Source organism: Phoenix dactylifera, unplaced genomic scaffold (assembly GCF_009389715.1).
Source record: "Phoenix dactylifera cultivar Barhee BC4 unplaced genomic scaffold, palm_55x_up_171113_PBpolish2nd_filt_p 001568F, whole genome shotgun sequence".
NCBI lineage: Eukaryota > Viridiplantae > Streptophyta > Magnoliopsida > Arecales > Arecaceae > Phoenix > Phoenix dactylifera.
This window is the reverse complement of record NW_024068875.1, coordinates 4,816-76,443: the sequence shown is the minus strand read 5'-3', so window position 1 is coordinate 76,443 and position 71,628 is coordinate 4,816. Positions and strand designations below refer to the sequence as shown.

Below are 71,628 nucleotides of genomic sequence, written 5' to 3'. Positions count from 1 at the left end.
AGGAGGAAGGTCCGGCAAAGGTGGTAGGAGCAGGAGGAGTGGATGGGAGGTCTGGATGGTCTGGAAGGTCTGGGTAGTCTGAATCTGGCTCAGGACTGGGTGATGGTCTGGTGGTCTGAGCAGTGAGAGTAGACTTCCTAACCCAGATCCCTTCTCTCTTCCGAAATCCCATCCTGTGCATAGTCCCCGTACACAAGCGATCAGTCCATCGCAAGGCACGAGAGGGTTCCCTCTCAGGAATGGAAATCTCGTACTGCCTAAAAAGAAGAGTGAATAACATCCCGTATGGGAGTGAGAGCCTAGGTCTATCTAGGGGCTCACACATATACTTGTAAATGAGCTTTGGGAAGTTGATCGGGGTGTCCTGAAGGATATAAGACATAATAGCTAAGTCCCTCTCATTCACAAAATCAAATCTCCCTGTCTTAGGGAAGATGGACCTGGACAGAATGCTCAAAAGGATTCTCACTTCAATAGGAAGTGAGCTAGCAGATACCTCATCTAGGGGGGACTGAGGTGGATGCCCTAAGACGACCGTAAGGGCCGCAACTCTATCCTCAGGGTGTGCGGGAGCCACCCCTACTAATGGAAGGTGAAGGATATGGGCAATGAGGTCCTCTGTGACACGCAACGGGACACCTACTACCATACCCTCGATACCTCCATCTCCCCGATGGACGGTACTGTAAAACTCTTGAACTAGGCCAGGATAGGTGGGAAGGTCCAAGGTGAGGAAGTACTCTAGGCCCTGGGCTCTAAGCCTATCGCCTATGGTGAACCCCTCCCGGGAGAGATAGTCGAAATCGACAAACCTCCCGGAGGTGACGGCCTTCCCAGCCAACGGCCTAACGAGAACCACCCTAGGCGGGGACCGATCCGGAGGTGGTTGCCTCGCGGGATCGTGCCGCGCCTTGGAGCGTCGCTCGGGACCGGCCTCGGGACGGGACCTCTTCCTAACGACGGTCTTACGAGGCATCTTGACTTAAACGGAAAGAAAAATGCCTAGAGGACGGTGAAGAACCAACAGAGGAAGCTCGGGACGGACCGGAAATGACCTAGGAACGGACGGAAACTCAATGTCCGGCGAAGAATCGACGGGAAAAGGGCTTGGAGACGATCGGGGATGACCTAGGAGTCGGCTCTAGGGCTTTGTGAACAGTGGCGGCTTGAGGAAAAGTGTTTGCGAAACGACAAACCTAGGGTTAAAAAGTCGGATCCCGACTGCGAGTCGACTCCCCTGAGTCGCGAGTCGACTCGACCTCGAGTCGACTCCAGAATATGCGCGAGTCGACTCTCTGTTAGCGCATGTAGACTTCGAGTCGACTCCCGACAGTGTGCGAGTCGACTCCCCCTCAGCTGCCAACTTTGCGAGTCGACTCCCGCTAATGCGCGAGTCGACTCCCCCTTAGGAGCCGGCTCTGAAACTTACTCGAGTCGTCTCTAACCTTGGCACGCACCTAAAAACCATGCCATAATCGTGCCAAATGAGGGAAAATCACCTAATTAAGGACTGATTTGATGATCACTGCATAGAAACTCTATTTTAACCTCATTCTAATCATCAAAATCAATTAATCTAGTGAAAAAAAAAAACTCCCACTAGGATGGATCAATCACTCCTAATCCCCTTCTAAGCACACTAAACCTCTCTTCACTTAGGGGTTTTGTAAAAATGTCTGCTAATTGATTATCAGTACACACAAATTGGAGTGACACATCACCATTCAATACATGATCTCTTATGAAATGATGTCTTATCTCAATGTGTTTAGTTCTTGAGTGTTGAATTGGATTTTTAGTTAGATTTATGGCACTTGTGTTATCACAATTAATGGGAATTTTATCTTGTTTAATGCCATAATCTTCTAATTATTGTTTAATCCATAAGATTTGAGCACAACAACTCCCGGCTGCAACATATTCAGCTTCTGCAGTGGATAATGCAACCGAGTTTTGTTTCTTGCTAAACCATGAGATTAGGTTTTCTCCTAGAAATTGACAAGACCCGCTGGTACTTTTTCTATCAAGCTTACATCCAGCGAAGTCTGAATCTATGTACCCTATTAAGTTTAGGCTAGATTCTTTAGAGTACCACAGCCCTATGTTCTTAGTTCCAATTAAGTATTTAAAGATTCTCTTAACTGCAGCTAGGTGTGATTCTTTAGGATTAGCCTGATATCTAGCACACATGCACACACTAAACATAATATCAGGCCTACTTGCAGTAAGATACAGTAAAGAACCTATCATACCTCTATAAAGTTTTTGATCTACAGATTTACCTGATTCATCTTGGTCTAACTTGCATGATGAGCTCATGGGGGTGCTGATTGACTTGTTTCCCTCCATATCAAACTTCTTGAGCATCTCCTTGATATATTTTGCTTGATTGATGAAGATGCCTCCTTCAGATTGTTTGATTTGAAGCCCGAGGAAATAGTTCAGCTCTCCCATCATGCTCATCTCAAACTCACTCTGCATCAAATCAGCAAATTCCTCGCAGAGGCGATTGTTAGTAGCACCGAAAATGATATCATCAACATAGATCTGTACTAATAACATATCCTTATTTTTCTTTTTCAGAAATAATGTTGTATCTACATTTCCCCTAGAGAATTCATGTTCTAATAGGAATTTACTAAGTCTCTCATACCATGCTCTAGGTGCTTGTTTTAGTCCATAAAGCGCTTTGTTCAGTTTATACACATGATTAGGGTATTGATGATTTTCAAAACCAGGAGGTTGTTCTACATACACCTCCTCATTAATAAACCCATTTAGAAAAGCACTTTTTACATCCATTTGATATAGCTTGAAGTCCTTAGAGCATGCATATGCTAATAGAAGTCTAATCGCCTCAAGTCTAGCTACGGGAGCAAAGGTTTCATCAAAATCTATGCCTTCTTCTTGATTATAACCCTTTGCTACTAGTCTAGCCTTATTCCTTATAACAATTCCATTTTCATCTAGTTTATTTTTATATATCCATTTTGTACCTATTATTGGATATTCAGAAGGTCTCTCTACTAGATCCCACACTTTGTTTCTAGTAAATTGGTTTAGTTCTTCTTGCATTGCATTTATCCAATTTACATCATTTTCAGCTTCTTCTATATGTTTGGGCTCAAAGTGTGAAACAAAAGCTAGATGGTTGTTCAAATTTCTAAGAGATGCTCTAGTCCTAACCGGTTGTGATGGATCATCTAGAATTAGTTCCTTAGGATGCCCGTGAGCATACCTCCAAGCTTTAGTTAGCCCATGATCCACTATAGGCTCTTGATTTGATGATTCTCCTTCAATCAACTTTTGATTACCATCTTGTAATCCCACCTCATCTATCTTTTCTTCAAGTATTTCAATATCATCATCAAGATTGGCTTTCTTACTAGAGGAGATGTCACTAGAGTCATCAAATACAACATGTATAGATTCTTCTATAACTAGTGTTCTTTTATTAAAGACTCTATAGGCTTTACTACTTGTAGAATAACCTAAGAATATTCCTTCATCAGATTTAGGGTCAAATTACCCTAGATTATCTTTCCCATTATTATGTACAAAACACCTACATCCAAAAACATGAAAATAGTTAACCTTTGGTTTTCTGTTTTTCCACAGTTCATAAGGTGTTTTCTTTATGATGGGTCTTAATAGAACTCTATTTAATATATGGCAAGAAGTATTAATGGCTTCTCCCCAAAAGTACTTAGGGAGGTTACTTTCACATAACATCGTTCTAGCCATTTCCTCTAGTGTTCTATTTTTTCTTTCCACAACTCCATTTTGTTGTGGTGTCCTAGGTGCAGAAAAATTATGGGTTATCCCCTTTTTACTACAAAATTCATCAAATAATTGATTTTCGAATTCGGTACCATGGTCACTCCTAATGGCTATGACTGAAGACTCTCTAGCATTTGTTACTTCCTTATGGAACTTTTTAAACATGAAAAATGCTTGGTCCTTATGTGCTAGAAACATGACCCATGTGTACCTAGAGTAATCATCTACTATGACTAGACCATATTTATTTCCACCTAGGCTTGTTGTTCTAGTTGGACCAAATAGGTCCATGTGTAATAATTCTAGAGGCCTAGAGGTAGAGACACATTTTATGGGTTTAAAAGAATTCCTAGATTGTTTGCCAAATTGACATGCTTCACAGATTTTGTTCTTTTCAAATTTTAACTTTGGCAAACCTATCACGGAATCTCTTTTAACTAATTTAGTTATTGTGTCCATGCTTGCATGACCTAACTTACGGTGCCATAACCAACTAGCATTATTATCTTTAGTTTCATTAACAACTAAACATTGGTTATGTTTTGCAAGGTCTTCTAGGTCTACCACATATACATTTCCACGTCTAATTTCTTTAAAAACTAAACTATTATCATTAGTATTTGTTATAATGCACAGTGATGGTTTAAACATAACATCATATCCTTTGTCACATAATTGACTAATGCTTAACAAGTTATGCTTAAGACCATCAACATATCTAACATTATCTATAAAAGTAGAAGGGGTGATTTGAACTTTACCAATACCAATGATGTGACCTTGGTTGTTGTCTCCAAACGTCACAGCACCTCCCTTCTTAGCTTCAAGGGTGAAAAATTGGTCTTTATCACCCGTCATGTGCCTTGAGCAGCCACTATCCAAATACCAGCAATTTTTGTTGACCTTGGCTGCAAGACACTCCTACACAGCAAATCATGTCATCTTAGGTACCCAAGTTTTCTTGGGTCCTTCATGGTTAGTCAAGTTGGTTCCTTTTGGAACCCATACCCTTTTAATTTTTCTTTTAGTTTTACTTTTCCTAAAATTACATACATTTGCTTTATGGCCTACTGTACCACAACAAAAGCAGGTTATTTTCTTAGTTTTTGTTTCCCCAGCTTTAACAAAGAAGTTACTAAGAAGTTTTTGCTTATTTCTTGGTTTATATCCTAAACCGGCTTTATTAAACACTGCACGTTGACTATTTAGTATCATGTTTAATTTTTCAGAACTATAGGTAAATCTTTCAACTAAGGGTTTGTATTTGTTAAGTTCTTTAGTTAGTGTCTGATTTTCGGCTTTTACATCATTAAGTTCTTTAGTAAGATCCTTATCTAAGGTTTGTTTATATTTTTTAAGTTCTGAAAATTCCTTAGTTAGTTTTTCATTTTCTTTAGTTAAGGTGTTGGTCTTTTGAGTTAAAAGTTGGTTGCTTGTTTTAAGTTCTATATTTTCTTTGGTGATTAAATCCTTATCCTTAACTAATTTATCGTATTTATGTAGGTATGATTGATTAGTTATTTTCAGTTCTTTATTCTTAAGATTTATAGCCTTATATTCTACCATTAATTCATTAAATGCATCATAAAGTTCATCAAAAGAAAAATCAGGATGCGTGTCGGAAGTTACCTCGTTTTCGTTGGCCATGAAACAGAGATTGGCCTTCTCTTCTTGTTCATCATCTGATGAGGAGGATGATGAGTCGGAGTCCGATAGGGTAGTCACAAGTGCCTTTTTCTTCTTGTACTTACTCCCCTTCTTCAGTAAGGGGCACTCTGCTCTTATGTGACCCGGCTTCTTGCACTCGTAACAACCAATTCCCTCATTTTTCCTTTCCTTACCTTTGTCCTTCCGGTAGGAATTTGAGGGGCCTCTCCTTTGATGATAGGACTTCTTGTGGTTGATGAATTTCTTGAACTTGCGCACAAGAAGAGCCTCACCACCATCTTCCTCATCTTCTTCTTCTTCGCTGCTGCTGCTGCAAGACAAGTCCTTGTTAGAAGAAGTAGATTTAAGGGCTATTACCTTTTTCTTATGGGAGGACTCTTCCTCGTTGTGTTGTTTCATGGTGAGCTCATGCGTCATGAGGGATCCAAGAAGCTCCTCAAGTGGTAGCTTGTTCAAGTCCTTGGCTTCTTGAATTGCTGTCACTTTAGCTTCCCACGACCTCGGTAGACACCGAAGGATTTTCCTGACAAGCTCACTGTTAGTATAGTTCTTACCAAGGCTTTTTAGGCCATTGACAATATCAGTAAACCTAGTGAACATGGATGTGATTGTTTCATTTGAATCCACTTTAAATAGTTCATATTTATGAACCAAGATGTTTATTTTGGATTCCTTGACTTGATTCGTGCCCTCATGGGTCACTTCAAGTCTGTCCCAAATTTCTTTTGCTGAATTACAAGTTGAAATCCTATTGAATTCATTACGGTCTAAGGCACAATAGAAGACATTCATTGCTTTAGAGTTTAATTGTGCCTTCCTCATGTCATGTTCATCCCAGTCCATTTCAAGTTTAGGTACCTTAACACCATCTACGTATATGGATGGGATGTATGGCCCATTTACTACAATGGACCACATCTCATAGTCTTGGGCTTGGATGAATATTCTCATCCTAGCCTTCCAGTATGAGTAGTCAGATCCATTGAAGAAAGGGGGTCTTTGGGTGGACTGACCCTCAATGTGAGAAGATCCAAATGGGGTTGTCATTTTGATCTTTTAACTCTTGAGTGGAAGAGTTTTTGGCTCTGATACCACTTGTTGCCCAGATAGACAACCCAAGAGGGGGGGGTGAATTGGGTTTTTAATATAATTTGGCTAATTAAAACTTTGTGGATGATTAATTAAAAACTATAGCAAGTTATTTAATTAAAGCCTAGTGCTGTGAGTAATGTGCGGAGAAGGAGATGAGAGACAATGCACTACAAACACAAAGTTTTATAGTGGTTCGGAGCTAACCCTTGCTCCTACGTCCACTCCCCAAGTCTCACTTGGGAATTTCACTATAACCCCCTTGGATTACAGCCGGTTGTTTTACAAGCTCACAACCAAACTTGTTGTTTTACGAGCTCACAACGAACTCGGTCGGTTTTCCCAGGCTCACCGACTAGAACCAACCCCGATTGTTTTCCCGGGCTCACAATCAAACCCTTACACACGTTGGTTTTAACTTGGCTCACCAACCAACCTTAAACCCCTTGATTCAATCCCCCGATTGAATCAAGTAAATACAAGAGATAGCAGAAAACAGAAAATAGCTTCTCAAAAAGCAGATTTAAGACAATATAATCGTAAAGGAGTTAGAAGCCCTCAAACGCTTTTAAGCTGGTGAAGAGGTATGGCTTCTGGAACTCCGGTCTCCTCTTGAAAGAGTGGTCGACTTGAATGCATGAGGAGGAAGCTTTGATTGTTGGGAAGAAGTTGTTGGAGCAGTAAATGCAGATCTCCCCTTTTTCGTTTAAGAGCACTTGGAGAGCTTGAAAACTTGAATGCTTGGAGTGGAATATCTGTTCTCTACCTTGCTACAGTCCTCTGTGGCTATTTAAGCCAACCCCCACGGAAACTAGCCGTTACTCTGCTTTTTCTGGCCGTTCTGCACACTCTGCTTTTTCTGGCCGTTCTGCACACTCTGCGCAGCCTGACAATATGACCGTTGGTGGGTTGGAGTCGACTCGCGCGATCAGGAGTCGACTCGGCTGTAGCAGGAGTCGACTCACGCTTTTCCGGAGTCGACTCGGCAACTGTTCCAAATTTGAATTAAAGTTGCCGTCTTGACTGGGAGTCGACTCGTCTTGACCTGGAGTCGACTCGCCAACTTCTGGAGTTGACCTGGCAATTTTTGGAGTCGGCTCATCCACTGAAGTCCGTGGATCTAAATTTGAATTTTGTCCACTCGAGTCAACTCGACTGTCCTGGGAGTCGACTCGAATCTCAGAGCCCGAACTCTCGATTCTCTGTCGTTTGGCTCATCCAGTCTTGGAGTCGACTCGAACCTCCTTGGAGTCGACTCGGCTCTCAGTTTCCGAAAGTTGGTCTTCTGCCTTTTGACGTGAAGCTTGTCTTGGAGTCGACTCGAGCTGTCTGTGAGTCGACTCGAATCTCAGAGGCAGTAATATGGTCTTCTGTCTGTTGATGGTCGCTCAGTCTCGGAGTCGACTCGTGTACTGCGGGAGTCGACTCGAATCTCAGAGTCCCAAAAATGCTCTCTGACTTTTTTTGCCTGTGACTGCTTGGAGTCGACTCTTACTTCCCTGGAGTCGACTCGGTGAACATTGGAGTCGACTCGCGCACTTCAGGAGTCGACTCGTTGACAGGTTCTGAGATGAAGCTTTCTGTTCTTCTTTCTGTTCTCAGTCGGAGTCGACTCGTACTAATCTGGAGTCGACTCGAGCTCGTGCCAGTGAACTTGATACGCTTGGAGTCGACTCGTGATACTCGGGAGTCGACTCGAGTCTCAGACATTGGTTCATGCAGACTTCTTAACTTATCCAAAATACTATGAACCAAGTCTAGAAACACTTGGACAGGATTTTCACTGAAACACTCAATTGAATTCATTAGTAATCACAAGATATACTCAATTGCTTTGGGCTCATCAAAATCAAATGGGGTTTTAATCAATCACTCCACAAAAATCAATGTGAGTATCATACCATAGGGTAGTGATACCCTGTTGCTGCACATTACTTTCCTCATCTGTCTTAGTATCATAGCCGGAAGATTTAGGGGCATCCCTCGAATCATACACTCCATCACTGCTAGATCTCGCTCAGTGATGAGATCGAATCTCCCGGTCTTTGGAAACAAAATCCTATTGATCATATTGAGCAGTAATCTCATTTCAGCGGAAAGAGAACTAGCTATTACCTTCGTGGAGAAATCGAAGTTCTCATTTTCCATGATCAATTGTAGAGCTCTCATTTTGTTTTCTGGCTTTTCCAGAGTGGCTCCTATGCAGGGTAGATGAAGTAGCTCACTCAAGCTCTCCTCGGATACACGGATCCGAACCCCTCGAACTTCTGAAACAAGCCCTCCCAAACCAGTCTTGAGGAAGGCATAGAACTCTTGTACCAAACCGGGGTAGATTACCACATCTAGGGAGCAAAGATACTCCCAACCTTGTCTTTGGATCCATTCCCAAATCCGAAACCCTTCTTGATTGAAGAACTCGGAATGGATCCTTCTCCCCATTGTAACCGGCCTTCCCGCAAATCTTGCAAGTATTACAGAGGGGGAAGGAGGAGGAGGGGCCTCCGCACGTGCCTCACGTCGTGGAGACACGGGAGATGGCTCGGTAGGTTGCCTTTCCTCCTGTTGGATCCGAGTCACTCTTCCGGATCTCTTGGCCACGGCTCGTTTGGGTCCCATTTCTCCAAGATCTTTAGGAAATCTACTGTTTGGAGGAGTTTAGTGGAGATTGGAGAGTGGGGACTAGGTTTTTCGGAAGAAGACAAAGAGCAAACAGTGCCCTAGAAATGCTCTCGGGCCCCCTTATAACAGTGGGGTCCCGACGTTGGGTCGACTCAAGATTTTTCTTGGGTCGACTCAAGATTTTTCTTGGGTCGACTCAACGTTGGGTCGACCCTTGTTCTGGGTTGGGTCGACCCAAGTGCAGACATTTTCATTTCTCTTTCTTTTTGCTTCTAAAAATTTTTCTTGCTTCCAATCCTTATAAATTCTCTCTGGGACAATGATACATGAGTAAGAAATCTCTAGATAACAAATTTGACTCATGTTTCATGGGATTTTAGAAGTTAGAGGGATGTATCATGAGATTACTGGCTCCCTTTTATATTTCTTCAATAAAAAAGATCACATATGCCTAATTCCCTCCTTAGCATGCAGAATCTATCTTCACTCAATGGTTTCGTAAATATGTCGGCTAATTGTTTTTCAGTGCATATATGCACAATACATACATTTCCATTTTGCACATAATCCCTAATAAAGTGATACCTTATTTCTATGTGTTTGGCTTTAGAGTGCTGAACTGGATTTTTAGTAAGATTGATAGCACTAGTATTATCACACTTAATAGGAATATTATCTAGTTTAACTCCATAGTCCTCTAGTTGTTGCTTGAGCCATAATACTTGAGCACAACAACTACCAGCAGCTATATATTCAGCTTCAGCTGTGGAGAGTGCCACTGAATTCTGCTTCTTACTAAACCATGACACTAAGTTATTTCCTAAAAATTGACATGTGCCACTTGTGCTCTTTCTATCTAATTTGCATCCGGCAAAATCAGCATCTGAATATGCAAGTAAATCTAGACAGGAGTCTCTTGAGTACCATAATCCTATATTGGTAGTTCCTCTTAAATATCTAAGGATTCTCTTAACAGCACTTAAGTGTGACTCCTTAGGATCGGATTGGTATCTAGCACATATTCCAACACTAAATACAATGTCGGGTCTACTAGCAGTAAGATAGAGCAAGGATCCAATTAGTCCTCTATAAAGCTTAATATCAACACTCTTTCCTTTTTCATCTTTGTCTAGCTTACTAGTAGGATTCATTGGAGTGCCAATTCCCTTATGATTTTCATTCCCAAACTTCTTCAGTATTTCCTTTGTATACTTAGTTTGATGAATGAAAATGCCTTCTTTGGTTTGTTTGATTTGTAATCCTAGAAAGAAGCTCAGTTCTCCCATCAAACTCATCTCAAATTCTCCATGCATTAAATCAGCAAATTCTTTGCATAGAGTATCATTAGTGGCACCAAAGATTATGTCATCTACATATATTTGTACCACTAATAGATTTTTGTCTTTTCTTTTGAGAAATAAGGTTTTATCCACATTTCCTCTACAAAAATCATTATCAAGCAGAAATTTACTTAGTCGATCATACCAAGCCCTAGGTGCTTGCTTCAATCCATATAATGCCTTATGTAATTTAAACACATGATTTGGCAATTCATGATTTTCAAATCCTGGAGGTTGTTCTACATATACTTCCTCCTCAATAATACCATTTAAGAATGCACTTTTCACATCCATTTGATATAATTTGAAATCCATGAAACATGCAAATGCTAGAAGTAATCTAATAGCCTCTAATCTAGCTACAGGAGCAAATGTCTCATCAAAATCTATTCCTTCTTCTTGATTGTATCCCTTAGCTACAAGTCTAGCCTTATTTCTTATAACTAAACCTTTTTCATCTAATTTATTTCTAAATACCCATTTTGTTCCAATTACTGAATTATGCTTTGGTCTTTCAGTTAATGTCCATACATTACTTCTTTTGAATTGATTTAATTCCTCTTGCATGGCATTTATCCAGTTAGTATCTTTTTCAGCTTCTTCATAAGTCTTAGGTTCTAATTGCGAAACGAAAGCAAGATAATCATTTAAATTTCTAAGAGATGATCGAGTTCTTACCCCTTGAGATGGATCACCAATGATTAAGTCTTTAGGATGTCCATGTGCATACCTCCATTCCTTTGGCACGTCTTGAGGTTGTGGTGGCACGCCATCATCTCCCTTGTTTTGATTTGGCACGTCATCAATTTTCAACTTTTCAAAGTCGATAATTCCTGTATCATCATCAACAATATTTTCTTTCCTAGCAGACTCACTATCAGACTCATCAAATATAATATTGACTGACTCTTCCACCACTAAGGTTCTTTTATTGAATACTCTGTATGCCCTGCTAGATGTGGAGTATCCTAAGAAGATACCTTCATCTGACTTGGCATCAAATTTACTTAGATCCTCCTTGCCATTGTTTAAGATAAAACATCTACATCCAAAAACTTTAAGATATTTAGCAGTTGGTTTCTTATTCTTCCAAAGTTCATAAGGAGTTTTCTTAGTTATTGGTCGTATTAAAACTCGATTTAGAATATGGCAAGCAGTGTTTATAGCTTCAGCCCAAAAGTACTTTGGAAGATTTGACTCACACAACATTGTGCGTGCCATTTCTGCCAATGTCCTATTTTTCCTTTCAACAACTCCATTTTGTTGAGGCGTTCTAGGTGCTGAAAATTGATGTGATATACCATTTTTAGTGCAAAATTCTTCAAAGTGTTGATTTTCAAATTCCGTACCATGATCACTTCGAATTGCTACTAAGGTGAGTTTCTTTTCATTTATGATATTATTATATAGTTTCAAAAATTCTGAAAATGCTTCATTCTTATGTGCCAAAAATGAAACCTATGTATACCTTGAAAAATCATCAACAATGACTAGTCCATACTTCTTCCCTCCTAGACTTGTGGTTCTAGTAGGTCCAAATAAATCCATGTGTATGAGTTCAAATGGTCTAGTTGTTGATACTACATTTTTCGATTTGAAAGATGACTTAGTTTGTTTTTCCAATGAACATGGTCCACATATTTTGTCCTTTTCAAAGATCAATTTTGGCACATCTTTTATTAGCTCCTTCTTAACTAGTTTTGATATTAATTCCATACTAGCATGTCCTAATCTTCGATGCCAAAGCCAACTGGTTTCATTTTTCTTTTCTTCATTAGTAATTAAGCATAAACCATTTTTCTTGCCTAACTCATGAAGGTCTACTAAATAAATATTTCTTTGCCTTTGTCCTACAAGTACAATACTATTATCTTTAGGATTAGTGATTATGCATACAGATGCTTCAAATGTAACTTTAAACCCTTTATCACAAAATTGACTTATGCTAAGAAGGTTATGTTTCAAACCCTTAACTAATAAGACATTTTCTATAAAAATAGATGGAGCAATGAAAATTTTACCCTTTCCAATGATATACCCTTTACCATTGTCTCCATAGGTTACTACTCCACCTTTCTTTGGTTCCAAGGTGACAAATTGATCTTCGTCACCGGTCATGTGTCTTGAACAGCCGCTATCTAGATACCATCGTTTTTCCATTTTATCAGCTGCAAGACACACCTGCAATCAAGATCAAGAAGAAACTTTAGGTACCCAAACTAAGTTGGGTCCTTTAGGGTTAGTGCTCCATGTTCCTTTTGGAACCCAAACTTTCTTGAATTTAATCTTTTGATTATTACTTGATTTGTTTTGACTAGACTTTCTAAAGTTACATTCATATGCTCTATGTCCTATCTTATTGCAACAGTAACAAGTAATATTTTCACTTTTAGCTTTTACAAAAATATTCTTTAAGAATTTTTGTTTCCTATTTGTTCTATAGCCTAAACCAGCCTTATCATATACAGCTTTTTGACTGTCAAGGATCATGTTTAATTTGGTAGAACTAAGAGTAAATTTATCTACCAAGGATTTATATTTTTCAGCATCTTCTTTTAACTTAATATTTTCAGCAATTAGATTCTTGATTTCATTTGTAAGTTTCCTACTTAATGTTTCATAGTTATGAGACAGTTTTAACTTATCTTTAATGAGAGATTGATTTTCTTCTTTTAGAGCTTTATTTTTATTAATTACTTTCTTATGTTCTTCCATGAGTTCTAAGAATGCATCATGCAATTCATCAACAGTAAAATCACAGTCAAGTTCAGAATCTACCTCATCGTCATTGGCCATATTACACATTTGGGCCGTCTCTTGATGATCTTCCTCCTCTGAACTTGATTCCTCACTTTCACTCCATTCAGCCATGAAATTCTTCTTTTTCAACTTTCTTGCCATCCACTTCAAATCTGGGCAATCTATCTTATAATGCCCGGGTTTGTTACACTCATAGCAAATTGGGGTTTCTTTTTCTTTTTCTTTCTCCTTACCCTTCTCTTTGCTTGAGTTACCTTTGAGGATGGATTTCTTTTTATTTAGTCTATTCTTACCTCTCATAAATCTTCTGAATTTTCTTCCAAGCACAGCCATCCCTTCTTCATCAATATCTTCATCATCATCTGAATCTTCCGATTCAATTTGTTGTCTAGGGGTGGTAGTCTTTAAGGCAATGGGCTTTCTTCTCTTGACCTCATCTTCTGAATTTTGCCTCATTGTCAACTCATGGGTCATGAGTGATCCTAGAAGCTCCTCTAACTGCAGTGTGTTGAGGTCCTTTGCTTCTTGAATAGCGGTTACCTTGGCCTCCCAATTCCTTGGTAGAGACCTGAGAATTTTTCGCACCAAATCAGAGTTAGAATAAGACTTTCCTAAACTCTTAAGCCCATTTATAATGTCAGTGAAACGAGTAAACATATCAGTTATTGACTCAGTAGATTCCATTTTAAACAGTTCATACTTGTGTACTAATATGTTTATCTTAGACTCCTTAACTTGATTGGTCCCTTCATGTGTGACCTCAAGTCTATCCCAAATTTCTTTGGCAGTGGTGCAAGTGGATATTCTATTAAATTCATTTACATCTAAAGAGCAGTAAAGTATATTTACAGCTTTTGCATTTAACTGTGCTAATCTTCTATCATTTTCATTCCAATCCATTTCTGGTTTGGGTATGATAGTGCCCTCTATGTTAAGTGTGGGTGTGTGAGGTCCTCTAGTGATGATTTGCCACAGTTCATAGTCCGAAGCTTGAATGAATATCCTCATTCTAGCTTTCCAATATGTGTAGTTTGTGCCATTAAATAGAGGTGGTCTATTTGTGGATTGCCCCTCACTCATAGAGCATCCCACTTGGGTTGTCATGATCTTTAACTCTTGATTGTTAGATCAACGAGCACTATTAGAGCACCTTGCTCTGATACCACTTGTTGCCCAAGGTGACAAGCCAAGAGGGGGGGTGAATTGGTTTCTTCTAAATTTTTGGTGTTTAAAAAGGACTTTCTTAATTAAGTGCGGTGGATGCTTCCTTAAACTATTTGAATGATTTAAACTAGTGCAAAGATAGAAGATGATGCAAGAATAAACGTAAGCACAAGCACAATACAAACACAACAATATATAGTGGTTCGGTGCTCTCCTTAGCACCTACGTCCACTCCCCAAGCGTCCCCTTAGGAATTCACTATAATCCCGCGGATTACAGTTGGATTGTTTTCCGGGCTCACAATCCAAAAATCTTTGTTTGTTTTACGGGCTCACCAACGAACCTATACACTTTGGTTTTCCGGGTTCACCAAAAACCTTTGTTGGTTTTGCGGGCTCACCAACGAACCTTTACACTTTGGTTTTCCGGATTCACCAAAAATCTTTGTTGGTTTTGCGGGCTAACCAACGAACCTTTACAAAGTATTTGACAAACAAAAAGAAAAGATTCAAACTCCTAAATGAGCATATGAAACAATATAAACTACAAACAAGAGTTAGAAAGTATTTATCGCTTTGAAGTGGCTTTGCTCTTCTTTGTCAAGGATGCTTCACTCTTCAAGGGAGGATGGAGCTCTTGATGCCTCTTTGAAACTGCTCAATCCCTTTCTTTGATTGTTGAATGAAGCTCTTGATGAAGGAGATTAGGGCACTTTTGTTTTCTTGTGTATTCCTTGATATTTCTCTCCAAAAGATATTTTCTCTGATGAATAGTGCCCCTTTAAATAGTTTCCAACCTTCTTTGGACAAGCCCCAATGGTCAGATTTGAAAAACTAGCCGTTACTCACCTTGGGAAGAGCAAAAAGTACATCTGCAGAACTAGCCGTTACTGTTCAGCCTGTATTTGGGTCGGCTCAACCTGTCCTTGGGTCGACCCAACTTTTATTTGGGTCGACTCAAACATTCCTTGGGTCGACCCTCTCAGAAACTACAGAAACCTGAATTTCAGCCTTCCTTCTCATGGGTCGACCCAACCAATTTTTGGGTCGACTCAAAGTTCACTTGGGTCGACTCAACTTCTTCTTGGGTCGACCCTCTCAGTAATTCCAGAGAACCATTTTCTGTCTGTCTTTCTGTCTTGCCTTTCGGTCGACCCTCTCAGGGTTTGGGTCGACTCAAGCTTGGGTCGACTCAACCACTGTTTGGGTCGACCCTCTCAGTAAATCCAGAGAGCTTATTTCCTTCCTGTTTTGAGGTTCTTCAAGGTTGGGTCGACTCATGCTTACCTTGGGTCGACACAACTCACTGTTCATCTGTGCCATTTTTGCAGGAGTGTGCCAAATGATTTCTTGATGTGCCGGAGTCGACCCAATCAACCTTTGGGTCGACTCAATCCACACTTTGCTGCATTCTCAAGGTTAGATTCATTCAAATGAACAAGAACATGTCTCTATATCAATTCATACAAATATACTAAGAGTAATGAACTTATAAATGAAGTATCAATTTAACTTTTAATATACTCTAGATAATTGCTTGTTAATCATCAAAATAACACTATCATCCTCAACCTGACATTGTGTATGCAGTGGCAGTAGTTAGCAAGTTTACTAGCAAGCCAGGTAAAGAACATTGGCATATCATTGAGTGGGTTATGAAATATTTATCTGGCACCAAAAATTATGGGTTGTTTTATAAAAAGTATACTACTGTACTTGAAGGTTTTAGTGATGCAAATTGGAACACATTATCAAGTGATTCTCTCTCTACCTCTGGTTATATTTTTACATTGGGTGGTGGTGCTATATGTTGGAAATCTGAAAAACAAACTATTATTGCTAACTCTACTATGGAGGCTGAACTTATAGCTTTAGCTTCAGCTAGTAAGGAAGCAAACTGGTTGGAGATTTGTTGTATGAAATTTCTCTTTGAGAGAAACCAGTTCTATCTATGATAATTCCTTGTGATAGCACTGCTGCAATTGGTAGAGTGAAAAACCGTTATTATAACGGTAAATCTAGGAGTATCAGGAGAAAACACAGTATTATGAGATCTTATTTGAGTAGCTGCATATTTAATGTGGATTACATTAAATCTTGTGATAATCTTGCAGATCTACTGACTAAGGCATTGTCAAGAAAAAGAGTATGGAATACATCGAGGGGCATGGGACTGAAGCCTATACAATGAAGAACCATATGTGAGGATACATAACCTAGGGACCAGAGATCCTGAAAACTAGGTTCAATGGGAAAAATGAATTATATGGTAGTCGAAAGAAATGCATAATTTTTTTTCCCATCCCTAAAGGTGCATTTATCCTATAATGTTGTGGAGGTTGAGTTTTTCAAAACTCTTAATGAAAATCTGTAGCTTGTATGAGTGGGGTGTCAATATTACAAGAGCACTCTTTACAGATTTCACCTATGTGAGCATGGAAGTGTGGCCGCTTCCTATTAGAATTGGGCTCATTTTAAAAAACGCTTATGAAACTGGGATAGCACATGGACGTAACGTGCTGGCTAATAAAGCTCATGTCAACATCTGGATTATTATGTGTGAGCAGTAATTCTTTATATTCCCTAAGCATCCATAGTTCAAGTTTGAGACTACTACTGGCTCTGGAGTAGAGATTGCTATTTCATTAAGTGAAGGTTCAATGCAGAGCACACCTTTATGATGCATAATGATCTCTCTTTGCCTAATAATCTTTCTAAACTTTGGTTTTAATATTAAAATGAGTGGGGAAATGTTGGTGCATTTTAATATTAAAGTTTAATATTTATATCATTTATGAGGTTCACGTATTTAATGATTCATGAATAGTTCATGTATTTGGGGAGATGAAGGGTTCATGGAGAAATAAATGGGAATAATTCATGAACTGTTTTGGAAAATATATTTGGTGGGGGAGTTAGTGCATTTATGATTTTATTACTCTCATAAATTTAAAATTCCAAACTCTCTATATAAACCCTTCTCCCCCCTTCATTCCAAATATAAATAATATCACTTCATTTTACTCACAAAAAATACTTTAAGAGAGCTCTTGGCAAAGAAGGGTGTTTCTTTGGTGGAGCATTGGGCTTGACTACTTGTGCAGAGTTGATTCTTGTCGTATGATAATCATCGGATTGTTGTATCGCAGAGGAGACAAGACATAGTATTTTCTGCTGCACCGGTTCTAGGCTTTGCCAACCACAGAGGGCTTGAATCTCCTTAAAGAAAGCGAGATTTCCGTGCCTCAGTCCGATTGGTTTTGTCCTCTTATTGTATTTCCCCCAACAATTTTCTTTGTTGATATCACATGTGCATGAAAGTTTTCTCAAGTATGGTGTAGCTTTGACAACTAGAAACTATAAAGCCGGGAGCGAACAATTAGACTAGAAATCTTGGAATGAGGATTATTTTGGTGGAAAAAAAACTGATACTATTGAAGATAAATACCCCCAAGAAAAGTCTCAAGTCGGGACCATGCATCTTATGGTGCGCTTGCTCGTTGAGTTGCATGTTCCCTCTCACGCCGAGATCAATTAGATTGTTTGTGGGTCTCGTGACTCCAATTCGTGGATTGGCCGAGAACTCTCACGGCAAGCCGAGCAGTTGAAGAGTTGAACGAAAATCTTTCTACAGATCATTTGTCCTGGGAGGGATAAAGTAGACGGCGACGTAATTGTTTGCACATAGTTGGTAGGAGGATACGAACATTTTTCCGAAACTGCTCTCTTAGTCTTCGGCAAAACCATCTGCTCGTAAGTTGTCAGCATCAACTTGCATGACCATTCAAAAACCTCATACTGGATGGGATTGGCCGAACTTTGGACGATAAAAATTGTGAATTTCCATCGATCTTTGAGGAGCCCATAGAATAAGAGCGTTCAAAGTTTCCGGCCGGTTTTCTTCAGGAAGATACTGGAGAGCTACCATCAACCAGACACAACTTTTTAAATTCCTATCTGTGTGAGTGCTCGTGCACGGCCAGGTCAAGGGTCAAGGGTCAAGGGGAGTTAGCAAGATGCTTCTTACGATAGAATGAATTGGTTTGTGTGCGATACATCGATCAGGTGGATGGTCTGGGGATGATTTATTATAGACAAGTAGTCGGATGATGATGATTTGAAAAAAAGAAACGAAAAGAAAGAAAGGAGATAATTTCAGAAGCTGAAAGGCCTGGTATCGCCTGAGAAAGTTTTGAGGAGAAAAATAGTTTTTGACGCCTGAGAAACTCAGGAGCGTGAGTTGGGGCGTTAGGTGGATTAATTCCCTTCCCTCCCTCGATGCCATTTGGACTAATTAACCAACCATTGGCAGCCTCTCGCAAGGATGACATCATTGCATGCGTCAAAGTTAACAGTTAACACCGCTTTTTGCACCTAACAGCGATGACGGAAAATTCATTCAAGCTACTGTGCCTTGCCTCCCTAGGAGACTGGAACAATATATATATATATATATATATATATATATATATATGGTCGCTGCAAGGTTAGGTGGGCTTTGACACTTGGAAGCCAGCAAGGTTCCTAGTAATAATTGCGGGCAAATCTTTTACTAGTTTCACAAGTTAGATGAGAAATTTCACCTAGATTACCGATTGGAAAGTTACAAGCCTTTGTCTGGACGAGAACTTTCACCAAACTTTCTATTGACTATTGTAGCATATCTATGATAGTGTTAGAATGTCGTTCCCTGCTGATAAAGGTTGATCAAAACCCCAGAAATCATTACATACGTAGCAACAAAAATACGTTGTTGTTTGTACCCTTGCCGCAGCTTCTGATTGGTTACAACGAAGTTGTATTTTTTTGGACTGTCTCGATCGTATGTGAAATTGGACATCTTTGGGTGGAGCGGATCATCATAGGGTGTGTATAATCTTGATCTTGAATATTTGAAATCAGCCTTCAATTGTCATTACATTTACTTCAGCTCTAAATTCAGAAGTAGAGTCTCACAACTAAGTTCCATAATCAAACAAATATCAATCTATCTTTATTGCGCGAGTTTATATCTTTTCCGCTATCTCCAGGTAATATAATTATATCTTAGGATTTTCCTAAACCATCATTTTTACATACCTAACCCAATTTAATTTGTTGCAAGTAGTATTATAAGATTAACTTGGATCTAAAATTATGACTATCATATTTCACTAGACAATTTTGATAGCAATGCATATCAAATGATGATGATGGAACAAAATCATGAAACAAGAATTATTTCTATTTCCATCAATTAGCACATCTCTCTTCATCGGGCAGGCTTAAGATTCAAGTCAAGATAACGAAATTTCACCTGCAGCGAAATTGTCCTAGTTGAAGTAATTATGTTCTTGAATGACTACAAGGACGAAATATATATGCAAAGGGCTTGGCACCAGAAGAACTAGTGCTTGCTTAGATAGAAAAGCGCCATGGTTTAGGTTTGCTTCATGATGTTTTGACCACGACCGGCCTGTTCGGTGGGAATCTACCGTAAATTTGGCCTCGCAGGAGAGCAAAAAAAAAAAAAATTTCTCTTATCCGAGAATTTTGTAGAGCCCCAAAAGTAGAATGAAAAAAAATGAGTGCCATTTGCTTAGTATATCACATAAATAAAAAAAAAAGAAAAGAAAAATGAGATCACATTTATTATGAACGGTTAATTGTTTCTGTCCAACTTTTATCTATAAAATTTTCGGCGATCTCGTCGCGCAGGTGCTTCCGTAGCTCCCGAGCACGCGCACGAACCCAGCGAACTCCCTCAAGCGCGCGAGAGCCGTTCGCACGTGTGCGTCGGACTCGTTCCCCTCCAGGTCCAGGACGAACACGTAGTCCAGGTACGCGGCCTTGTCCACAACCCGGACCGGGCTCGACCGGTTGGGCCGGTGGTCGACCCGGGCCACCCGCACCCCCCGGCTCTCGAACGCCCACATCGCACGGAACAGGTCCGAGGGGCCGCTCGGCAGGGAGAAGGCCACCGTCGTCTTCCCGGTGACGGTGCCGGTGGTGGTGGCGCCCAGGGCCAGCTGGAGGAAGCGGGTCACGTTACCGCCGCCGGGGCCCTGGTCCTGGAAGTTCTCCTCCAGGACTTGCAGCCCGAACTCGCGGGCGGCGATCCTGCTCCCGATCACCGCTGTGTCGGAGATCCTGCCCTCCGCCACGAGCCGGGCGGCGTCGGCGGCGCTGGAGACCTCCTCCACCCCCAGATCGAGGGCCCAGAGGCGGTGGTGGCAGTGGTCGAGGGCCTGGGGGTGGCTGATGACGCGGCGGAGGGCCGACCGGGGGGCTCCCGGGAGGGCAAGGAGGCAGTGGTTGACGGGGAGGAGGAGCTCGCCGACGATGCGGACTTCCGGGTAGCGGAGGAGGAGGTCGAGGTTGCGGGGGATGGGCCCGTCGAGAGAATTCTCGATGGGGACGACGGCGCGGTCGGCGGAGCCGTCCTCGAGGGCGGCGAAGGCGGCCTCCATGTGGGGGCAGGGGAGGAAGGGGAGATGGGAGGAGAAGCGGTAGGCCTCGGCGGCGGCCTCCTGGCAGTAGGAGCCCGGGACGCCCTGGTAGGCGACGCGGACGGGGCGCCGCTGGCGGCAGGGGGAGGCGGGCGGGGGGTGGTCGCCGGTGCCGAAGGCCTCGCGGTCCCGGAAGAGAACCTCGAGGCCGGCGGCGGCCATCTCGAGGCCAAGCCGGGCGGCGAGGTCCTCAGCGGCGTGCAGAGGTGAAGAGGTGGTGGTGACGGTGTGTCGCTGCTGCTGCTGCTGCTGCTGCTTCCGTAGGTTGCATTCGATAACCAAGAGACAGGAGGAGGCGGCGGAGGATATTGTTTTTCTCTTATTGGCGGCGGCGGCGGCGGCGGCGGCGGCAGGGGTTGGTATGACGAGATGCGCCCTACAAATATCAGCTGGGATGGGAACGGGAGGAGGGGCCCTGATCAGCGCCATTCTTAGCTAACAGCTTGATCGAGACTCGAGAGGGGAGAAACAGAGAGCGAGAGAGAAACGTCTTTCCCTTTCCTCCGTTTTGTCCGCTTCCCCTCTCAGCCGCCGGCGTCGACGGCAGGCGGCGGCCTATACTTCGGTGGCGAAGATCCCAACTAAAGTGCTAACAACACCGAACAGGAAGAAGATAAAAAAAGCGCAGATCGACAGCAACAACAATTAGTAGAAGGAGAAGTGATATGGGGGAGCGCGCTCGAGCAGAGATCGATCGTGCGAAGGATCCCGCTAAGAAATCGGGGGAGGAAGGCGGCCTCCATTTATATCGGTGGGGTTTGGTGGGAGGGGGCGGTAGGTGGGGATGCTCCTTTTCCGCCGTGTGAACGTGGCCGCCCCTTCGCCCGTCCTTCCTATATTCCCTTTGCACTGGTCTCTTGCGCTGGGTCGCGCCTCGGTGGATGGATGCGTCGGTCAGAGAAGCGTCTCGTCGTCGTGCATTTAGTGGGTGGGACGGCTGCCGCGTGTCGTCCGCTAAATGGGACAAGGTGCAGGCCGCGTGTGACGCGTGGGACGTTCGTGAATCTAGACGTGCTGTGGCGTGGTGCACATTGTCGATCTCGAAAGGATTCGGATCTCTTGAGAAAAGAAAAAAAAAAAGATCCGGATCTGAACATCCTCTCAAGCTGTGCCAGGAATTACCTTTTTTTTCCCAGTATCCAAAAATGATACTGCCCATAAGCAAAAAAAAAGAGGGAAAAAGAAAAAAATCAAAAGAGAGAGAGGCAAACCAGCGTTTTCAAAATTCAAATTCTCCGCATTCAGGATTTTTCAGGAGTCCTAATTTATAAAATTTTTAATTTCTCTAATTTTCTTAATACCTCTCCTCCTCTCTGCTCCCGCGTTGGTAATAGAAGGGACCCACCGCTATATCTACCACTCCATCTCGTCCAATGGGATCGATTCAATGAACCAGGGTATCGCTATCTGATGTACGGCATTTTAGGATATAGCGATGAATATGCTACTAATCACAGCCAATCCATTTTTCAACCTAAAAAAGGGCGGCATATCTCGTTCTTTTTATAATAAAATATAAATGTCATAAATATAGTTTATAAACAAACCGTTAATATTAAAATATTTTTTCATAAAAAATTATGAGTTTCATAATATTATATACTCCATCCATAATTTTAAGAAAAATATAGAATCAATCTTTTCATGATAAAAATACTCGTTAAATTGAAAACTAGTAAAAAATGTCAGAATTAGTTATCTCTTTCATGTTGAACATTCAACGATGTGGATTAGCTCAACTTATTCAATGCCATGCAAAATCTAATTAATTCTTACTCGATAATTTAGTGGCATTAAAATTTTAAGAGAGAGAGAAAGAAAATGGTTGGTCGATTCACTTGATGTATCAATAATGGATTCCAGAAACATTTAATAAGGGCTCTCGTGATGGATCCGACATGTCGCCTGGGTACTAGAGTAGTTTAGGACCTCTTCACATGGTTCAGTGTGGGTCCCTAGCAAAATGAGAGATGGAACACATTTTCTCTTAGGAGAGGATAAAGAGGCTAGGGTTGTTAGAGGCAGAGCTAGGATTCATGGTTGGTGGCCGAAGATAGTGAACAATTAGCGACATTGGTTTTGGGCATTGGTTTCACTAGGCAGTTATTAAAAGACCTAGGGGTGCACAGCCGAGGGCTCATCCACAAGGAGTTGTTGCGATAGTGGTCGAAAAAGGGAGAAAAGATGATCGAAAAAACCAAATATGATGGACAGAGATGCATGGAGTTATTAAAATAAAAAAAAAACTCCGATTAGGAGCCCTCTTCCAACAAGGCATGTGCTTGGCATTTGTTTTTCCTTTTTTGTGGGGACATAGGCTGGATTATTCCAATTGAGAGGCTGGTTCTCGCGTCCTGATCGAAGGAGATGGGTTTCAAAGTATAGTTCTGAAATATGACTATCAATTTTCCACTAGATATGCATGAGATGCAATGGTACACTATGTTTCAATGTGGATAGAAGACAAGGTCCTCTTAACTTCTCTGGAGGATTCCTTGCGTCACTTGCTTTTTACTCTTTGTTTTTCCTAAAATCTTTTGGAGATAGGAGAGAAAAGTCGAATCGCCATCTCGTAAGGAAAAATCCATCTTCTTTTGTTTTTTGGTAAACAAAAATCCACCTCATAGTTGTCCGTCAAATAGTCGTAAATCACATGCATCGTGTATACGAACAGTTCAAGTAAAAGGGATTGGATTCAGCTATAAAATATTTTATTCAGTGGGCAAATACAATAATCCATCGCCTTCAGTCGCTCGCCAGGCACACAATATAAACGTGGGTTTGTTCCTCCATGATGACAGGACTCGGTTGGTTCCGCCGCATTTGCAGGCCATCATGCATACGGAAGCTAATTGTTGCATTTTTTTTCGGGATCGCGCAATCATGCCGTCCGATCCATTAAAAAAGAGAGAGAGAGAGAAACACGTTTTCTTTTTTTATTTTTTTTAAAAAATGGTACATTGGGAAACGGATAGCTTGAGAGTAGGAGCTTGGGAGTTGGGACCAGACTGAGTCACGTGAGTCAAATTTGCAGACGCCAAGGCTCCGATAGATGGGGAACCCGCTGCTGCCATGAACTTGTTGGTTTATTAATAAAACAATTAATTAAAATTTATTATTTCTAGAATAATTCTATGTAAAATATTTAATTAAATGTAAATCTACTTAAATATAATTTTTTATTTTGGATTTTTAAATTTCTAAATAGATAAAATTTAGTTTTTATTATGTTGGTTAATGCTAGCTGTTAAATTTGAGCCATCAATCCTTGCGATTGGCCAGCATTTTCATCACCTTTCTCTATTTCTAAAAAAAAACTGAAACAACTCTTTTGATAAATTAAATTATAAAAGTAATACTTTTATATTGTTTTTAACTAATTTTAGAATTACTGCATGAACGAAGATTTTGATATCCCGAGTATAAAATATTCGTTGAAATCTCAAATTTTTCTTCTTTTTATCTTATTAGTTATGGGTGCAAATGGGTCGGATTAGACCGAATCATGAGACTGGGTCATGAATAGAGTTGAACCGCGTCATGAGACTGGGTCATGAGTAATCTCGACCCAAACCTGTTCCCTATTGGGTCCCAATGTTGGATCCAGACCCAACCTAATAAAAGATCAGGTCGGGTCAAGTTGGGTTGAATTCATGGCTAAAATTTTTAGCCTAATGGGTTATTTGGATCGAGTCAATATATAACTCGATTCCAACCTAAAAAATTCGGATCCGAATCGAATCTGGGTCTGGTTTGGATCAAGTCTGGGTCGAATCCCTATACCTGCCAATTTCTATGCTTGATTTCTTTTGTAAAAAGTAAAAACTACAGAAAGTAAGTTATGCAGGACCATACAAGTTAAAGAGCCTAAGCATCAAGAATTAATGCCATTACAAACTAACCTAACAATAATAGGCTCAACTTTGTCAACTACAAGTAAGATTTTCTATTCATGTATGCAACACCTTTTTTTGAGTTGAAAAGAATTGCATATATGCTAATCTTTTTTACTCAGCAATGATATCTCCTGAATTTGTTATAATGCATCTACTAGAAAATCATACATGAGCCAAGATGAAGAATATAGTTTTGATAATAACACATAGCAGAGTTCAATAGTTACAAAGGACTCATCACGAACTCATCTTTTTCCACATGGCAAAATTATACTCTATTTTGCCTTCATTAGTCCGAATTTTCTTCTTAGGCGAACAGTGTTCCCATTTAATATAACCATCCTAAGTCTTAATATAAAATTTATGTCATTCGACCGTACACAAAAATAGTCTCTTTTATTTCTTTCATCTTCAAATACAAGAAGAGATTAAAGAAATAGAGAATTATAGACCCTTAAGTACTCCCACGGGCTATAACGGTGTACCGGGTTCGGGTCGGATCGGGTTAGAATTTAGTAAACGCAAACTAGATCAAAAATGGAGCGAGTTCAATTTAAGAATCCGACCCGGCCCAACAAATTCTTTAAATCAAGTCGGATCGGATCGCGGGTCAATCCGACCCATTTGTAGTTGAAATAAATCAGAATTCGTTCGATCTTAATCACCTGTTGAAATAATCGATATCTCAACCTTTGCCACGAAGTACCTTGCAAATATCTGATATTTCATGCACTTAAATTAGATGCTATCAATTATTATTTTCGATTGTCGTGCTACAAGGTGATTAAGTTAATTCAGCAACCGATGGCTCGCATATATTTAGATCCTTTTCTTGGCCGACGCTATAAATTGCTCTAGTAGATGTACATTTTCATTTCGCACTCTGGCGTTTCCTATAAAAAGAAGATTAATAAAGACTCCAGTAGGAAGCGAAAAGGTGTACCAAAGTCTACTTAGAAATATGGTTTTAACATGACTTTGAATCTTTTTAATTTCTGGCTGAACTGGAGAGATCGGATTCTGCAATCATGGAGCATTGCATGGAACGCGCATCATCATCATCATCATGATTATAAGACTACATTTCTCTAGCTCGACCTTATTAAATTGGCACATGACGGGCAAGTAATATTGGTGCTGAAGAACTACTTCTTTTGATCATGTTGAGAACTTAAAATACAAATGGATTCCAGATCTCGATCTAAAATGGTGGGGGACATGAGCCATAATTTTTTTTGCGGGTTCAGCTGCACTGCCGCATATCAAGCTGCGACCCTTACCTGTCGTCTATTCATGCCTCTGTTTTAGATTCGGCATTCCTCTTGGTGTCAGACAAAGAGCATCAATTTAACTAGTCCGAAAACCAGTTTCTTTGTAGAGATTGCCACCAAAATGGAAGAGCAGCATCTTTCCTTCGGTTCTGCCCAAAATGTATAAGCTGCCGAGATATATTTTGATGGTACTTTTTGGTACTGCCCAACTGCTTTCACCTGCTACCTCGAATGGTTTCAACAGACATAATCTTCATCCGGCCTCTGTTTTTTCAACTGTTCATGAGTGAGTTCTCCAGCTGATCATGGTCAGACAGACCCATGGATATCTTTGATGTTGGAACCATTCCAGTATATCTGGACTCCCATTATCCCATAAGTAGGGGGTGGCATCTAGATAAACCTATAAACATAACATAGAAACTGAGCACCGCAGAGAACAGCAATAAACGTAATAAGGATTGCCAAAAGTTCAGATAATTATTATAGAAAGACAGGGATCTCCAAGGTGCTCTTCCCAGCAACGAAGCTGATCATGGCCCATGAAGAAAAGATGCAGATGATAATTAAATCAAAATAGCAACTGCCAACCTCTATTCGTCTCGGAAGCCAAAGACCAGAAGGTGCTTGCATTATCTAAGGCTTTCAGGATAGGCCACCACGAGAGCAGCTTATCAAATGGAAACTGGTGACCTTGGCCTACCATGTAAGGGAAGAAAAGGAAACTGGAGTCTATTTGTTCCAATGAAAATCAACTGGAAGGATGAAAAAAGTAATGCATTTAAATGGCAAGAAAGAAGAGGGTAAGATTAATTTGATCAGTCATGAAATTCATCACAGCACTGTGGAGGGATCATCTGAAGTTAATCCAAGCTCTAAATAAATGTTGGTTCGTATCGCAGTGGCTAATCAATTGAAAACCGATGACCTTAGACCATAGCCGAAATATAATAGGATAATGTAAACTAGAAGGTTTAGCTGGCAAAACCCTTATAAAATATTACTCTGGTACCAAAATGGACAAAAACATTATGGCATGATGAAGAACAAAATGCTACAAAACAAGTTAAAGCAAGTCTTCAGGAGTAGGCTACGTTGCAGTCTAGAGAGGGCACCAAAAAGAGGCAAAAGAGAGTTCTTTGGGATGACCTGTCATACGTAAAATCCTTTTGTTTATGCTTCATTTTGTTTTTATCACGTATCATACTGCTCTCTTTTCTAGTCACCAGTCCAAAGATGCCTCCATTGATGCTGTATTTGTGATGCAGACGGGGAGACGGGAAGGAGGTCGAACTTGGGGGTGATGGTGGTAGCTTCTTCTTTTTATCTTTCCATGGCAGCTAGCTATGCTAGGGTTTCTTCCTTGTGGATGGAAAGAAGGGGATGATGGAAGATGGTTAATTGGGCGTGTCGATTGGCTCAATTGGGTGAGGGTATGCTCGCGAGAATTGTGGATGGGATGGGATGGGATTGGATTGGACCCAATTTAGGATTGAGTTAGTGGCGTGATGAATTGGGTGGACTTGGCTAGGTTGAATGAGGTTTAATTGGGCTTGATGTGGTGTGATTAATTGAAGGTAGCAGGCTAGTAGGGAAGAGTCCTAATGGAACTAGGACTCGGTTTGGCGTGAGATATGGAAGGATTGTTGGCGTGAGATGGAAGGAGTCCTTCTTTCACTAGGACTTTCAAATAAGGAAAGGATATGACGTGAGGAAAGAAGAATAGCTACGATGATGTGAGAAGGGTTGTGGCGTGAGAAAGAATAGGTTAACAAAAGAGGATGGGTGGAAGAGTCTCACCTCCACTCAAACTCTTTAAAGAGGCTGGGCATGAGGATGGATGAAGAGTCCCACTTCACTCAAACTCTTTTCCAAGCTTAACGTCTCACCAAAGAAAGAGGATGGAGCGTCGCACTCTAAGAAAAGAGAGAATCACTCTCAATTTCTTTTTCTAAACTCATTCAATTATGATTTTATTCTTTAACCCCCTCTTTATATAGAGTAAGAAATTGGAAAAATTGAGCAACTTACGACCAGAATTTTAGGACTCCTACTTAACATGGACTCTTTTAAATCAAATCAATCATTTGACCAAATCAACTAACAAATTACCTAAAACTCCCAATCAACTAGGACTCTTAGATGACACATAGACTAAGACTCCAATTCAGCTAGGACTCTTAGCTTGCGCAGCCCCATGAAGGAGCTTCACGCATGCCTCAGTTCAAATCCTAAATTCACTCTCTTTTTTTTTTTTGGAACAAGTCAACAATCAAATAACTAAGCAAAAAATCAAGAACTCGTTTTAATTTTAGGCTGAAAATTCTGGACTTAGTGTAACATTGGACACGCCCAATGTTGGACCCAAACTCCTTAATTCAAGACTCCAAATAAATTAAGATTTTCAATGCCATAAGGACTCAATGTAATTTGGAGTTGGAACACTAGGACCCAATTTAACTAGGCACGGCCTAAGGAAGAGGACTCAATCTCCACACACTCCTCATGCTTGGCCTCTTGCTCTGCATCAATTTGCTAGTAAAGCAAGAGTGAAAAGATTCTGTTATGTGTCTGTACACATTATAATTGATTCCGGCCTATTGGATGCACAATTTCTCTTGAAAGGCTAGAGTACCATATAATATGATGTGAGATTGCTTCTTTTTTTTTTTCTCTCTCCCTCTCAACTCTAAAAGGACATGTTCAAAATTTATATAGAACATCAAACCGTAAGGAAATTCACAGAGGGATATTGCTTGCAGAATTGCTCCATGAAATCTATCGTCCGTCTTGAAGCTTCACTAGATTTCTTGAAAATGATGCTCTATGTTATGACCTGATAGATGTGCTGATATAAGAAGAATTCAGATGAAAGATGTGGAACAAGCCTCTCTCTTTATCAGCTCAGCAAGTAAGGAGAGAGCATCTGAATATCTTGAGAACTTCCAAACTTCAGCCGGTGCGCAACTCAACCAACCCAGCCATCTTTCTGCAGAAAGCAATCTAGTCTCTTAAATTGTTCTCATGATTGTTATATGCCAAAGCACATCATTCTTTAAGGGGTAATAAGCCATCAGAAGTAGGATAGGTGCTTACCAGGTGACATAATATACTGTCTGAAATGATCTACTGCTGTCATGTGGACCAAATTATCTCCATGTTTCATGTCCTTCCGTTTGAATATCCTCCTTTGAGGTCATCCTCCTTCCCACCTCATTGAACATCCTGCTGCCCATCCAGTCATTGTTCCCCTTTGAGGTCATGTTGTACCAAAGCCAGTTCTCACCTCTCGTTGCCTTCGAGGTCTGCCATGGTGGCGCCCTCCGTTGTCAGACTTCCATCGAAACTTCTTTGGCGACTCCAATGCGTCGGCTTAGAGGTGACTTTCCCGGTGAATGTTCCGCCACGGAAGCTAATTTTCCACTTCAGCTATGCATGCAATCCGAGATCTTATATTGAGGGCCAGTTGTTGGGCCCATGATTCGACCGTTGAAATATTTGCGAAGCAAGTCCACGACCCCAAGAAAGCGAGGACAACGCCGTGGAGGAGGAGGAGATCTCATTTTCCAAAAAATAATTTATTTTCCAAAATTGAGTTATTTTAGAAATTGATTTCTCAAAAATACCTTTTGTTTAATTGATTTTTTGATTCCAATTCTAATTCTAGTCATAAACCAAATGTATCGGAAATATGACTACTTTAATTTCCATTCAAATTCCAATATCAACTCCAATTTCACTCACAAACTAAATATACCCTTAAGAGTCAACTTTCAAATGGTGGAGTGGGTATAGAATAGAATGACAAAAATAAATCCTTCCTAGCATCAACAAAATATATATATATATATATATATATATATATATATATATATATATAATTGTCGAGGATACCCAGTAGCATTTTCTATAAGTGATTATTTTTCTGATAAATTGATTAGTAGTTATTCAAGAGTAGAATCTTATGTTGAAAATTATATCAAAGCTATACCTTTCCCTTGGAGGTGAGCAGATAAATATAAATAAAGAAACGAAAGAGAAATCTGGTGCAATACTAGTTTGAATGTCATGCAAATTGGCCAAGTTGGAACATGCAATGCTGATACAACCATCAATAAGTGAAAAAATAGGCATGTCCTTGAGATGATGTATTATTAATTTGGGTTGTGTTAGGTTTTCGGTAATATTAGGCCAGGACTCAATATGCCAAGATCAACTCAATATTGAGATAACAATGTTTTGCTCTACAAATTTTGAAGAGCTACTCTGGATGAACCGAGCCATATAGGATAGCCGACATGTCATCATCTTCATCAACATAACATCAACTAGATTCATTAAAAATAATATTTAAATATATTTTACAAACCCAGCTCATGCCGATGAGAAATATGCACGCCAGATATTCCATGAAGCTTGTCCAATAAAAAGATTTGCCAAGTATTCTTGTACCATGAAAACGAATATGGGATGCAATGCAAAAAAATATGATATTTCTTTTTTGTTCGTCACTATGATAAAATGAGGCTCATCTTATTGAAAAATGGCTGAAAACCATTACCGACGTTGTGGAGCATAGCTAGCATTCCATATAGAAACTCAACAAGATATTTAAAACCAGGTATACGAGTTAAGCTCTCAGCAACCGTGCTCCAAAGCTGCATACTCTTTATCCTCTAATGGTTTTTAAGTTGCTGTACCAATAAAAACCATTCCATAGCCACCAATAGGAGGCTCGGAAGTTGTCAGTCCACTAAGCAAGAGAAAGATATCCAGAAAAAGAGTAATGAAGCTATAATCAGGATATATATCCAAGTCGATGAACGCAGGCAGCCAGCACACATTCACCGTGATTGCACACTGCGAGAATTACCACCAGAACATCAAGGCAGGGCTGGACTACCCATCTGGACTGATTTCAATTAATTAGAAGGACCAGCAACCCAGCCAGGGCACGCTTCGTTCAAACTTCCAAATAACCCTCACCCGCAAGGAAACTGCAGTAGGATCCCACAAGAAGAAAAGACATTCAGGTCTCCAACAAGCAGCAGAACGGGGCAAAAACCCCTAAACGGCATTTCTCTGAGAATCCTTTCGAAAAGACAGAACAGTGGGAACCAATTATGATTTGTGGTAAACAACAGATCACCACTGGAATATTGCCATCTGTAGTTTTCCTATTCGCTAAGATGTAAAAAGCGTGCTAAGCTAACCGAGAAACCGAAACTCATGACAAGAAAACAAAATTTCAAATATAGAGGTAGAGCTTCACACGAGAAGCAGCTTCAATTGTACCTCTGATTTTATGACAATCTGCACAAAGCTAACCAAAAGTGCATGGCCATTCAATCAGGACTAGGACTCATTTTCCACAGAACCCCCTGCGCCTGGCGGAGCATCTGGGCAGGAGGTTGGGAATGAGTCGTTACCAGAGTGAGGAACATGTGAATATGCAAGCAGGGAAGCCCCAATTGAGATAGACAAGCCAATGCAGCCCCATAGCCATCTCCATCTTATTTTCCGTCTCAGGCGTTGCATGCGAGCTAATTCTGCATATTTGCCAAGAAAGTAAAGCAAGCATACTTAGCTTATATTTCAAACATAGGCACAAGGCGCAAAAAGAGCTTATTAACTGGTCCAAATAATGCAACCTGGTGTATGAAATGCATAACCACAGATCAGGGTAAGTCGAAGTGTCAAGATATAAATGAACATGCCTGGCTAAACATACAATCATTTTGCATCATAAAAAGTATCTAATGCACAGAAAAATTTAGCATTTTGCAATTCATTACTCAATAACAGGGAGTAAAACACAAACTCTCTGTAACCTGGAGCTTGGAGGTGGTAAGACCCAGCTAAACTAGTTAATCTTCATCATGCCCAAAATGAAATGTGGGGTCTGAATATCATGTCATCTTAGATCCTCAACATTCTCAGCACATGCATTGGACTCTATTCTTCAAATTTATATGCGCATACATACCTGGACATGTTCGCAGATGGACTAATAAGCTCACTGTCCATAAGCACCCACTAAATAACTTTTTCGACAAGTCAGCTCCCAAGAAGCACTCAGTCACGACAAAAGACTCCATATGCATGTAATGCTATAGATTTGTTTACTTGACACGGCCACCACACAAAAAAAGAAAAAATAAAAGGAGTAAAAGCCATATGGTTCTTTTTTAAAGATGAGTTCAAGCACGATCAAAAACTCAAAACTTGGGATTGGACCAGCAATTTGAAAAAAAATATGGACTTGGGTATGCCAATCTGAACACTCGATCAATGCATGACAAGTTTTGAATAAAATGTAAGAAGAAAATATAAAATCAACAATAATCGTCATATAATTAATGACTAATGTTTGATTACTATCATCGATTATAAAGAACACTCGAACATTCTTTTTGTTAAAGCTTGCACTGACCATATAGGTCAAATGAACTCAAATAAATATGAACTCTGAGTGTAATCATTCTCCATCATGCAAATCTAGAACATCATAAGGACATGAAATTGCAACAATATGATAGAAATTTAGTACAACATTTTACTGAACACGTATGTCACAACCCCCGAAATAGGTGCTGGAGCAAAAGGCTAATGTGATTACTCCAAGTTCCTCAATGCCGGTGACCTACGATATTTGGTCTCTGATCCCTTATGGAAACTACCAATCCCTCAAAAGATTAAAATCTTCCTTTGGTAATGTATCAGGAATTGTTTAAACACAAGGGAGAACTTTAAAAGGAAGAACAGGAAAGACTTTGGAGGCAGAACTGCATGGGATATGGCTGAATCCACTACATTTATTCATTAGGTGCCGGTTTATCAAACTCATATGGGCAGAAGTATTAAGCACCCTCAACATATAGGATTACCCCATTCTCTTAGAGCCTTCTCGTTGAAATGGAGGAAACAGAATATTCCTAACGATGCTAACCTGGAATTCCTTTTACTAATGACAGCTATCTCATGGTCCTGCTAGAGAGAGAGAAATTCTCGAATATTTAGCAACCAGACACGCTCAGAAAACTAGGTGCTTCAGACAGGATTGAGATTGTTCAATGAATGGTCCAAACTTTGCCCTCAAAAACACCTCCCTAGTGTCTCTTAAGTTGTGGAAACTTATTAGAAATGTAGTCTGTCAGTGATATTCTGTCCTGTCATTCTTTTCTTTTATTTTTCTGCTTGTGCATTCTTTTCTCTAATCAATTTGGGTGGCTTTGCCTCCTGTTCAGAAAAAAGGGGCCTATATGAAGGACCAAATGTAAAACAATAGGTATCTACTGAGAACATAGAAAGGAATTGGTCCAAGTACCCACATGACACTTCCGCATTTTATCTATTCTTTAAGCTCGTTTGATTCCATAAACAAAATTGTTTCATCCATTCTTCTAAGTCCTAATATGAAAATATGAAGATCAAATCGATAACCTCATATGGACACACATAAATGTTACACCCCATTATATAATTTAGGTAAAGATATATAACTGGACATTATTCTGATTAGGTTCATTGCTTCTGCTCTCATCCATTACTTCTTCAAGAACAACTTGAAGCATTCTTATATGGGTTGGGTTACACACGTTACATTAACTCCTTGAAAAAGGAGATAACGATTCAAAACCAACAACATAAGTATCCAAATTGAAGATCTAAAATATTTGAACATGATCTAAACTATAAGAGAAATGCCTCGAAAGCCTAGAAACTAAAACTTATGTATTTTGGTGGTCTCTAATCTAGTCATCAAATAAGTGCCAGAATAGACAATTTTAGTAACATGATTCTACATTTTACTATGATTTAATCATCAAAACCTAGTGAATAGAAATTTACCCATGTTTTAAGATGCGTAGATCATGATCCATAGAATAGATTTCATAAGGTGGATTTTCAATTTATATGCCCTATCATGTATTTTATTACAGTAGTACAATTAGTATCGTCCATTTTTGTGCTGATTTGACAAATATTTTAGAGACCACCAAAATATATAACTTTTGATTTCTAGGCATCTTTTCTAGTGTAGTAAATCCATTTTTCTAGGCATTTTATATTTGGATGCTATACCATTGATTTTAAAATCACTAACTCCTTTTTCGAGTACTAAATGTAAATTATGTAATTACTTTTTCAAGAACAAACAGAAGTGCTCTTCCATTACTTCTTCAAGAACAGAAAGGCAACAAGGAGGGAGGTCTCACAAAGGGAGTACAGAGCAAAGGACAAAATACTTATTTGGATCATGCTTGAGCAAAAGCCTATGTACCATGGATTATAGGAGATTTAATTACAAGATACAATTATGCTATACCAAACTTCATTCATGTGATGTCGACTTTGAGCATAACTATTGTGGTAAAACCAACCGAATAATTCAGGACTCTACTGATCCACTGATCAATTGAAAACTCTGGTGATCTTGACACAAAACAGGATGATATTTGACCAATTCAGCTTCCTTTTAAACAGATTTTTGGCTGATCCTTTCTGACTATGCCAGGTTTTGACCCGGAGCAAACTGTTGTAAAAACATTAAGTTGAAAAAAAAAGAAGAAAAAGGGGATCATTGACAGAGATTGGATTTACTATCCAAGTATTCTCAACCATTAAACAGAAATTTGAAGGCACCAATTGACCAATTAGGTAAACTTGATCAAATGAAAGGTTTTATACTATTTTTAATTTAAACAGTTAACTTCGAAGTAAATTTAACCATATCTATTACAGTAAAGCATCTTTGGGAACATATTTGAGTCACAAGGATGAAATTTATATGGATGAAGTTGGTTGGCATAAATCTCACTAACAAAACAACTACCAACAATGAAAAAACTAAGGACCTAGGTGAGTTAGAGAAATAAAAAAGCTAACGCATAATTATTTAACATAAGGATAATACCCCATTCCACCAAATCATTGACAGTAAAAGTTACGTTGCTCTCCGAAATGATGTTCTACTCTAACAAACAAGATAAAGCATTCAAGGGATCCTGCTTATCTCACCAAAATCCTGTTTGGTGTCAGCAATAAAAACATAAGAGATGTTAATTGACGAAGTTTCTTAAATGCAACAAGAGGCATTCTTGTGTATTATAAGAAATCATAGCCCTCCATCAGCCAGGAAATCACAAAATAATAAAGTAATCATGTTTCCTCACTACACCTGGTGAAAAGGGATAGGGGAAGCCACATATATTTAGTTAGCATCAACAGCAAGGATCCAATAGCATGTTACTTCTGGTTCCATGCTAGATTAAAGCTTACTAAACTTGCAATTAGAAATGTAAAGGAAAAGCATATCAACTCTATATATAATGCAACTTGATGACAAGTGAACAAGTTTGCTTAGCAATGTGGAACTTTAGAAGCCTAAATACGGCATTAAATTTTGTACTGAGAAAAGGCGAGTAGGAAGAAATGCTCTCCACCACATGCTATAAGATTTTAAGGATGAAAATTGAAACAGAATTGAGGATAGGTAACCACATGAAAGCAAGAACATATTCGAAAAACTAGATGGAAACTACATACTATTAAAAAAACTCAAGTTTGTGAAATTGTTTAATCTCAAAAAAGTTTAATGCTACAACCATGCACGCACATATAAATGGTAACTACAGTAAATGAAAAACATGGTGAACATTTCTCAGGGAGGGAGGGACCACCACTGGGGTTATAGAGTTCTTCTTTGCTTTGGTGATGTCTGCACTAAATGGCATTTTCAAAATTTGTAAGATGCAGATAATCAATATGGAAGTGGAAAACGACAAGAGATACGCTGTATGTGCACTAAGAAGTTCATCAAACAGGGAAAGATATAAATTCATTTTATGCATAACCTATTATATGTATGATCATCATACTATCATCCAAAACAATGAAGTAAAACATAAACTACTCAACACCAACACTAATTGTTAAATAATAAGATCAATTGCCTCATGATAAATAAGAGGAAGAAGACTTTCAGAAGCAACCTTACCTACAATTTCCTGATTCCTCTGGGACATTTCACGGTTCACAGCTTCATAGTACTGCACTCGATTTCTCAGCCGAGAAATTTCATGGTTTTTTGAATGAATGACTGCCTCAGCAGCAGCTTCTGCTTCAGCCCGTACCAAACCTCTTTCTACAGCTTCAGAAACAAACCTTGCAACTGTGATCTCTTGGCAAATTGCTGCAGGATCTATCACAAGTTGAGCATCTTCAGCATGCTCGATTGCTGGAAATGATACACCCACATGAGATAGATATTTGGCAGTCTTGTTCCACTGGTTCTGCATGTGGAGAAGAGCCTCCTCTGCTATTTTTCGTCTACCGATCTCCTCGAGAAGATTAAGTCTTAAGGCACGTAGTTCAATTTCAGGATTTGTGTTAAGGGATGGAGATCTGGAACCGTCAGAGAAAAAATCTGCATAACTTTAATGTCAGTCATAGAAAATTAGGTGAAGTTATTGCAATACAGAAATTTGACAATTTAGACCAACAACACTTAAGGAAATATGTCAATTTTTCATATTAGCAATTCAAGGCAATATTAGTTAACCAATATCTAAAAAATGTATCTATGCAGGTTGGAAACAAATATACAAAATTGCTCTAAAAGCTGAAGTCCACATGGCATTTCAATTTTGACTAATTGTTTAAAGCTTGTTTCATTGAAGTGGGAGGACTAACAAAAAGGGGCATGGAGAAGAATTATGATAATCCAAGGTAAAAAATGAAGTTCAGTACTATACTCCAACTTGCCAATGAAAAGGTTTGCAGTGTGAGTGAAATGCTTTTCCTTCCTCCTTACTTCAATTTGAGATGAATATACTAGTATAGCGATAAAGATGGAGAATCTTCAGTGTTCTTGTTAGAGTATCTCTGTGTCTTATGAATTTGTACTTGTTTGTTGACGATATGTAATTCGAAGGGTTGTTTGAGCAAATAAGGAATAACAAATGTTGCTAGAATGTTTTTCACTGCCCTCAGCACTTGGTCGATCTGTATGTTGGCCTGGTTGATGCCAGAAGTACTAGAAAGCCAGTAAATTGTGTCACAAGGCACATCATTGGTATCACAGTCATTGTCATTATGTGGTATTAGTTGCTATTCAGATCTTATTCAGGGTCGAACACTCTGCATTGAAATTCAATTAGTGTTACTCTTCTTCACCACCAGTGAAGTCCTAATAAAAGCAACTAACCAAGTTGCGTTTTGGAACAATAGGGTAATCTCTAAGTATTGAAAAGATTAGGATATACAAAATGTATAATGACTTGGTAACCGGATGATTTAACTGCAGAAACACCTATGGGGCTATTTTGTTGGGGATGTGAAACTGGATTCAATAGATGACAGTAGTATGATCTACTCTAAAATCACAAGGCCTGCACTGTCGATAAAGAGCTACCGTGCAATGGCCCAGAGGAAAGAGGGAAAATTGTTTGATTATACGATACAAGCCAGAGGTCAACATTTGAAATCTGTTCTTGGAGGAACAGATATTCATGACTGAAATATTTGCATCTTCAGAGAAAAGAGCTAGAGCCAATCGTTCTAAGAAAGAACAATTATGATGCAAAGGTAATTAATTGGTGCGGATAAGATGAGATCACCTTCAGCGGCATCATAGAACTCGGGCTGGTTAGATAGGCGTGACTGATTCTCGAATCTGGCGCTGCAACTGCTTGTGACGCTCCTTGAATCCTGAGGATCAAGGAAGTCATCTTTACCATCATCGTCTTCCTCTTCTTCTTCTTCTCCTTCTCCTTCTCCTTCATGTTGTTGATTCTCATATCCGTCTTCCTGTTGTTTCTCCACCGAACAGTTGGCGGTCAAACCAGCTTCCTCGTTCGCCTGTTCTCCGAGTTCCATCGTCTTTACAGCCAGATGAACGGAAGGGATCTCGAAGCCATCGCGGCGGCTGGCCGGCGCGGCGGCGCCGGCGGGGTGGGCGGCGCCGGCGGGGTGGGCGGCGCGGCGGCCCTTGCGGTTGACGACGTAAGGCGAGGGGGAGATGGAGGTGGGCGGGGAGTTCGGGAGGAGCGCCGGGTCGGGGGTGGCGTAGAGGGCCGAAGAGATGAAGTAGGGCCCGGGCGGGGGCAAGGGCGCGGAGGAGGGGGCGGCGAAGGTGGTGGTGGTTGTGCAGTCCCGGTGGTGATCGGGAGGGATGGGGTGCTTGGGCTTCTGGGGAGCGGAGCGGTCGGCGTTGGGTTCCAGCAGCCGCTCCAACGCGATCGACGTCATCGTCGGCATCGTCTTCTCCTCTGGCGTCGGAACCCTAGGCGGCAATAAATAGGATGAGAGAGAGAGAGAAAGAGAGGGAGAAAGGGGGGGGGGGGGGGGGGGATATTTTGTTTTGGCTATAATCAATTTCTGGTCTTATACTAGTTGGTTGGCGGAGGAGAGGGCTGACGAGCAGCTTGCGAAGGAAGAAAGGGGAAGCAGCCTTGTCATAAACAAATTCCAATCGAAACCATGAAGACTCCAGGACAGCGGGTCGCGCGTGGGTAGGGGTTCAGGATGCCTCCCACTTCCCCCCGCCCCCCCGGGGCAAGGCGCAACGCGGAAGCTACAAAGGAAGAAGAAGCCCTTGGATTTGAGACACGTGGTCTTTGAAGATTCGGAAAAGCAGCCGGGGCCCACGAAGAGATCCGGAATCCTCCGCTGGTGGGATCCTTTGTTTGTTAGCCTTTTTGTTTGCTTGTTGCGATTTCCCCCCTCGAAGGGTTGGGCCTGAAATTTAAACTCGGGGACCTTCGCGCAAAGGTGGAGAGGCAGGTGAGCCCGCCTGAGAGTCGCCGGGAAGAAACATGTTCATTTATTAAAAGGTTTTTTTTATGGGTATCCATCTAAATATTAAATTTTATATAAATATTTTCTCAATATATATATATATAATAATTATTTTACTATTTATTTATTTTTATCTTTATATATATGTACATATCCACATCATCTAATAATATTAAAAAATTAACAATTTCAAATTAAAATAACTAAAATATGTTTAATGGATAGACATGCAATAAGAAATATTTATAAAACGATTGCAGAACAAAAAAATAATTATAAAATTTTATTTTATTTTTAATTAAAATAAATATTGTTTTTATTAATTATATTAGAAGAACCCTTATATTATAAGTATTTATGCAAAAATAGTATTTTATATGATACAGAAATAAATATAAATTTTAAAAAATATTTATATAAATTTGGTTTTTGAGAGGGATATTCATGTAAAAAAAAAATTTATTAAATGCTCGTTGATCGTTCGCCGTGGGTCTTATTGGTTTGATCACTCTCCCGATGAGGCACGACCATTTATTTCTTCATGTATTCCGTCATGCCCGGCGCCGAGTTAAATGGAATCCACCGTTGGTTGCACGACCGCCTTGACACCTCCGTGGGCAGATCCGGCGCGCATGTGACTTCTGCTTTCTATGTCGTCATGATGACAGCAATAATGATATCATCGTGGGAGGGTTCCCTTGGCGACCAATCCACATTTTCCATCATTGAATTCTTCTTTAATTTGGCCAGGAACCTTCCGGTCGCCTCGAGCCTCATTTGAGCCAGCAGAGTCGTAATAGGACCTGATGAGAGGTAATTTCGTCTTAGATTACAGAACTTCAGAAACATACGTAGCCTAGCAAAACAAATTCCATCGCTTAGCACCCTGTACTAATTTTAAAATTTTAGTAGAGAGCTTGATAACAATATAATTATAAATTTGCATCTTAATTTGGTATACAATAAGCCAATATTTAGTAAAAAGAATCTTTTCTAAAATTTTATTCAAACAAAAATTTGTAGTAAATCTTGAGCCGTTGATTGGTAGGCCAAGCAAGCGGTACAAGGCAATTTTTCATTGTCTAAGATTTAAATCCTAAAAAACTCATAAAAGAGCGAAAAAAAATAAACGTGAATAAAAGCAAATCCATGCTGCAGGCCACTCTAGCCTTCTATGCTATAAAACATCTATTGTGTCCAATGAAGTCTAACTAGTTAGAACTGCAAATCGGGCTGTAACCCTAAATTACTTTTTTTTTTATGTTTCAAGATTATCTTTTTTTTTTCTTAGGTTTTTTTTTCTATTACTCTGTAGCCACTCATCTAATTGGTACGGAGCGATATTTTGTGTGTAGCCACTCTATAGCTCAAATAAAATATAAATTTATAAAATTTATTTAATAATTTAAAAGAGAAAAGCATGCATCTTTCAAATTTTTCAGCGTACTTGATTATTACTTGAGAATGGTAAAAAAAAAATTATTCTATGCCGCATTACAAATAGATAATTTTCAACGCTGATATATTTTTCTATAGATTATGTTCCTTGACTTTGTGATTGAAAATATCCTCATCTTCATCGGAACATTTTTCGTTACCAAAATGTCATGAACATTTTCCTTTTTTTTCTGAAACTTAAAGAGTATAGAAGGATATTTTAAAGCGTTATGTTGCATCATAAAAAAAAACAGCCAAATATATTTAAAATTTCTATTATACTAAAAATAAATATAATCAAATTTTATATGGTGCGTTTAAAAATTAGGTTGCAGAGCCTTCTCAATCTGGGCCGTGGGAGCCTACACGGGCGGTCTGTGATGGAGATCCGACAAGGCGACCTCCTCCGGTCAAGCCGCGCACGGGAGCTCCTCCTTGGGCGGTGCGATCTAACCGCGCATGTTTTTTTTTTCCTTTAATCCTTCTCCCCGGGGCATCTCGCCCTTTCCCGTCCGCCGTTCTCCTCGTCGGCGTTGCTTTGCCGCCGGCAACACCCACGGCCTCCCTCTGGTACACCTCTCTCTCTTCTCCATGGAGCTTCCATCTATCGTGGGCTCTCTTCTCCATCCGGCCATCACCAACTCTCTCCCTGCTCACCATGCTATCTCTCTCTCTCTCTCTCTCTCTTCTTTTTTTTTTTTCTATATATAAAAAGATCTCTAATCTCGTATCTTTTTGCGGAAGGGCTTCCTACCGGAAAATTGAACACAGGAAAGAAGGGGAAGCCGCGGGATCTAATTTTTCTTGGAAGGTGGAGGAAAAGAAGAAGAAGGGGGAAGCAGGAGGCGTACGATGGCGTTGAGGCGGAGTGTGACCAGACTCGTCGGCGATCTCAATCTCCTCCCATCCCTTCTTCCTCGGGGTGCTGCTCTTCTCCATTCCCACGCCACCAGCTTCGGTACAGTAGGAGCCCTTGCCGAATCTCCCATTATGAGGCTTCTCTCCTTTTGCTTAGCCTAAATTAGTTCGATTTCTGGAATAAATGATTTTCATGCACTAATAGCGACGATTGCTTGCACGCTACGAGCGTCGTATGATGTTGGAGGATGACCGGTTTTCTTTTCTCTCCACTTCCACTTCCCAGTTCGATCCAGTAGCGTTCTATCTTCTTGGTTTCCATTAACAGGAACAATTTGGCCAGAGACGGAAATGTGGAATTGAGATAGTGTGATGGATTGCCAAAAGTTTGGAAGGAGGGGAGGGGAAAAATACAGGAACACCACATAGTTGATATATCCATATATCTATCCTCGATCAAGTGTAAAAAAAGAAAAGCACCATGGCCCGAAACATTTTAGTATTACTAGTTCGAATTGCATAACTGCTTGTTGGTGAGTGCTGCATAATCAATGACAAAGAGTTGAATGACTAAAAACATGGATAATGGAATTACTTTTTGAATCGATCAATTCAACCATTGCAAAACAATTCACAGAATGATTTGGATAATGTTGTCAATTTCATTCAATACTCTGGAGGAAGGTGTTGTTACCGTACTAATGGTGAAGCATATACCTAAGTTTCAGGGCACCTGCTTTCTTAACATATGCATTATAGTGCTAATTGGGTTTCTGTAAATCATGTTATCGCTGACAAGGTGAAGACTTGTATTCATATTGAAATATGTATCTGTAATTTTCATTGTCTTTGTTCAAGAGAGATAAATCCTTGTGCAGGGTTCAAAGAAGTGCCAGAAGAAGAAAAAAGTAAATTGGTTGGTAATGTCTTCACTAGCGTTTCTTCGAACTATGATCTCATGAATGATATGATGAGTGCTGGATTGCATAGGCTGTGGAAAGATAGGTTGGGCCGTTTGAAATTAACCCGTGCATCTCTCCAACCAAATACGCCATGGTTGATCCTGATTCTTCTCTTTGTTAATGTTTTTTCCAGGTTGGTTTCAAAATTGCATCCTTTTCCAGGAATGAAACATCTTGATGTGGCCGGGGGAACAGGTAAAATCATGCTGCTATAGACTTAGTTGCTTTTGCTTATAGTAATAGAGCATTAAGTCAAGCATGCCATCCCCTCATGTTGGGACAATTAGTACACGGATAACCAAATCATCTTTTCTACATGCTGACTTCAGTTACCAACAGATAGTTCAAAAATGGACATTTTTTTATTAATTTTAATTTTGCAGTATTTGTTCACCGTAGAGCAGGGATCTAGTTGGATCAAACATTTTAACCAACAATTTCGTAACACGTTTTCCTTTTCAATTATGAACTTTTAAGCAAATATAGGTTATATATATGCATCTTAATGCAATTTCAATCTGTACTTGATAAGTTGGTTGTTATGGTTGTTGAGATCTGAAGGAGGTCCCACAATAGTTGTTGGTACTATTCACAAGTGATGTAGCCTTGATTGGCAGGGTAAAAAAGCAGGAATTACTCCTAGTTGCTTAATATTAACCGCATCCTTTTATTATACGTGATCACAAATTCTCAATTTATTCTTTACCGCACAGCCTACCCTTTCTATTTTTATCGATACACCTTTCTGCATTAAGGTCAACATCATGTACTCTATTATTTATGGAGAAATCATTCATTATATCTCATTGCATCCGACAACCACATATTGCAGCTTACTTGTTTGAAGGTTTTGCATAGAGATAATTATTTGAATCTGGACATGCAAATTTATGAACTTGCAGGTGATGTAGCATTTCGTGTTTTAGAAAGTATAAATAGTGTCAGCCGCAGGGCCATGCAGCATGGTCTAGCTGAGACGGAAGAAGAAACACAAATATACATATGCGACATTAACCCAAATATGTTGAATGTTGGCAAGAAGCGTGCTATTGAAAGAGGTATATACCTAACTTTTATGTTGTCATTTCATCTTACTTTGTTCTGAAGATCTTATGCCCTACTTCTAGTAATTCAACTTCTGTTACATAGGGCTGGGTGAAAATCACTGCCTTCATTGGATAGAGGGTGATGCAGAAGCTTTGAGTTTTGATGATGGATCAATGGATGGTTACACTATTGCTTTTGGGATCAGAAATGTCACGCGCATTGAGAAAGCTCTCGCAGAGGCTTACAGGTGAAGAAGTTGAAGTCTGTGTGCGTGACAGTTTTAGTTGATCATTGAATGTCTGTTTTGAATTTATCAAGTTATCCTAGAAATGTAGTGTGATGCTAGAGAATTATGTCAAAGTGGCAAACATGAGGTATTTGTTTCAGAATGCTTAAGACACTTGTTAAATTGGAATAACAAACTATGTACTGAAATATGATTTACATGTAACAACTGTTTATAATTTGTTATTGTGCTCGAAGAAGAATGAGTGACTTGTTAATTTGTCTCCTTGGCTTCCATGTTACATGAGTCCGATACATTTACATTTTCAGGGTTCTAAAACGAGGAGGCAGGTTCCTTTGTCTGGAGTTGAGTCATGTAGAACTTCCGATCTTCAAGCAACTGTGAGTTACTCTCTACTTGCAAACATGGAAACATGTTCTGTGGAACATGATTACTAGTTAGAAACCTCTGCTGCAAATCTGATCAACCCCATATGTTATGTCATGATCGCGTGTTAACTCATCGAGGCGACAGCTTCATCTGTGAAGTGAATTGCATATTGGAGTCGCGCCTGCTGTTAATTTCCTACTGCAGTGCATATCTGAAAATCTCTATTATCCTTTGCAGCTATGATTATTACTCATTTTCAGTCATTCCAGCGATGGGAGAGCTAGTAGCCGGTGACCGAGAATCATACAAATACTTGGTTGAGAGTATCCGCCGGTTCCCTAACCAGGTGAGATAAAACTTTTTCCATTTTATATACTTAAATGTTGAAATGAGGTACAGATAAACAGGTTGTAAGTATGTATATCCCTCCATCTTTGCTGTTTCTAGTTTCTGGTTGCTCCTACATTTTCCACCTCATGTAATGTTGTATATGCACGCCCGCAGATGAAGATGAATTAATAAGACCATGCATGTTACCTTGTTGTTACAAACTGAATGTTTGGAATTGAAGGTTGTAGTTTGGTGTTGACAAGGAAATGGTGATTTATTCCCTTATATGGAATTGTAATTTCATTTTGCTCTGTATTGTAGTAAAGCTGTTACCACTCATGGAGAAGTCTCCATACATGTGGTGTCTGAATCCATGCACTGTCACATGGCTAGATTTACAGAAGCATTATTCAGTAGTTGAATAGTGAAAGACCCAATCATAGCAAGACTCGATAGCCTTCCTATTCTTATTGAAATTACATTATTCTCAATTCTGTTTTACCCTAACCTTTTTTTTCCTTCTCTTTGGTGCAGGAGGCGTTTGCTCGCATGATTGTTGACACAGGCTTCCAGAAAGTAGAATATGAAAACCTTGTTGGGGGTGTAGTTGCCATTCACTCTGGACTGAAATTGTAGGGAGATTCATTTAATCTTGTGATGATTCTCAATCTTCAGAGTTCAGTGGCCAGTTGGGTTCTAACCAAAGAACTGGACATCCGTGCAGACGTGTTAATGGCAACCTATCAGTAGAATTTATTCTATTGGCATCTTAATTTATAATTTATTTTGGTGTTCCAGTAGATAAAGCAAGTTTTGTATTGATGATTAATATAAATTTTGTGCTTAGAAATCTTTCGATTTATTGTGATTTTTTTAGTGATTATACAAAGCATATATTAAATAATTTATAATTAGTTGTTGGTATTGTGCTTTGTGCCCTCGTTAGGATTGTGCTCATGATAATACCAAACATCTACTATTTTTGGTCTCATCTGCTCCAATTGTGCAGGCAATCTTAATTTTTTTACTCACTTTTGTGATACCCAGTATTTGGGCCCGGTCCATTTGACCGGCCCAGAGTATTTGGTCCAGCCCATTTCGGCCAAAATAATAATAAAAACAACTCACACGTGCTTGGCACATGAGGAGAGGGAAGAAGACTCCAGATCGAAGTCTTTTTGTCTCCCAATCTCACCAAAAGTAATTCAACCAGGGGGCAGATTTTAGCCTTTTTTTGGTCCTATTTAAAGCCCCTCCGACCTTTTCTTTGATCTCACTGGAGAACTCCCAACCTCTTTATCATAGTTGTCATCGGATTTCTCTATTCTTCTTCCTTGATCGTCACTTGTGACTGGCACCATAATTGCAGGAAATTATTGTCAAAAGCTAGGTAAGGACTCGAAATCATTAAATCTACCTTCTCTTCCCTCTTCGGTAACTCTTGAGAGCCCAATTTTGCTGGAGATCCTGGGTTTTTTGGTGAAAAAAAGGGTGATGCCTTGTTTTTCTTATTTGCGGAAATCGACCTCTTTATCGTCCTATTTTGGCAAGTTCCATCATCGATTCTTGTCGTTGAAGCCTTCCTCCATTCCTTCGCAGTGGCTTGTGGTAATGGTCGGAGGTCTAGCCACCAAATTTGCCTTATTTCATGACTTAAGGGGTCAGAACCTCTTTTTTGACTATTTTTGGTGCCGCCAGTCGTAGCCGACTGCTTGTTGACCGCTTAGGAGCCTTTCATTCAGATGATGGAGCTATCGAAACCACTAGCTTATGTTGCACCAGAGATTGAGATTAGTTTGAGTTGGACCTCCAGATTAAGCCTACTCGAGTCCGCGTCATTTCTACTTTATTGTATTATTAGTTGCTTTTGTTATTGGTTGAGTCAATTTGGTTAGTTGTTGAGTCAAGTAATTAGATCAATTGATTAGACCAATGTTGGTAAGTGATTAATTAATGTAAAGGTCTAAGTTTGGTATGTAATCAATTAATTGACTTAGTTAATTGATTGAATTGATGTAAGGGCCCAAGTTTGGTATGTCATCAATTGATGGATTTGATGTAAGGCCTATATAAAGGCCACGCCCCTAATGAATTAGGGCATTAATCAAATAAATAAAAAAAATTTCTTGGCTTGGCCGACTTTCTTCTCTTCCTCACGCTGGGCGTGAGCCCTTCTTCCCTTCTTTCTTCCTACGTTTCCAAAATCTCTTCTTCCTGCGTCTCTACAACCTCTTTCTTCCCTCTTCTCCCTGGAGTAGTCCTCCATCATTTTGTCCAAGATAATAAGCAACATATCGCAAGTAGATATATTGTCTAGAAAGACTTTGCTGCAAGATGATGCGTAGCTCACTACAAGAAAATGTGCGGTATTTTGACTCTGCCACAGGAAAGATGTGGGCATGGCTCAAGATCGATTAGAATAATTGAATATTAGAAAGGATTTGAAATCATGAACAAAGACTTAAATTTTTAAAAAATTTTGATTCGTATATTAGTACTGCATATATATTTATTTTCTGCAAAATATTATCTACTTAATTGCCTGATTTATCTAGCTAAAGTGTTCATTACTTACTGGACTGTCTAGCTCATTATATGATTGCTTACTGAGATCCGAAGAATTAGCTCGACTCGGAGATTTATCATAGGAGAGCGATTAGAGATAATATTTTGATATTTTTATTTAGATTTTTATTGGTTTTGTAATACTTTTAATTTTATCATTTAAATAGAATTTGAACGTTATTAATTTAAATTATTTTTGCTAGATGATCATGATATCATGATTAGATGCCTTGCATGCTTGTGGGGAAAATTTCTCTGAGTGTATGGCGATTATTGCGACCTCCGGCTTGCGATATCGGGGTGGAGGCATGACAACTTTAATACGGGAATTAGGTCTTCCTTAGTAGGTTGCCAAATGGTTTGTGATTTTCTGGACATCTGAAATATGTGAAGTTTTCTTTCAATACAATGTTGTTGGGAACGCGCAAAATATGTCTCTTGGATCGAAGCAATCCTTGGCCAATTACAATAAAATAAACAAACAGGAAACCATCTCTCTTTGTTGTTAATATCTTGGGCACTTTATCCTCTCCTCACAATTCTGAGCCCTATTATTTTCAGCATTGTCCACATCCGATTGTTTTCATCTGCCATGCGTTGAATAAAGATGATCTTTGCATGAATTTGTTATCATTTTGATTTTACAAGCACTAGAAAATACCGACAGATCCTTCTTCTACCCGAAGAAATTAGCGAGGAATTTGTTCTCATGTTCAAATCTTAGCATTCGGGGTTTCTCTCCCTGGAGCATCTGACGTGTTCTTGTTGACCTTACAAATTTAAATGTAGTAATCAAAATGGTGTCATGCTTATGTTTGACGTGGGATGGAGACGGAAGGTGACTTTGAGCACGTAGTTGGGTAGGTGGCCGGCTGGCCCTACGTTAACCTGTTTGTACTCTATTCTGTTATTTTATGTAGTTATAAACTAGGCTTCAAACTGCTGACGCAGCTTCAGGGATTGACTGTTCGCATGCTTCGGGAAGTGGAAATCACCACCATCTTCTACGAACACATATTCCCAGATAAGTCAAACAAGATCTAGATATTATTATCTCGTCGGGCCGAGTTTTGTAGTATGTTTAACGTGTCATTATCTCTACTGATATTACACCCTATGGGATCGATCGAGTCAGAACCCTGTCAATAGGTCTTGGTGAACAACCAATTACCGACCTGGTGTCATTGATTGCTCTGTTGGAAACTAAACTGCATTTTGACCATGTATGCTTGTTGATCCTAAAACTCGGAGTACTCTAAACTGTATTACAAAGTATTATAATCCTAGAAGGACGAAGTTGTAAAAAGCTATCAATGTTAGAGTGGAAAAGTTGATCGTTCAATTTTATAAATGATGTTACAGAATTTTGGAGGATAATTTGGAGAGAGATCGAAAGCATCGGGGGACAGGTCGGCAACCCTAGTAGCCTAATTTTTATTTTTGAAGTAACAAACGAACCTCTTTTAAGGACTCATTTTTTTGGGAGGAATAAAATTTACCCAAAATTTTCTATTTAAAAAAAAAAAAGTCAAATACAAACACCTAACAAAAGTCACGGTACGATCATTTTGTCTTGCATGCAAAATATTACTACTAATATATAAACAACAATGATTCAAATCTTAGAGAAAGAGGGATTATGGGCAACATATGACACGAAGTAGGTCCTCTACCTATCGTGTTCGGATGGTAAGCGAGGTGAACCGCTGAATCCGCCGAGGGTGCATGATTTGAGAATCATTGACCGAGGATTTGAGATGATCCAATAAATTAGCAGGGCATGCGTAACACGGATAGCGCGCGGTAAACTATCAGCATGCGCCAACTGTACCCTCCAACGTACGTCTCTGATTCATTATGATTTCCGGCTCCAGATTAGGAGGAGAATAAAAAACGACGCCAAAAGAAACCGAAACGAAACTTTAGACCGCCGAGGCTCTAGAGGGGCCCACACCGGCACGTATGAGATGGTTTGAGGAAAAGAGGACAGAGAGGGGGAAAGGGTCCCACAGGCGCACACGAGAATCGTGTGACGGTTCATCAAACCTTCATCTAACCGTCCGTCCGCGTTCGTGATAAAAGTAAAAGGAAGCCCCCGTTGGAACCTTTGAATGCAGGCGATCCAAATTTAGGAGAGCAGAGAGGCCTAAAGCAGAGAGAGGGGTGAAAAAGAAACGGAAAGTATTAAGGAAACGGCGCAAAGCCCCTCCTCTAAAACAGCCGTCACTCATCCTTCCCTTCCCCCCCAACTATATTCAAGTCAAAGTCGACCTCCCTTTCCCCTTCTCTCCCCCTTTTAATTATTCCAGCCGTCAGGATACGAACCCGCCGCCCACCCTGTTTCTTTGAGCAATCGAACACCGTAGAGTAGATAGTTTAGTTTCCTCCTCTTGCCTCCAAGAAAGGAAGAAGAGAAAGAGGGAGAGAGAGAGCCGTCAGATGGCGTCGGCGACGATGATGACGGTGGGGGCGCCGGTGTTCCGGTCGGAGTACATGTTCTCGGAGCAGCACGGCGGGTATATAGAGCGCCGGCAGCTCTTCCTTCGCAGCTACCACTTCTCCCGGAAGCAGAGCCCCCGGGAGCGGGTCCGCCGCTCCCTCGTCCGCGTCCGCCGCCTCGTGTGGGTCCGCCTCCGCGCCGCCCGCAGGCTGCCGCGCCTCCTCTGGGTTCGCCTCCGCTCCGCCTGCTGGCCCTCCGCCCCCCGCCGCCGTCGCAGCTTCCAACGCCTCGCGGCCCTCCAGCCCCGTCGATCGAGTGCCAGCTCCAGCGCCGCCGGCGTCAGCGACTGGTCCTCGTAAGGCAACGGCAACTACCAGTAGCCATCGAGAAAGAGAACGAACTAGCAGCAGCAGCCGATCTCAAGGATGATGAAGATGATGAAGTTTCTTCGTTTTTTTTTTCTTTTTGCTTTTTCCATTTCTAATTAATTCAACGCATATCTGCGGCTCAAGTTTACGGTAGAGGACGAGAAATCTTTCTCCTCCTCGTCTGTTGTTTATTAAAGAAAATAGGCTTTTCCCTTTTTTTATTTGGAAGAATTAATATTAACAACCCCCTCACCCCTCCCCGGCGCCACGGCGGCTGCTGCTCGGACGGCCATGGCGAGAAAATTTAGGAAGAATTCCAGATTTCGAATTGACAGCACAGCAGCGGACGCTTGGAATTCAGCGAAAGCAAAAGTTCCGGCAGTCGGCATTTCGTTGAAAGTTTGTGCCCTCGCTTTTTGGGGCAACCCCATCTGGAATCCCGCAAACTCCGATACCAGCCTAGCTGCAGCGGCGGAGTTTCTTCCGTCCCACTTCTTTTACTTTCACATTGATCTACAGGGTTCTTCGGGTCGTATCTTTCGTGCGGGAGAAGGATCGACTCCTTTCTCGGCGTCGACCGTTGGATCGATCCACGCACAGATGTCGAGGCGGCTATGATCCAACGGTGGATTCGCTCGGGGCAAGGTGGAGTCTCCTTTTGCGCGAAAGATGCAACCCATGTGCGCGCGCGATTTCTGATGGCTTGATGACACCATGCATCTTCGGTAATGGAGGTTTTGAATTTGATGTACCGAAGTCCCTTTTTATCATAACGATCTACACTTTAATATCAAATCAAATCTTCTTGCTTGTTGATATAATATTAGAAGAGGCAAAGGTCGATATGGTAACCCGCCAATCCGTACAGGTAATCACATATTCTCGTGGATTAGGGTGCTCTTATTCTCGAGGGAAGAAGACAATCTTGCCGCACTTCAGCGAGCTTGCGAATGCCTTGTGGCATTAGCAGTTAGGCTGAAATCGAGAGAAGAATAAAAAGAAGGAAGAAACAAAGGACTGAGGTATGAGGATAAGGATAAGCTATCCTGGAAAGATTAGGCTTCACCAGTAAAGCTTGCGCTGATGCCGCTTGTTCGCGAATGGAACGGAGACAACTTGCATGCTGACGTTAACTCTTTGTTGCCTAGAGTTGCAAGTGAAAGGCATTTTCTTTATATTACATTACAACGAGGGCCCCACGGCAATTCCATCTTATCTCTAATTGCTTGTAATTGAAGCAAGCAACCTGGCTTGCTGGATGAGTACATGTATGGGATTGGGAAGCAATCGGTTGAGATTGTTTGCGACGGAATTAAAATGCGTTGTATGATCCCTAGTTCTTTTCGCGTGCCCTCATGGACAAAATGGGTGTAAAGGCCTTCATTAATCACCGATTCCGTGCATGGCGCATAAAAACCGCTAGGTAAGGGCATGCCAAGCACCACTTGCTTACAATCAAGTTTTCTGGTCCAGTCATGTATAAACTGCAAATGTTGACCCGTAATACGACCCGACCCGACCTGCTTAGACTTGACCCAACTCATTTTAGAGGATCCATGGGGCTGGGTCGGGTCTGAATTTATTGAATTCATATCCAACACGACCCACTTGAAATTTAGATAATTTTGAATTTTTAATCCCACAACCCAACTTGACCCAAATTTATAAAACTATTTGGGCCCGTGGGCTGCAACCTGCAAGCGTGCAATACAAGTTCTGAAGCCATGGATGGATTGACCCGACCTAGACTTGTATTTTTTGGATTGGGACCGGACTCGATCAGACCCGAATGATCCGTTGGGTCAAAACTTGTAGCAGGGGACCTGACCCAACTCGACTCGATCTATCGGGTTGGATCTGCATCCATAATTAGGATCAGATGATGGAGGACCACTGCGGAGAGAATAGAGAAAGAAGAGGAAGGAGGAGAAAGGAGGAGAAAAGAAGAGGAGGAAGAAGAGAAGAGGGGAAGAAAGAGAAGCTAGCTTTTTTATTCAATTCTTCAATGTCCTAATTCATGAGAGGGGCGACCTTTATATAGGCCTTACATCACGTCAATCAATTGACGACATATCAAACTTGAATCCTCAATCAATTGACTAAGTCAACCGATTGATTATATACCAAAATCAATCCAATCACTCGATCCAATTATACGACTTAACAGCTAACCCAATTGACTTGACTAAAACAAAAGCAAATGACCAAATCGACTCAAATACAAAAAATAAAAATAAAACAGACTCAAATGGATCCAATTTGGGCCTGACTCAATCTAGTGGCTCATGATCATCTTCCAGCCACAACGAAGTCAATCTCTGGTGCGAACGCGAGCGAGTGGCTCTGATGGCACAATCGTCTGGATGAACATCTCTGATGTCCTCATCAACTCCTTCTATCTGAAAAAAACTCGACCCCATCGAGTGCAGGTTTGGTCGACTGTCGTACTGCTCCAGAAGGTCAGGGTCAAGGCGCTGCAACTCGGCTCGCGAAATCCATGTCACGTTAGATTTTGGTTGGTCTTTCCACCGAACAAGGTAATGTTGGCATCCATCGTTTCTGGTTGACATAACCTGCTCTGCTGCTCATCCAGTATTTGCTCTATTTGTTCTTTGCGTGCATAAAATTTTGGAGGTGGCGGCTCAACAATAAGTACTGGGTCAGGGTGATCAATAAAAGCAGGTGTGTCAACAAAGGGGTCAGAATGAATAATTGTTGTCTTTTTATAAGGGATTAAATCTTTAATATTAAATGTCGCACAATTTCATAGTCATCAGGAAGATCTATAACATATGCATTCGATTTAATTTTCTTTAGGACTATGAATAGACCCGCACTACAAGTTTGTAGTTTCTTGAACGTTCCGGAAGGAAGTTGTTCATGCCTAATTCTTACCATGACATAATTTTCCACACTTAGCCCTTGATAACGTTTGTGCAAATCAGCAAGAAATTTATATTTTAAGTTATTAGAGTTAATGCGTTTGCTAATCTGTAGATGTGATGCAAAGGACTATGCAGACTCAGACACTCTATATTTATGAATCATGAGGATTAGGTCTACGGCGGCAGGGTGCTCAAAGCTGGACCCCACACTGTTAACTCGAGCTACAAGGGCAAACACGGGTAATTGGCTCTCGATATCTTTCACTATCCCTTTCGACGTAGTGATGTGAAGTGGTTTGTTTGTACCTAGGTCAATAGTTTTCTTTTGAAAATCATTCTGGACAAATTTTAATTCGATGTGTTCGTCATCAAAGTCTTCTACATAATCTTTTATATTTGGTTCATAGACTTCTTCGATATATTCGACCTCTTGGTTCCCAGCTTCTGGTTCAGTAATCATATATGTCTTAGTGGAACATTGAGATACTATGTGGCCGAATTATTGACACTTAGAACATTAGGTTTGGTTCCTAGGGATATGGGGAAGGACTATAGGTGGTGCAGCCAAACCGATTTCAGGCTGGGTTGCAATGGGGTTGGTAGTTTAGGGGTCCTAAAATTTCACATGAACTCGCGGACTTCTTATTTGGTTTCTTCCATTTCAGCTTATATGGCAGTGAATTGGTCCTGGAGGAATTTCAGAACTTCGGAATCCATGGTAGCTAAGAAGACTTTAGGTTGATCGGCCTGGTACTCCTTATCACTATGCATGCAATGATAATACTATATATGATGATGTGAAATGCAATGTTAATACCGAACCCTAGCTTAATGATTTCAATTGATACTAAAAGATGATGCAGGACAATCTATTAATACACCCTACTATGATTTTAGAGATCAACAAGCTTTCATAAAAGTAACTTAAAATTGAAATGTTGCTGATTTTTACGTCGGTTACTTCGGAGTTAAGGTATGAGATTGATCAATTTAAGAAATTAGGTTGCAATCAAGTATTACGGTTGTTCTGATCCTAAATAATCTGATTGTAGAATGTTGAGAAACGACCCATTGCTAGGGTGTGCCAATTTAATATTAAGATTTTTTTTAAAGGCAAATAGGATGGGTTTGGTAGTAGATGTTCTAGGTTCTGCAATTTTGACAGTAAGGTAAATTTTCAAAAATATGGCTATCATGCAAGAGAACTAAAACATAATTAAATGAACAAGCCCAAGAGAAGTAGAAACCTATCATCTGTCGTGGAGCAACGACCAGAATTACTCGGAGGCTGGGACGCCGATCAGGGACGCAGTGCAGCTGATGGGCTCTTCAGTTGTTACAGTTAGGGTCGAATCCAGTCAACTCAGCAGGCTTGATTGCAATTTCTAGGAGCAAACCAGCAGGTCGTAGGCTTGAAAATCGAGGAGAAAAGGAGAGGTGGCATAGCCCCTAAAGAAGAAAAGACTATTGAAGTAGGCTCCCCCGTGGTGGCAAGAGCCTGCTGGCTTGGGCCTGTGAGGGGGAGGTCGGAATAGGCCCTGCGGCGGTGGTATGGGCCTGTTGGCTAGCCCATGGGGAGGAAGCCGGGGTGGGCCCGACACTTAGTGGTACGGCTCACTGGCTTGGGCCTGTGAGGAAGAAGTCGGGTGGGGGGTGTTGCAGTGTGAGGGGTTTGGGGAGAGAGGTGGGGGGTGTTGTAGTGGGAAAGGGGTTTGGAGAGTTTTGGGGGTGGGGGGTGTTGTAGTGGAAAGGGGTTTGGGGAGTTTTTGGGGTGGGGGTGTGGTGGTGTGAATGGGGTCGGGAGGGAAAATTGGGTCGGTTGTGTTGGGTTGGTGTGAATAGGGGGTTGCCGAGGGAGGGGTGGTGGTGGGGGTGTTTTGGTGTGAAAGGAGTTTGGAGTCAGCGGATGGTACTGATGTGCCATGGGGATTCGATAGGCGGGGTCGGCGGTGCCAGGGCATGGATGCCGACGACGGTGGGAGAAACACGGTGGGCGTCGGTGTGCATTGAGGGAAGAGGCGGAGTGGTGTGGGAGGCGGAGCTCGGGCGAGTGTGTGTGTCCCCTCGGGCTCGGGAATGAGGAGGCTCGAGGAACAGAGGACTCGGTGGGGATCCAGGGCGACGAGCGGCGGCGGTGGCGGAGGAGGAGCAAGGTGTGATGGCGGTTGGGTGGCTGCGGCGCGGCAACGACAGCGGTGCGGCGGCGCAGGGTGAAGCGGAAGCGGTGGGGGTGACGGCGGTGTGGAGCAGGCGACGGGAGAAGATGAACAGGTACTTTTCTTTCCTTTTTTTTTGGTTGGCACGTGCAGTCACGTGCAGATTTTTTTTTAGCGGCACGTGCAGTCACGTGCAGATTTTTTTTTTGACTCTTTACGGGTTCAGTTATCAGGCGCAACCCACTCTGATACCCGTTATCGCCAGCACGTGTAGCTCACATGCACGATTTTTTTTTGGGACCCAGATTACTGGGTTTTAGGTTAACGGGCTTGATACTTACCTGTTAAGGCTGATTTCCTTCAACCTCCCAACGGTTGCGGGAGGTCGCGGTAATCTTCACGGCGCAGGCTGCCGACGGGGCTCTGTGGCCTGCAGACGGCAAGGTCGCAGGAGCGGAGCCGGTTGAGGATGGTGAGCCTGCGACGAAGTGGAGGGTTCGACTATGAACCGTGGCCTGTGTCACCGAAAAACGGGTCAGTCACAGGTTTTGATGAGGCGGCGATCATCTCGGGCGGTGTTATGGGGGAATTGAGCCGCCATGCCCCACGTGATCGGCACGCGTATCCAGGAAAGCTACAGCTGCCCTATGATCCAGCACTCCGACCCCGAGTCGGACCTCCTCGGCTCCGCAGCCCGACCCCGGGTCGGCTGCCCTATGATCCAGCACTCCGACTCCGAGTCGGACCTCCTCGGCTCCGCAGCCCGACCCCGGGTCGGCTGCCCTATGATCCAGCACTCCGACCCCGAGTCGGACCTCCTCGGCTTCGCAGCCCGACCCCGGGTCGGCTGCCCTATGATCCAGCACTCCGACTCCGAGTCGGACCTCCTCGGCTCCGCAGCCCGACCCCGGGTCGGCTGCCCTATGATCCAGCACTCCGACCCCGAGTCGGACCTCCTCGGCTTCGCAGCCCGACCCCGGGTCGGCTGCCCTATGATCCAGCATTCCGACCCCGAGTCGGAGATCTTTTGATAACGACAGGCTATTCTCCAGAGGCACGCCGCGGCCTCCTGCTCCACTACTCCCTGCAACGGCTGTACCCGATGCTGCCCACGATCTCCTGTATCAACCGTACAAAGCGGAGCTCCACTACGCCCTGCCATGACCGTACCCAGCGCTGCTCCACGACGCCCCGTAACGGCCATGTCAGTGGCCATTCTATCGTGCCCCACGACGACAAACCCCCCTGAGAGACCTCCCAGCCAGGTATATATGCGGCTGGGGGGAGAAGGGGGGGGGTGAGCAATACCTCCCAGAGCACTCTCTCCCACTTGTGATTATCATCTCTCCTCCTCCAATCTCCTCTGACTTGACCGTCGGAGGGCCATCACCACCCTGGTGGTGGTGCAAGGCTTGTTTGCAGGTTCCTTGGCGGAAGGTGGAGCGCAACCAGCACCAACCAAGACAACTCAGGCGGAACCCCGTTCACACCGTCGTGTCAATCGTTCTCGGTTTGGACCACCAGCAACAGGCGGCAACGGCTTGGGTGGGGTGCTTGTCGGCGGAGTTTTGCAGCGAGAAGGTGGTGCGATGCGGAGGTGGTGGAGATCTTCCTTGGTGGTGGCTGCAGATGCCGTTCGATGGCCCCGAATACAAGAAAAAAGGGGGGGCTCTCCCTCTCGGTTTCAACAGAGGAGGGAAAGGGTTTCTTGCTTCGGTAGAGGAGATGAAACCCTTCCCCCCTTTTTTTGGTGAAACTGAAGAGGGAACTCAGACTTCCCTTTCTCCGGGAGATCGGGAGGGAGGAACCCTTTTCTTCTGGTGAAAACCGAGGGAGAGAGGGGCCTGGTGAAATCGAAAGAGAGGAGAGAAAAAAAAACTGGATCGTGGCTTTGGCAGCAGGGACAAAGCCGGCCTGCTCTGATACCAAGCTGATAGAGGACCACTGCAAAGAGAATAGAGAAGGACGAGGAAGAAGAAAAGAGGAGGAGAAAGGAGAAGAAGAGAAGAGGAGGAAGAAGAGAAGAGGGGAAGAAAGAGAGGCTAGGTTTTTTATTCAATTCTTCAATGCCCTAATTCATGAGAGGGATGGACTTTATATAGGCCTTACATCAGGTCAATCAATTGGCGATATTTTGGATTCTCAATCAATTGACTAAGTCAACCGATTGATTACATACCAAAATCGATCCAATCACTTAACCCAATTACGCGACTTAACAGCTAATCTAATTGACTTGACTAAAACAAAAGCAAATAATCGAATCGACTCAAATGCAGAAAATAAAAATAAAACAGACTCAAATGGATCCAATTTGGGCTCGACTCAATCTGGTGGCTCATAATTATCTCCCAGCCACAATGATGTCAATCCCTAGTGCGAACGCGAGCGAGTGGCTCTGATAGCGCGATCATGGACGAACGACTTTGATGTCCCCATCACTAGAATAAGGAACCGAGTTGAGTCAAGTCGCTCGTGACCCGATCTGACTTGCCGTGACACTTTTGCACCCCTAATCATGTATTGTCATCCTATAAAAAGCCATTGCAAAACAGCCGACTCATCTAGAAAACAACATGATGGGGACATCAGCTAGGCCACCATTTTATCTGTATGTTTATTTTATTATTTTTTTTGGATTTATTTGCATTTTAGGGTTTATGTGTGATTTATTTGTGTTATTTGTGGGCTTATTAGAATTTATTTCTGTGTAAGGGGATTTATGCAAATTGTGTATTTGGGCCCTATATATAGGGACCTATTTTCATGATTAAGGTTTAATGAATAACAATTTTTCCCCCACATCTTTTCCTCCTCTCTTGCTCCTTCTTTTCTTCTCTTTCTCTTCCTCTTCCTCATTCTTTTCTCCCTCTTCTTCTGTTTCCATCTTAAAGCTACAACGTACAGCAATCCCAACAGTACATTCTCATCACAACAGCCATTTCTCCCTCCCGGTTCGGCATCAACTTGGTATCAGAGCTTTGGCGGGTTTTACCCTTGCTGCCAAAGCCCCGATCCAGATCATCAGGGCCTTAGTTTCCGTGGGCTGCCGTCAGGTGAAGACTGTGTTGGCACTTCCATCTCCCGGCTACTTCTTCCAAATCGAGAGCCAACAGAAAAAAAAAGATCCCTCGCTCTCTCGGTTTTCACAGGAAGGGACAGAGGGGAACAACCCCTCGGTTTCAAAAAAAAAAAAACAGAAGAGGGAAAAGAAGAAATCCCTCGGTTTCCCCCCCCACCGTCATCGCATCCAATGCCTCCACCACCGACAGCAACTGCTATCGGTGTATGGCCGAGCCTCGCCGGATCTCCGGATTTCGGTTGGCGCACGAGCTCTATGCGGTACCTCGACCACGGACACTGGAGCGTGTTGACGGGCCACGAGTGGTTCCCGTTGCCGAAAAAAAGAAGAGTGTCGCCGTCCTTCTGGCGGCCTTGTCCCTCGAACCCGCAGTCGCCGCTGCGTCTGCCGCGCCGCCCGCAGTCGCCGCTACGTCTGCCGCGCCGCCCGCAGTCGCCGCCGCATCCTCCGCCCCACATCCAGCCGCCGCCACGTCCTCCGCCCCGCATCCAGCCGCCGCCGACCGCATCTCCGTGGCCATTTGCTGCGCCGCCGGTCCCCTCGGTCGATTCGCAACGGCCGCCGAGTAGCCCGGGTCGCCCTCCCGTTTCGATCGGGAGGTTCGGGAGGTTGAAGACGAGTGGTAACAGATAAATTCTAAACCCGTTACCCCTAATACTCGTTAGCCCGGATCCAAAGTCCAACAGTTAAATTTTTTTTTTTTTGCACGTGATCTGCACGTGCTGGGCTTCACAGTTATCGGAGCGGGTTTCAACCGAAACCCGAACCCGATAACCCAAACCCGTAAAGGGTAAAAAAAAAAAACCATAGGATCATGTGACCTGCACGTGTCCTGGAAAAAAAAAGCGTCCCTCCATTTCTGCGGAAGGGAAACCCTAGGGTTTCGCCGCTGTCGCTGCCGCCGCCACCGCCGCCTCCACCGTGCCACCGAGCATCCACCGAGCTCCGCTCGCCGCTGTTGCCACCGCCGCCGCATCTGTAGCGCCATCACCACCTCCGCCTTCGTCCGCCGCTCTGTCGCGCCATCATCTGCCGCTCCGCCTTCTTCTTCCCCCGAGCACACCGTCCTCCACACCGCTCGTCGTGCCGCCCCCTTCCGCCACACCACCGCTGAGCCGCACCGCGCCAATAAAGCTCGCCGCTCCGCCTTCCCCTTCCTCGAGCACACCACCCCTCTGCACCGCCCATCGTGCCACACCTTTCGCTGCCTCGCCGCTTCTCACCGCTTCCGTCTCCGCCCCAACCCGCGCCTCCGCCTCCGCCTAGCTCCCTTTGTTCCTCTCCTTCCCCATTTCCGCCACCTCCGCCTCTACCACACGCTCGACTGCCCTTCCTCTGCTCGCACACCACAAAACCACCTCCACATTGAACCCTCTTCACCCACCTCAGGTTCATTCCCCCCCCCCCCTCCTTCCTTCACGGGCCGATTCATCAGGCCCAAACCACCTACACACCCTCAGGGCCCAACTTCACTCCGGCCCGCCCACCCTGTTAACTCTGCTGCGGGCCCCTGACCCACAAGCCTTTTGGGCCCAATTTTCTCACTTCCGCAAGCCCAATCAAGTTGCTGGATCAGATCCAATTGGAGCTATTTTGAGAGTCCATCGGCTGCACCCACGCCCCGACCGCCGCCCCAGCCCATGAGTACACGATTCTGATTGACTGCATCCGCCACAGGTAACAGGTTATTCTTTCTTTTGGGCTTGTTTATCTAATTATATTCTTGTTCTCTTGTATGACAGTCTTATTTTGAAACTTATTTTCTTGTCAAACTGCAAAATCTAGGACATTTACCACCACCCCCATGCTACCCACCATTTAAATCTAAATATTAAATTAGCACACCTTAGCGACAAGACAGTTCTCAACATCCATAGATCAGATTACTTTCGGACTTTGAACGACCGTAACACGTGTTTTCAACCTAATTTCTTATAGTAACTAATTTTCTACCTTAATTCTGAAATAACCAAAGTACAAATTAGTAATATTAAATATTAAGTTATTTTTGTGAAAATTTGCTGATTTTCGAATTCATAGTAGATTGTATTAGTAGGTTGTCCTGCATTGCATTTGGTAAGTTAGAGTTCATTAGTGGCATTGCATATCATATCACCAACTAGAGTAGTCCCTGCATGCCAACCCGTAGTGGTAGAGAGTACCTCCTCACTGACTCTCAGACCCTTTTACCCACCATGAACCCCAGAGTTCTACCAGATATTTTGGAACAATTAGCTGCATTACAAGCTGATCAAGATGAATTCAAAAGAGAGATCCGTGCTCTAGTGCAACACCCTATGACTTCTGAACCGTCAACCCCAATCGCAGCTTATCCCGAGCTCGGTTTGACCACACCACCTGTAGCTTTTTCCCATCTTCCTAGGAACCAACTTCCTCTTGATCACCAGCGCGATCTTGACGAGCAATTACTTCGTACCGTACGAGTAGATGCTCCCACATTTGCTGGTCAATTAGAGCTGAGTGTGTACCTTGATTGGAGAGCAGCCATGGATAACTATTTTGAGTGGTACGAAATGACTGATGATAGAAAAGTACGGTTCGCTAAAATGAAGCTTATTGGGCAAGCTCACTGGTACTGATATAACGTTGAACATATGCGTGAGACCCAGAGGCTTCCTCGTATCACCACCTGGGAGGATATGAAAGAAAAACTGAATGAGAAGTATCTGCCATTCTCTTACCGACAACGCCTTATGGATAGGTGGCTGAAACTAACTCAAGGGACCTCAACCGTTGCCGATTACATTGCACGATTTGAGGAGTTTCATATGAGGTGCGGTGTAATCGAAGAAGAAACTGTTACCCTTTCTAGGTTTCGGGTAAGACTCCGCGAGGAGATCCAAAAAGAATTAATCCTCCGAGAGATTACCACCCTTGACCAAGCATATCAGTTGGCTCAAGATGTGGATAGTTTCTTACGAATCCTTGCAGTAAGGTGTACCGACTCTCGGTCCATACCCCCAGGAGGCTGACCTAATCAAAGCTATTTTCCGCAATCCAGACCATTTTCCAACCATCCTAATCAGCCCGGCTCTAGCCAAGCACCGACTAGGCCGTCCCCGATGCCTGCTCATAGTCCGTCAACTGATAAAGAAAAAGGCATACTAGGTTCCAACCCGTCATCAAGAAGTCAAACCCAGTGTTTCAGGTGCCAAAAGTTTGGTCATATCGCGTCCCAATGTAATGCCAAGACCTATCTAATGATTGAACTGGAAGCAGGAATCCAGGAGACTGAATGTGTCGAAGAAGTCTATGAACCAAATATTGAGAATTTCGTAGAAGACTTTGGAGACGAGCAGACCGGGTTAGAGTTTGTTCAGACTGAATACCAGAATGAGCCCACTGATCGGAATGACCAAAACCCTAGGCTCCATGTGGTTAGGTGTACTCTAGCCCAAACCAAGACCGAACAAGATTGGCGTTGAACCTCCCTATTTTACACGCTTATTAAGATCAATGGTAAAATATGCAAGATCCTATTTGATAGCGAAAGTTGCATCAACGCCATTGCATCTGGATTTGTTTTCCGCCTCGGTCTAAAATCTACCTCTCATCCCAACTCATATAAAGTAGCCTGGGTAGATAAGACGTCCATCTCAGAGTCGAAAAGATGCCTTGTCCCGATTCAATTCCTATATTATAAAGATGAGATCTGGTGCGACTGTCTTCCGATGGACGTAGGTCAAATCATTCTAGGGAGACCTTGGTCATATGATAGGGACGTCACCCTTCATGATCGGTCGAATTTGTCACGACCCCCGCACCGTTCTCGGCGGGCCGCCGCGACGGTCCTAGGGTGCGGGTAGACATAAGGCCACCAGCCACCGCGTAGAACCCTACTACCTATCAATCATCAATAGATCTTGAAAAATTTGGCATGATACATGCACAAAATGATCACTTTTCCTATAGTGACCTGTCAGGATTATCTCAATACATACAACACACTACCTGTCAGAGCAGCAATCACATAATCTATCACATAATAAACCTGGACAATATATAGCAATACATTATCACAGGCACACAACTGATCTGCACACACATATATATATACCTGCTTCCCAATCCATCCATGGTCAAACTCATATCCACAACAGGATCTATGACTGTAACTATGTACTATATACAATAGAAGGTTTATAATACACCAAAAGGTATAAACCTCTATCTACATTATACTATACTATACTATGGAGCGGCACAGCTAGCAGGCAATCTCTAACCCTGCTCTTCTCTATACAATACCTGCCCTGCAATCAAAAACACCAAACTGGGGAGTGAGTATATAAATACTCAGTGAGTGGAGTAGATTGTACTATGCACATGAGACAAGATATAATCATGGCTCGAGGTGAAATCTCAAGAGCAATAACAAGATGAACATGATCTCAACATAGAGAATATGGAGTAAATTATCAATATCACCACAATCAATATCAACTCATCTGAAGCATATATGGAATAATCAAGTAAACATATATGCTACTCATGAATATGCTCAACAGATCATAATGCTGGAACATACAAATCAGGTGTCAATATACTGAAATCATCACTAGACAGCTGTCGGGAGGTGGGTTTTACGCCCCAGGCGAACCAGCAACAACTCCTTACTGTCACATGCATATGCAGGATAAGACACCATATCGATAATGTAAATGCTAGACAGCTGTCGGAAGGTGGGTTTTACGCCCCAGGCGAACCAGCAACAACTCCCTACTGTCACATGCATATGCAGGATAAGACACCACACTAATCATGTAAATGCCGGCCAGTATCCAGAACAGAAATCCATCTCACATCTACATACTAAACGGTACATCGCGGGAATTCTACATCCGCGGAAAGCCATACTGCACCTCGCGGGGTCTTACTATGCCCGGCGGCAAGCAGAATATAAGTCGTAGGACCGGCCGATCCTACGCCTAGGGCCATGTCCCCCTAGGAAGGGACTGGGCTCCGCCCACCCAGAAGGCTACTATGTACACAAAGGCCGATGTTCAACCTCATCGACTATAGGTGTCCTGCAGATACTATCAAGCCATGCATAAATGCCATAATGCACCCTCCCAATACTCTACTAAAAAGGAGCATAATCAAGACTACCACTCACTCGGCCACGACCCAATTATAACTAACATCAGGGTTGGGAGTGAGGAATCACGGGAGTACAATGCAACTCAATATACCATGAGAAGGGCTCTACAAGTCTTTGAAATAGAGAAAATGAAATCAATCTACAAAAGAAGTCATTTCACAATTCAGATCCAATTTAATTACTCATAAAGGAGTATAATCAAAGCTACCACTCACAAGTCTTTGAAATAGAGGAAATGAAATCAATTTACAAAAAAAATCATTTCACAATTCAGATCCAATTTAATTACTCATAAAGGAGTATAATCAAAGCTACCACTCACAAGTCTTTGAAATAGAGGAAATGAAATCAATTTACAAAAGAAATCATTTTACAATTCGGAATCAATTTGATTACTCATCAACCCCTCGTAATTCCTCTCAATGTTCCCTCAAATGCATGTACAGAATAATCAAGCATAGAGAATCAAGATTATAGAGGAATCTACTACAACAATTAATCAATAAGCTCAGGTGGAATCAAGTCACACTTGGCAACATTCATGAAAATGAATAAGGAATGTTCTCATGGTGCAAAGTACAAGCTCCCACTCACCTGTCAATCTGGCACAGCCCTGATACGCCTCCAAAAATCTACAGCTGGCAGTGGGAACTTCTTCCTCTTGTTCCCTAGCTTCTTGCCTAACTGATACATGCATTTACAATATATTTAGTTTTGTATCAAGGGCTATAATCTACGTGCCAATTATAATATAGGGAACTTTAATTGATTCAACTCCCCCGTTCCCTAATTCTTTTCTTTTCTTTTTTTTTTCTTTTTTATTAATTAACTCACCATTTATGTGTATTAGGAACTCCTTTGCATGAGTACAAGGTCTCCCTTAGCCTAATCTAGGCTTAATACCCTATTTTGGCATAAAATTTCTTATTTTCCCACCCGGATGAACAGTAACTCGGACCGATAGCCGGTTACTTCATTCCGGGTTTGATCCACTTTCTAAACTTCAGATTTGATGAAATTTTTACCTAACATTCTACACTCATAGGGGATTCTAAAGAGGTAACATGCATTGCTATCGGAGGTCGTTTGACCCCCTAAATAATTCGCCAAAGTTGGGACTTCGACACAGTTTTTCCGTAGTGCCGGAAAAATTTGTCAAAATCCGATTCTTCCTCTTTTAACCGCCTCTACAACCCTTATCCGACCTCTCTAGACTATATCCACCCTTTGTATAGCCTAATATCATCAAAAGACTAGATAGAAACGGATATTTACCTTTTTCTTTTTGAAAATCGAGGTCCTTGCATAGAGGAGAAGGAGATCTACACTTTTTCCTTCAGCTGGCAGCGCAACCGGGATCTCCTTCCTCTTCCTTTCTTCTTCCTTTGTTCCTTTCCTTTCCTCTCCTCTCCTTCTTTTTCTTCCTTTCTGTCCGTCTGAGACTCCCTCTGTGACTCTCTCTCGGTTTCCATCCAAAAGCCACAGTAAACCCCCTAATTAAATCACATCAAAACACTATTCACCTTTTGTTTAATATTATTAAATTTTCATTTTGCCCCTAACACTTCAACATATCTACCGTTATGCCATTAACTTTTGATTCCTTCCAATTTTACCCTTACCACTTCAACGTATCTACAACTATGCCATTATCTTTTGATTCCTTCCAATTTTACCCTTATATCAATTTTAAAGGACTATTCTATCCCTTTTTTATATAAAATAAAAAAAAATATTTTGGGGTTATTACATCCTTCCCCCTTATATAAAATTCGTCCTCGAATTTAAAAGAGTAAATTACCTGATTACTCAAAGGGATGAGTATATCTACTCTTCATATTCTGCTCGGTGTGGTATTGGGAATCAAATAAATTGGAAGTGTTTTACCTTCTATTTCTACCACACAGGTAGGATACACATACTTCGCTTTTATACTATCCCCTACAGGTGTACTAATAGCTAAGAGAATATGCATTAATATTTTATCCTTAGCTAACTTTTTAGCATAATAAGGGGATACAAATGAATGGGTAGCTCCAGAATCAAATAACACTCTAGCTTTAATCTTATCAATGAAGAGTATACCTGTCATAGCTGCATTCGATGCCTGTGCCTCCTGTGGATTTACCGTGAACATCCTTCCTTGCCCTCTGCCTACTGGAGCTGACAGTTGAGATGGTCCAGCACTCTGCTGTGATGTTTGTGCTTGACCTCTACCTCTGCCTACAGGCTCCCTACTACTAGGCCTGTCCATCTGCATAGAAGGATAGAATGCCAAAGACACAAACTGTTGGGTGGCACCCTGCGGGCATTCTCTGACAAAATGACCCGGTTGTCCACATCTGTAGCACACTCCCTGACCCACTCTGCATCTGCCAAGGTGCTGCTTCCCACATATGCCACATACTGGCCATGATTGGAATTTGGATTCCGTTCTGGCCATAGTGACCGGAGGACGAGGTACTGATGGTAGAAAAGTATCTTGTGATTGACCTCTTTCCCTCCATTTCCTCTTACGTGGGGCAGGTGGAGCTGAGCGTATAGACTGCTCCGTCGGGCCCTCCGAGAGATCTACTCCTTCAGATCTATTTCTACTGCTTTGCCCTTTCCCCATACTCATTTTTCTCTGTTCTCTTTCAGCTCTTTTCTCTTTGTTTCTGGTCTCCCACTGTTTTGCTTTATCAATTAGCCTAGACAAGGTGGGGACCTCTACTGCCAGTACTGCATAATAAAGCGGGAAAATCAGACCCCGCCTGAATCTTTCTATCCTGGCAGCTTCAGTGGGGATGATGTAAGGAGCATACTTCCCCAATCTAGTGAACTCACGAGCGTACTCAGATACGCTCATTTCGGGCATCTGCTTCAGCCTCTCAAACTGAAGAGCCCGATTTTGCCTCTCAGCCGGAGACAAAAACTCATCCATCACTGCTTGCCTGAACTCTTCCCAGGTTGGAGGATTCCTACTGTACAATCTGTCCTCCACGTGCCTCTGGTACCAGCCCCAGGCATCTTCTTTCATTGTGAGCCCTATAAGTTCTATTGCCCTTGCATCAGAACAGGGCAGTCTCCGTATCATCTTTTCAGTCTCCTCCAGGAATCTCTGAGGATCTTCACTTTCTTCCCCCTTAAACTCTGGGGTTCTGAGCCTCAGATATTTCTGTACAGTAATCCCCTCATCATCTAGAGCCCGCCTGGCCAAACTTCTTGGCACAACTACAGGAGGTGGGATGGATACTACTGATGGGGCAGGAGATTTCCCCCGAGCAATCTGCTCCCTCAGAGCCTGATTCTCCGCCAGTAACTGTTCCATCAATGCATCTCTACTTCCTACCTCTCCTTGATCATCGACCCTCCGTCTATCAGCAGGAGGAGGTTTTTCTCTTTGGGGCTCGACATGTGCAGAACCCGCATCCAATGCTATATCTGGCTCCATTTTCCTTGAAAGTATTCTTTATATGTCTCTAAAAGAGTCAAAAAGAGAGGGCAGTCGTTACACAGAGCCATAATATATTTTATTGAATTGTAAATGACTCATAAAATAACATACAGAAAAATCCTACGCTCCATAGTATAATCCTATACTTAATCCTGACTCACCTTATTGCTCTGACAGGACTCTTCTTAACCTTTGCTCTGATACCAAGCTTTGTCACGACCCCCGCCCCGTTCCCGGCGGGCCGCCGCGATGGTCCTAGGGTGCGGGTAGGCATAAGGCTACCAGCCACCGCGTAGAACCCTACTACCTATCAATCATCAATAGATCTTGAAAAATTTGGCATGATACATGCACAAAATGATCACTTTTCCTATAGTGACTTGTCAGGATTATCTCAATACATACAACACACTACCTGTCAGAGCAGCAATCACATAATCTATCACATAATAAACCTGGACAATATATAGCAATACATTATCACAGGTGATGTGGGGTCGGAACCCCGACACCAGCCCGCACACCGGACGAGCAGGGAAAGCATCCGCGTCCTCCCCGAGGTATTGTCCGCTCTGGGATTGCCGCTTCGGGTCTGCGGGAGGTCGCCCAGGGCCGTGGCCCAATGACAGTCCCGAGCCCTGCCGGCGCGGGGGTCCGCGGAGGTACTACCCCTACCCTCACGGTTTTGTCCTACAAAAGGGCCCTCGGTGAGAAGAGGTGTTTGCACCCCCCCATTTAAGGCATAGACCTTTCCGCTGATTATCCGATGTGGGACTAAACTGGGAACCCCATCCCACAACACAGCCCCCCGAGCGGGAAGGTCTGTGCGTGGCCGGGACCCTTCCTCTAGCGCCATCTGATGTGGGGTCGGAACCCCGACACCAGCCCGCACACCGGACGAGCAGGAAAAGCATCCGCGTCCTCCCCGAGGTATTGTCCGCTCTGGGATTGCCGCTTCGGGTCCGCGGGAGGTCGCCCAGGGCCGTGGCCCAATGACAGTCCCGAGCCCTGCCGGCGCGGGGGTCCGCGGAGGTACTACCCCTACCCTCACGGTTTTGTCCTACAAAAGGGCCCTCGGTGAGAAGAGGTGTTTGCACCCCCCATTTAAGGCACAGACCTTTCCGCTGATTATCCGATGTGGGACTAAACTGGGAACCCCATCCCACAACAACAGGCACACAACTGATCTGCACATATATATATATACCTGCTTTCCAATCCATGGTCAAACCCATATCCACAATATGATCTATGACTGTAACTATGTACTATATACAATAGAAGGTTTATAATACACCAAAAGGTATAAACCTCTATCTACATTATACTATACTATACTATGGAGCGGCACAGCTAGCAGGCAATCTCTAACCCTGCTCTTCTCTATACAATACCTGCCCTGCAATCAAAAACACCAAACTGGAGAGTGAGTATATAAATACTCAGTGAGTGGAGTAGAGAGTACTATGCACATGAGACAAGATATAATCATGGCTCGAGGTGAAATCTCAAGAGCAATAACAAGATGAACATGAACTCAACATAGAGAAATGGAGTAAATCATCAATATCACCACAATCAATATCAACTCATCTGAAGCATATATGGAATAATCAAGTAAACATATATGCTACTCATGAATATGCTCAACAGATCATAATGCTGGAACATACAAATCAGGTGTCAATATACTGAAATCATCACTAGACAGCTGTCGGGAGGTGGGTTTTACGCCCCAGGCGAACCAGCAACAACTCCTTACTGTCACATGCATATGCAGGATAAGACACCATATCGATAATGTAAATGCTAGACAGCTGTCGGAAGGTGGGTTTTACGCCCCAGGCGAACCAGCAACAACTCCCTACTGTCACATGCATATGCAGGATAAGACACCACACTAATCATGTAAATGCCGGTCAGTATCCAGAACAGAAATCCATCTCACATCTACATACTAAACGGCACCTCGCGGGAATTCTACATCCGCGGAAAGCCATACTGCACCTCGCGGGGTCTTACTATGCCCGGCGGCAAGCAGAATATAAGTCGTAGGACCGGCCGATCCTACGCCTAGGGTCATGTCCCCCCTAGGAAGGGACTGGGCTCCGCCCACCCAGAAGGCTACTATGTGCACAAAGGCCGATGTTCAACCCCATCGACTATAGGTGTCCTGTAGATACTGTCAAGCCATGCATAAATGCCATAATGCACCCTTCCAATACTCTACTAAAAAGGAGCATAATCAAGACTACCACTCACTCGGCCACGACCCAATTATAACTAACATCAGGGTTGGGAGTGAGGAATCACGGGAGTAGAATGCAACTCAATATACCATGAGAAGGGCTCTACAAGTCTTTGAAATAGAGGAATGAAATCAATCTACAAAAGAAGTCATTTCACAATTCAGATCCAATTTAATTACTCATAAAGGAGTATAATCAAAGCTACCACTCACAAGTCTTTGAAATAGAGGAAATGAAATCAATTTACAAAAGAAATCATTTCACAATTCAGATCCAATTTAATTACTCATAAAGGAGTATAATCAAAGCTACCACTCACAAGTCTTTGAAATAGAGGAAATGAAATCAATTTACAAAAGAAATCATTTCACAATTCGGATTCAATTTGATTACTCATCAATCCCTCGTAATTCCTCTCAATGTTCCCTCAAATGCATGTACAGAATAATCAAGCATAGAGAATCAAGATTATAGAGGAATCTACTACAACAATTAATCAATAAGCTCAGGTGGAATCAAGTCACACTTGGCAACATTCATGAAAATGAATAAGGAATGTGCTCATGGTGCAAAGTACAAGCTCCCACTCACCTGTCAATCTGGCACAACCCTGATACGCCTCCAAAAATCTACAGCTGGCAGTGGGAAACTTCTTCCTCTTGTTCCCTAGCTTCTTGCCCAACTGATTCATGCATTTACAATATATTTAGTTTTTTATCAAGGGCTATAATCTACGTGCCAATTATAATATAGGGGACTTTAATTGATTCAACTCCCCCGTTCCCTAATTCTTTTTTTTTCTTTTCTTTTTTCTTTTTCTATTAATTAACTCACCATTTATGTGTATTAGGAACTCCCTTGCATGAGTACAAGGTCTCCCTTAGCCTAATCTAGGCTTAATACCCTATTTTGGCATAAAATTTCTTATTTTCCCACCCGGATGAACAGTAACCCGGACCGATAGCCGGTTACTTCATCCCAGGTTTGATCCACTTTCCAAACTTCAGATTTGATGAAATTTTTACCTAACATTTTACACTCATAGGGGATTCTAAAGAGGTAAATGCATTGCTATCGGAGGTCGTTTGACCCCCTAAATAATTCGCCGAAGTTGGGACTTCGACACAGTTTTTCCATAGTGCCGGAAAAATTTGTCAAAATCCGATTCTTCATCTTTTAACCGCCTCTACAACCCTTATCCGACCCCTCTAGACTATATCCACCCTTTGTATAGCCTAATATCATCAAAAGACTAGATAGGGACGGATATTTACCTTTTTCTTTTTGAAAATCGAGGTCCTTGCGTAGAGGGGAAGGAGATCTACACTTTTCCCTTCAGCTGGCAGCGCAACCGGGATCTCCTTCCTCTTCCTTTCTTCCTTTTCCTTCCTCTTCCTTTCTTCCTTTCCTTTCCTCTCCTTCTTTTTCTTCCTCTCTGTCCGTCTGAGACTCCCTCTGTGACTCTCTCTCGGTTTCCATCCAAAAGCCACAGCAAATCCCCTAATTAAATCACATCAAAACACTATTCACCCTTTGTTTAATATTATTAAATTTCCATTTTGCCCCTTAACACTTTAACATATCTACCGTTATGCCATTAACTTTTGATTCCTTCTAATTTTACCCTTACCACTTCAACGTATCTACAACTATGCCATTATCTTTTGATTCCTTCCAATTTTACCCTTATATCAATTTTAAAGGACTATTCTATCCCTTTTTTATATAAAATAAAAAAAATATTTTGGGGTTATTACATCCTCCCCCCTTATATAAAATTCGTCCTCGAATTTAAAAGAGTAAATTACCTGATTACTCAAAGGGATGAGTATATCTACTCTTCATATTCTGCTCGGTGTGGTATTGGGAATCAAATAAATTGGAAGTGTTTTACCTTCTATTTCTACCACACAGGTAGGATACACATACTTCGCTTTTATACTATCCCCTACAGGTGTACTAATAGCTAAGAGAATTCGTGTAGCTTTATGTTTCAGGGTCGAAAAATTATACTGAATTCATTGTCCCATAGAGATCCCGCCCCTGAAAAGAAGGGTGCTACACCATGGAAAGATGAGTCACTTCACATCATTACTTCGAAAGAGATAATGAAAGATATCGAAAGAAACTCACCTGTGTTCGCCCTTGTGGCTAGAGTTATCAATGTGGAGTCAAATCCCGAGCATCCGGCCGCCGTAGTTTCCCTGTTGGAGGAGTTTCACTCTGTTTTCCCTAAGGATCTTCCAGATACACTCCCTCCGATGCGTGATATCCAGCACGTAATTGACCTCATTTCTGGAGCATCTTTGCCAAATCTTCCCCATCATAGGCTAAACCCAAACGAGCATACTGAACTGAAACGTCAAGTTGACGAACTCTTCACTCGAGGATATATTCGTGAGAGTCTGAGTCCCTGTGCTGTACCTGCACTCCTCACTCCCAAGAAAGATGGCTCTTGGAGGATGTGCGTCGATAGCCGTGCTATCAATAAAATCACGGTTAAGTATCGTTTTCCCATTCCCAGGCTGGACGACCTTTTGGATTATATGTCTGGTGCTACAGTTTTTTCCAAGATCGACTTAAAGAGTGGGTACCACTAGATTCGGATTCGCCCTGGGGATGAATGGAAAACTGCCTTTAAAACCAAAGATGGACTCTACGAATGGCTAGTAATGCCTTTCGGATTAACAAATGCTCCAAGTACTTTTATGAGGGTGATGACACAGATCTTTCGACCTTTCTTGAATAAATTTATCGTTGTATATTTTGATGACATCTTCATCTATAGTCAAACTCAAGAGCTCCATCTCTCACACTTAAGGCGGGTTTGTGATGTCCTGCGGAGAAAGTTTCTTTGCAAACCCTAAGAAGTGTGCCTTCCTGACTGATCACGTCATTTTCTTAGGGTTCATAGTGTCTTCCAAGGGTGTCTCCGCTTATCCAGAAAAAGTAAGCGCGATAGTCGATTGGCCTGAGCCCAAGATCCTAGTAGAAGTACGTAGTTTTCATGATCTGGCTACTTTCTATCGTCGCTTTATTAGAAATTTTTGTTCGATAATGTCTCTCATTACAGATTGCATGAAGAAAGGAGACTTTATCTGGACTAAGTCGGCATCCGAAGCATTTAAAGATATTAAACATAGGATGACCGAAGCACCTGTCTTGCGCCTCCTAGATTTCACTAAGGTATTCGAGGTCGC

General features: G+C 42.0%; 4 protein-coding genes and 1 long non-coding RNA gene across 7 annotated transcripts; 2 read left to right on the top strand and 3 right to left on the bottom strand.

Annotated features, from left to right (window-relative positions):
* Positions 1–20,085: 20,085 nt before the first annotated feature.
* On the bottom strand, positions 20,086–21,336 carry LOC103713500 (arogenate dehydratase/prephenate dehydratase 2, chloroplastic-like). Its single transcript, XM_008800455.2, has one exon. It carries the CDS (start codon positions 21,334–21,336, stop codon positions 20,086–20,088), a length of 1,251 nt encoding a protein of 416 aa, XP_008798677.2.
* A 4,598-nt stretch (positions 21,337–25,934) lies between these two features.
* LOC120108819 lies at positions 25,935–27,217 on the bottom strand. The gene is made up of 2 exons (XR_005510005.1): positions 26,666–27,217; positions 25,935–26,477 (listed from the first exon to the last, which is right to left on the bottom strand). It is a non-coding gene; the product is annotated as an uncharacterized LOC120108819 (long non-coding RNA).
* Positions 27,218–30,586: 3,369 nt separating this feature from the next.
* Positions 30,587–38,641, bottom strand: LOC103713463. Of its 2 annotated transcripts, XM_039122543.1 has the most exons (4): positions 38,468–38,641; positions 37,696–38,360; positions 36,075–36,503; positions 30,587–31,623 (listed from the first exon to the last, which is right to left on the bottom strand). In XM_039122543.1, the coding sequence occupies exons 2-4, from the start codon at positions 38,333–38,335 to the stop codon at positions 31,430–31,432; spliced, it is 1,263 nt and encodes a 420-aa protein (XP_038978471.1). In that variant the 5' UTR covers positions 38,336–38,360; positions 38,468–38,641; the 3' UTR covers positions 30,587–31,429. The 2 variants fall into 2 exon arrangements, with proteins under 2 accessions (XP_038978471.1, XP_008798626.2); XM_008800404.4 differs by having other exon boundaries at positions 37,696–38,641.
* Positions 38,642–40,680: 2,039 nt separating this feature from the next.
* LOC103713462 (2-methoxy-6-polyprenyl-1,4-benzoquinol methylase, mitochondrial) lies at positions 40,681–45,049 on the top strand. Of its 2 annotated transcripts, XM_039122542.1 has the most exons (9): positions 40,686–40,882; positions 41,057–41,270; positions 42,049–42,175; positions 42,266–42,327; positions 43,035–43,190; positions 43,282–43,426; positions 43,735–43,806; positions 44,033–44,141; positions 44,660–45,049. In XM_039122542.1, the coding sequence occupies exons 2-9, from the start codon at positions 41,165–41,167 to the stop codon at positions 44,759–44,761; spliced, it is 879 nt and encodes a 292-aa protein (XP_038978470.1). In that variant the 5' UTR covers positions 40,686–40,882; positions 41,057–41,164; the 3' UTR covers positions 44,762–45,049. The 2 variants fall into 2 exon arrangements, with proteins under 2 accessions (XP_038978469.1, XP_038978470.1); XM_039122541.1 differs by having other exon boundaries at positions 40,681–40,882; positions 42,049–42,327.
* A 3,777-nt stretch (positions 45,050–48,826) lies between these two features.
* On the top strand, positions 48,827–49,713 carry LOC103713461. Its single transcript, XM_026807117.2, has one exon. It carries the CDS (start codon positions 49,130–49,132, stop codon positions 49,487–49,489), a length of 360 nt encoding a protein of 119 aa, XP_026662918.2. The 5' UTR covers positions 48,827–49,129; the 3' UTR covers positions 49,490–49,713.
* Positions 49,714–71,628: the final 21,915 nt, after the last annotated feature.

Excerpts from the sequence above, each read along its gene's own strand:
- LOC103713500 (XM_008800455.2), bottom strand. The coding sequence starts at position 21,336 with ATGGCGCTGATCAGGGCCCCTCCTCCCGTTCCCATCCCAGCTGATATT.
- LOC103713463 (XM_008800404.4), bottom strand. The coding sequence starts at position 38,335 with ATGCCGACGATGACGTCGATCGCGTTGGAGCGGCTGCTGGAACCCAAC. Across the intron at positions 36,504-37,695 it reads GTTCTATGATGCCGCTGAAG|ATTTTTTCTCTGACGGTTCC; the intron begins GTGATCTCATCT and ends AAAGTTATGCAG. Across the intron at positions 31,624-36,074 it reads GAGGAATCAGGAAATTGTAG|AATTAGCTCGCATGCAACGC; the intron begins GTAAGGTTGCTT and ends GCAAATATGCAG.
- LOC103713462 (XM_039122541.1), top strand. The coding sequence starts at position 41,165 with ATGGCGTTGAGGCGGAGTGTGACCAGACTCGTCGGCGATCTCAATCTC. Across the intron at positions 41,271-42,048 it reads TTCCCACGCCACCAGCTTCG|GGTTCAAAGAAGTGCCAGAA; the intron begins GTACAGTAGGAG and ends ATCCTTGTGCAG. Across the intron at positions 43,427-43,734 it reads GCTCTCGCAGAGGCTTACAG|GGTTCTAAAACGAGGAGGCA; the intron begins GTGAAGAAGTTG and ends TTACATTTTCAG.
- LOC103713461 (XM_026807117.2), top strand. The coding sequence starts at position 49,130 with ATGGCGTCGGCGACGATGATGACGGTGGGGGCGCCGGTGTTCCGGTCG.